At 35.8% G+C, this 72,089-nt stretch overlaps 1 protein-coding gene across 1 annotated transcript; it reads right to left on the minus strand.

The window, feature by feature from the left end:
* Nucleotides 1-34,198: 34,198 nt before the first annotated feature.
* Nucleotides 34,199-34,432, minus strand: LOC124105678 (ubiquitin-like). The gene has a single exon (XM_046462932.1). The coding sequence runs from the start codon at nucleotides 34,430-34,432 to the stop codon at nucleotides 34,199-34,201; it is 234 nt and encodes a 77-aa protein (XP_046318888.1).
* Nucleotides 34,433-72,089: the final 37,657 nt, after the last annotated feature.

Consider the following 72,089-nt stretch of genomic DNA (forward strand, 5'->3'; position numbering starts at 1 on the left):
GATGTTTGCCAGTCTTCTCTACTAGAAAGGCACTTTTATTCCCTTTTGTTATTTTTAAGTGTTTTGTAGGGCAGTGCTTTGCAACTATATAAATATTCTGTTTCTAATTGAAGTTTTAAATTTCTTCTTCATTTATTAATATCAATATGGACTTGATTTCTCATTTTATTAATTCATTTTTCTGGCCAAATTTTCAAGGTTTGACCAGTGGGAACCCCATCAAAAAGGTTTCTGTGTCCTTTTGGAAAGTCCTAATGATTTTCTGAACTTATTCTTACTTTCAAGCATAATAAAATATTCCAGAGTTTTCTTATATTTTCCTTGCCCTAGCACTTGTATCAACTCTTTCTCCAAGGAGTTCTGCTATGATTTGGGTGCTAGGTATGTTCGATGCAATTGAGGTATCACTGCTCCTAGGCCCTCTAGCAGATGATCTAGGAAATACATATATACATATATATATATTCACATCTACCTGTATGTATATGTGTATACCTATATAAATAGGTTTGTATGCACATATGTATACAAACCTGTTTACATACATAATTATTTTCATTTCTCTGTGTATATTCTGAAAACCGTAAGTTTCCACCAGTAACTCCAATCTGACATCTCCATAACATTCATTCTCATTTTCTGTTTCCATATTTGTAACTCTTTTACTCATACTAAGAAGCATGACTCCTATTATCCTTAATATATTTACTAACTAGATCATTTCATTGTATGTAATCAGTCTTTCATTGCCACCGATCCTCTACCTACCTGCCTTTTCACTGTGATTCCCAGTGCTACACCATCTTCACATTAATGTATTACCCATTCTTCTAAGGTGTTGACAGTGTGCCAGTCCTTCCATGCACTACATGTTGCTTTAGGGTTTCCTATTGGAAAGTTGTTTTTATTGTGAATACTGACAGTGCATCTTAAGTGTCAATTGATGCATATCTCACAATACCAGAAATAAATGAAAACTTCGTACTCTTAGATTTTAGTAATAGATAAGGGAATCAAGAATAAGCCTATGATTTTTTTGGAATTAAAATTAAACTTGCTTTTAAACTTTCCAGTTATTAGAGATTAAGGCATTGTCTTTGACAGCTGAAGTGATAATAGGCACCACATGGCTTTTACATGTAATTTGCATCAGAAATTCTTTCATGACAGTTTATTTCTTGGTTTTAATGCATGATGATCCTACTCACCTCTGGTTAACCTGTCAGTCTTGTGGTAGATTGTAATATAAAAGTGGGGATGGTGCTTTCCAAACCAAGACAATGGCTCAGGAGTATAGGGCATTTTTGTAACTCACCAAGGTCTGATTAGCATTGATGGAGATGCCCATCTCAAATTTGATGTCCGTTGATCAGAGATTGACTGCTAAGATTATTAGATACAACTCGTTGTCCAACATATGACAGATCTCTTCAACTCTCAGGGTCTCTGTTGCCTCATCTGTAAATTTAAAAGGATTTGTATTGGTTAGGATGCATATGGCTGCAATAAGCAGAAAACTGACTCATGTCATTTAAATAATAGAAGACAGCAACAGAAGCCTTGGTGTGTGTGTGTGTGTGTGTGTGTGTGTGTGTGTGTGTGTGTGTTTTCTCTTCCCTACCATCCTTAGCATGTTTGGTATTTCTTGGGATAGTAACCTTCATGGCCAGCCTAAATATCTTATCATGTCACAGCAGCATCCAGTGGAATCAGAGACATTTTTTTAACTATATAATTCTTCCTACTATTAAGGAAGCATTTTCCAGGAGACCCCAGCAGAATACTATCTTATAAATAAAATTGTGTCACATGCCCACATGGAAACCAGTCACTGGTCAGAGGAATCAATACATGATGATTGCCTTCTATTTATCATCATTCTTTGCAACTGGGGTTGAGTCACATCTCCTTTGAAGTTGTGACTGGAAACAGGAAACCAGATATCTGGATGGGAAAAAAAAGAGGGCTTGAAAGGCCGTGGCTGTTAGTCATGTCTCCTCACTCTGCTATATTACCCTAGGGTCCTTTCAAATTTTCTTTTTTTTTTTCTCCTTTGCTGGGGATTAAACTCAGGGCCCACAAGAACTCAACCTCCTTAGCCCAACTTACTTTCTTGTTTCACTTGGCATTTCTTAAAAGTTCTCAAGGTGGGGATCATGATTTTTTAACATATTTATCCTAGCTCCTAGCATTAAGTTATAAACCTAGGAAATATCTATTGAAATAATGAAAATGGACAGTTTCTTAGATTATTACATTGTCTTTTTATTTGTTGTTGTGATGATGATTGTTTGTTTTGTACCAGGGTTTGAACCCAGGGGTGCTTAACCACTGAGCCACATCCCCAGCCCTTTTTATGTTTAATTTTGAGACAGGGTCTCACTAAGTGGCTTAGAGCCTTGCTAAATTGCTGAGGCTGGCTTTGAACTTGCAATCCTCCTGCCTTAGTCTCCCAAGCAGCTGGGATTACAGGTGTACGCCATCATGCCCAGCTGATTGTTGATTTTTAAGAGGTACCCTAAGGTCTGATCTTATCTGTTACATGTACATACTCATTTCATACATTAACATTAGAATGGTTGATTTATTTTTCTTATATATTTCATTTGAATAAAGCATGTTGAACACTTTAACAATGAAAGCTACCTTCCTTCTTATACAGATCCCTTATATGTGCTTAGGCCTAAATGTTGCACATGATTGCATTTCATTGACCAGGCCTTGAATTTGTCTTCCACTGGATGTAGTGAGTAAGCCTATGACAGATAGATAGCAGGTATCCTAGAAGTTGTGGGAGTCAGCTTGGTTTGTATTTCTACCCACCTCATGAAATGGTACATAGATCAGTGTGGTTAAACACAATGATATTATAATACAGAAAGGGTTAGCAAATTCCTTCTCTGTTTTGTACTTAAAGTACCAAATGTACTCAGAAAGCATAATAACTGACTTATAATTCTGGAAGTTGGGGAAAGTCAATTCTTTAAGGCCTTTACTTTTACTTATATCAGAAGATTTTATTGAGAACTTTAGCTTCCAGGCATAACTATAATAAATGAGGTTTTTTGGTTTGTTTGTTAATTGATAAACTGATGGAGGCTTTAAAGAATCACATTTAAAGTAAAACTTTTAATTATATGCAATGCTAAAGTTATATGTGTATTTTTTGAAATGACACAAGTTGAATAATGTGGTATTATAAAATTGTTCTAAAGGAAATTTAAAATATTATTATTTTTTTACTCATATGATTCATAGGGCTTTGTACATAGGATTCTGCATTAGAACATCTAAGTCCCTGTCCAAAGACCATTTCCTATACTTTAAAAAACCTTTGAAGATCATTAAATGTCTCTCTATAAGTTTCCCTATTTTCCAAGAAGAAACTTGTGACACATGAATAATTTTCTTACTAAATTTGTTAGACAGCAACTATAGAAACCATTTGTAAGGAGTTTCTGTTATTCTTTTCTCATATAATATATTTTGACTGGCATACTTACAATTTGTAAAGCCCTGTATATCCCAAATGTCCCTGCCCATGTAATTGCAATAATGTAGTAGAGTCTCCTTCTAGAATAAGTGGAAACTAAAGAGACAAATAAGGCAAACCATAATGAATATCTGGGACTAGGAAAAAAAGCTAACATATAATGGAAATTTTACAGTATTAATATTGCTGACTTCTCTGTAGCATTTAAACTCTCGATGACCTGTTCTTTTTTTAAAATTTTTTTAGTTGTTGATAGACTTTTATTTTCTTTATTTATATGCGGTGCTGAGAATCGAACCCATTGTGTCACACATAGCTAGACAAGTATGCTACTGCTGAGCCACAACCCCAAGTCCAGACCTATTCTTTTTTAATAAATAGTTCCATTTTCTTTACATGTGACCTTTTACCTTTATTATTACTTCTCTTTAGCCACCTTTTCTGTGTTCTCTTCCTGTCCTGCCGTGAAGAGCACTGGTTTCCACATACTTTATTCTCTATATCTGTTACTTGGAAGACTCCTCCCAGGTGGTCTCAATTATCTTTTATGCTTTGGGTGCCCTCAGTGAACTCTCCTCCAGCTACCAGTTCTAGAAAGAGTTGCTTCCTTGAGCTGGTGACCCAAGGGTCTCTTTAACATCTCCACCTGCATGTTTCACAGGCAACTCAAAGTGAATGTCTGACAACTGATCTCTGGACTCCATCCCAGTCAAACATTCTCCTGGTGGTTCTTGTGATCAGCACCACCAAGTTTTCAGTCATTTGAGCAAAACATTCTGGTACATTCTCAACTTTTAATCTTTTCCTCAGTTCCACAGACACTAAACAAATGTCACTGATGGACTTACCTTAATATCACTCTAATCTATTCACTTCTGTTTCCTTTGCTATTTTTTTTTAAATTTGAGGCCACTATCATCTTTTTCCTGGATCAATACAAACTACCTTCTAATTGATCTTTTTGCTCCCATCTAGAGAGAGCTTTGTCGAAATTAGTCTAATCATGACATTCCTTGCATAAAACACTTCAAAGTCATAGCATAAAACCTAAACACAGACTGATGGATGGGGTATGTCGTCTTCTGACCCTGCAGCCCTATTTCATCTCATCCACTGCCACCTTCTACCTCATAGTCTTAACTCCAACCACACTGAATTACTTGGGGTTCCCTCAGTGTACTACATACTCTTTCTCCTTTGAGCTTTGTTTAGGTTACAACCTTGCCTGAAACTGGGGCATCTCACCACTGTCTCTATCAGATGCAGTTTTATGTGCCATTCAGATAACTAACTTGGACTCCCCCTTCTTCTTCCTAACCAAGATTTTATTTTTATTTTATTTTTAAATTTAATTTTATTATATGTGGCTTAGTACCGTGTGATGACTCTTAAGTAAACACTTATCCCATTATGTTAATGAAAGAGTTTGTGACTTTTTAGTTTGTCCCTGTATACAGCAAATAACAATTTAGTCTCATCTGACATTTATGTGTCTAGATGGGACACCAATCACCAATCCAAAGGAACACGTATATTACACTCAGTCTTTATCACAATGTTAAATGACACATTCATAGGATGGATACAAAATACATATCCCTACATTCATCTGATAGATGTAAAATTATTAATTATAACAATTTCTCAGTATGGCAGTACTAAAAACAGTGACATTTTATCTACCTTATGACTCTGGTGACTTCTCAGAAATATAGCTTAAAGTTCTATTCAAAAGTGATTTGTTTTCCAGTTGAAAATTGATTTCTATCCTCAAGAACGCTTATGTTTTATTCTATTGTAGCAATGTCTTATGTACTGCTATTTATATTCTCAAAGTAAAAACACAGCATTTCTCCTTTCTCTTAGCTTGGTAGTCTTTGGTTTGTTGTTCAACCCTTAGAGTGAAATCTGATGGTTTTCCTTTTGTAGTAAGGAATTCACTATGTACTCAATGTATTTTCTAAAAATTGATTTTGATTCTAAGCATTTAAACCAAGATGAATAGATTCTTTTTTTTAAGCACTATAGTTATATTTTTATTAATGTAATGATTTCTTCCAATATTTTATTTGTTTTCTTGGGTATTTGGATGGTTGAGTACCTTATTGATTTTTCAAAAAAAAAAAAATTCTTCTCTTTTGGTAGAAAGTGACTATTTCTCTATGTAGGAGGCATATGTTCCAATTTATTTATTTATTATTGCTGTGGATTAAATCCAGTGCCTCATTTATGCTAAACACACATTGTATCACTGAACTATATCCAGGGAGCTGTTGAAATATTTATCAATGCCAGAAAACAAATTATCCCAACATTAGTGGTACAAAATTTTAACCATTTTATTATGTTCACAGATTTTGAATTTTGGGAACTCAAAAGAGATGTGGTGAGGACTGCTTGTTTGGAGCTCCAGCTGGGAAAATTCAAAGATAGATAATTCAATAGCTGGGAGATACTGTCCCTCTAGGTTTAGTCACATGGCTGATGGTTGATATTGGCTATTTTGTGACTTTTTAAAATTGATTTTATTTTTTAACTACATGACAGCAGAATGCATTACAATTCTTATTACACATATAGAGCACAATTTTTCATATCTCTGTATATAAAGTATGTTCACACCAATTCATGTCTTTATACATATACTTTGGATAATGATGTCCATCACATTCCACCATCATTGCTAACCCCCTGCCCCCTTCCTTCTCCTCTCTCCCTCCTGCCCTATCTAGAGTTTGTTAATTCCTCACATGCTCCCCCTCCCTACCTCACTATGAGTCAGCCTCCTTGTATCAGAGAAAACATTCAGAATTTGTTTTTGTTTTTTTTTTTTAGATTGGCTAACTTCTCTTAGCATTTTCTTCTCCAACTCCATCCATTTACCTGCAAATGCCATGATTTTATTCTCTTTTAATGGGCCAAGGTCATGAACAGACACTTCTCAGAAGAGGATATACAATCAATCAACAGATATATGAAAAAATGTTCATCATCTCTAGCAATTAGAGAAATGCAAATCAAAACTATTCTAAGATATCATCTCACTCCAGTCAGAATGGCAGCTATTATGAAGACAAACAACAATAAGTGTTAGCAAGGATGTAGGGGAAAAGGCACACTCATACATTGCTGGTGGAACTGCAAATTGGTGCAGCCAATATGGAAAGCAGTATGGAGATTCCTTGGAAAACTGGGAATGGAACCACCATTTGACCCAGCTATTCCTCTCCTTGATCTATACCCAAAGGACTTAAAAACAGGATACTACAGGGACACAGCCACATCAGTGTTTATAGCAGCACAATTCACAATAGCTAAACTGTGGAACCCACCTAGATGCCCTTCAGTTGATGAATGGATTAAAAAAAATGTGGCACATATACACAATGGAATATTTTGTGACTTTTGCTGTAACTGTTGGCCAGAGCTCCAGCTGGACTGGATTGGAACTCTTCACAGTGTGGTGGAAAGTTAGAAGAATCTTTCAAAACCAAACAAAAATTTCAAACAAGCAACAAATAAACCAACAAAAAACCAAGGTGGAGGTGTGTGCATGCATGGTATGTCATGATCCAACCACGGAAACAGTGAAGCAACATTTCAATATCCTTACTTGGTGTAAGTGCTTGCAAATATCAGCTGGGGTTTGGGGTAGGTGTCACGCCCTAGGAGGTCATGTTGGCCTTTTGTACTGGCCTCCTTTGGAACACAGTATCTCAGTATACATTCATGATATAGCTTCTGGCAATGGCAACTTAGTATTGAGGTTCTCTTGAAATCTTCGTATTTGTCAAAGGACATTTTGAAAACATGTCTACAGCCTGTATTTAGAATAATAAAAGGAATAGATATTCATTAAGGGAATTTTGAATAAGAAGCAAAGGTAATCAAGTGTAACTGTATGCTGTGATTTACTTGACAACAGTTCTCTGAATTCTATGGATTTTTTCCCATTTGTTTAGTATCTTAGGTCATACCTTAATAAACATTTTCATAAATTTTTGAATACATCTTGATTTCCATGATGTATATTTCTAGAAGTACAACTACCCAAACAATAGGGTTTTAATCTTTGAACAGAAAATAGCCCCCTCAATGTATGTTTTCTTTCATAAATTGATTAATAATCTATTGGCTATATTATAGGCATCTTACCTTAAATAATCAAAAAAAGTAGCTTTAATAGTTGTTATTTTTATTGTTTTTATACATTTTTAAATAAGTCTCAGAGTTATTGTCAAAGAACAGGGTACAGAATAGAAATAGAAAAAGGACACTTAATTACTATATTTACTAATAATTCCTATAGATACTCATTACTACTACCTGGAAAAAATGAGTGGCCCAAAGGAATAATTAAATACTAATTTTGAGCATATCATCCCTTAACCCATTTTTTAACTAACTACAGCTAAAAAGCTGTTTTAAAAAATAACATTGTGGGTGGGTAGGGAAGAATTTAGGTACTTTGGATTAGACAGAGGGGAGTGGAGTGAAGGGAAAGGAGAGGATGTGGGGTTAGGAATGATAGTAGAATGAATTAGACATTATTATCTTATGTGCATAAATTATTACACGACCAGAGCAATTCGACATTACGTACAACCAGAAGAATGCAAAGTTATACTCCATTTATCAAAATGCATTCAACTGTCCTGAGTAATTAATTAGAACAAATAAAAAAGTAATATTTAAACCCCATCTTGGTTCAGTGTGGAAAAAATAATGCAATAGTAAGAGTACCATAACTGTAGAAGTTACAGTATCTTTTCTAAAAAGTTTTTATAGTATTTTGTTACCATCTGAAATATTCTTTCAAATCCCCACTCCCCCAGGTATATTCAACTATTTCTTACCTTATAGACATCATTATATTTTGATAAAAAAGAAACAATTCATTTGTAGTTCAACTTCAGTGAATTTTAGGATATGATAAGTCATATTGGAAAGGTGCAAGGGAAAACTGATCTAAAATTGCAAATTGTAAGCAATTTTAATATCAATGAAACTTCTATTGGCTTACTCCTATCTTATCTAAAAAGTGATGGGAATATTCTGAAACCTTATACAGAATAAAAGTGTCCAATGTTTTCTTAGGAATCTTCATATTGCTTTCCAGAGTGGTTGCACCAACTTTCAGTCCCACCAGCAATGTATGAGTGTACCTTTCTCCCCACAACCTCACCAATATTTATTGTTACTTGCATTTTTGATGCATGCCATTCTGAATGGACCATTTGATACAGTTATTCCACTCCTTAGTACATACCCAAAGGACTTAAAATTAGCATACAATAGTGACACTGACACATCAATGTTTTTAGCAGCCCAATTCACAATAGATAAACTATGGAACCAACCTAGGTGCCCTTCAACAGATGAATGGATTTTAAAAATGTGGTATATATACTCAGTGGAATATTACTCAGCCATAAAAAGAAATGAAATTATGGCATTTGCTAGTAAAAGGATGGAACTTGAGACTCTTGTGCTAAGTGAAATAAGCAAATCCTAAAATACCAAAGGCGGAGTGTTATCACTGATATGCCAATGCTAACTTACAATAAGGGGAGAGGGGGTAGGAAAAAATAGAACTACTTTGGACTAGACAAAGGGGAATGAAGTGATGGGATGGAGATTGGGAGTTAGGTAAGTTAGTAGAATGAATCTAACATTGCTTCCCTATGTTCATATATGAATACATGACCAATATAATCTCACATCATGTATAACTAGAAGAATGGGAGGTTGTATTCTATATATGTATAATATGTTAAAATACATTCTACTGTCATGTATATAAAAAAAGAACAAATAGATCACAGTTTATCAAAAAAAGTGTCACAATGTGGGGAAGGCATTTTATACTGTTATAACTATTTTAATATATGGCAAATAAAAATTATTATAAAGTTTAGGATATACTGTATGAATATAAGAATATGCTTTAATCTATTAAGTACTATTCCTAGAAACCAGTAATAAACCACAGTGCCCAAAGATTCTTTGGAAGTTTCGTGTGTTGCTCTCCTCTCTATGGAGAAGCAATCGTAAGATCCAGGTTCTCATTACATGACCTTGAGTGACTCATTTAACCTTTTTAGATTTTAGTTTCTTAACTGTAACACTAGGAACTGAACTAGAGTGATCTCAGCATTCTAATGGATTTTGTCATCGTGTTTTGAGTCACAGCTTAATGTGAAGGCTGAAAATTGCCAATCTGGAATTCATTAAGGAATTTTAATTTTATATGCACCAAGGAGGGTTATTAAACATTTGACCCACGTTATTTGGTAGCTTGTCTAGAGGTTCCTACCTGAGAAGTGGTTTGTAATCTTCTGATTATTCCACTCAATGATCTATTTATGTGGCACTGAATACTAGTGCCTAGTTTGCTGACAAAGAAAAAAGTCCTATTGCTCAAATTTAAAACATCTGTCAGGAGACTTTGAAAGATCTGCTTATTTGCAAATAACTCTTGAATTCTTTACTACTGTATTCATGATATTCTGCAAACTCACTTCTATAGTGGTGGAACTCCAGGTGGTATTTAGCGGAGAAATTAAGTATCTTATAACTTCTACCATCTGAACATAGGCCAGGTTCTCCAATTCCCTTGCAAGACCTGATGTGGTTATGTAGTAAAATTCTGTGCCTGTCTTTAGTCATGTATGATCTTCAACAGGAGAGAAAAGAACCAGGTGTAATTTTATTTAAAAATAACAATTAGGGTTGTGGATATGGCTCAGTGATAGAACACTGGCCTATATGAGGCCCTGAATTCAATGCTCAGTACAGTACCATCAAAAACAAACAGATAAAAAATTACTCTAACAGTAGATGTGGGCATAAGCCCTTTTTAGCAATATTTATACTTTTCTTTTTAAAGGATATTTTATCTCTCCATTCTTGTTGATGAAACAAACTATTAATATTTACACTTGGATTTGTGAAACAAAAATACAGGTTGGGTAAAAATTTACAATGTACATATGTAAATTGGCTATAAAATTTTAAAATTATTTCTATAATGTTATGCTTCTTATACATCTTGTAATTTTTAAATTGAAATCAATTTTTGAACTCTAAAAACTTTCATTGTAGGGAAAAATGGAAACAAAAGTTAATAAAGGAGTGATTTAATTAATTAAATTCAATGAAAAATATCAACAAGTATATCATCAACTTTCTGGAGCTAAACTTTAAATTCAGAAACAACCCTGTGGCTATAAAAATAGATAGTTTCAAATTATTGCTTTCTTACCTTTGAGTCCTTGTGCTATCAGCATTACTTAGACAAATATAAAATTATCTCTGTAATTGTATTGCTCTAAATAATTTGTTTTCAGCATTTTCCATAGCCTACATAGAGTGTATAAAGTACTGTACTAAAGAAGTGTTGCAAGGTACTGAGCCATGACTAATTTATTACCTGTAGAAATGCCTTAACACTTAATAAGGTGTTAATAGCCTTCAGGTGACACAACTGTAGTTGGCAAGATAATTTGGTGTACCTTATCAGAGCTGATGGAAGTATGGAAAGCATTTAGGTTACACTGCAGAAGAAAGGGCAATTTCTTGCAGCTCATCAGTACTTGATAATGGACACTTAGCAGTCTGACTGGTCAATGACATTTATACTATTGCCACTAATGAAAGACATTTCAATTAATAATAAGAGAAAATTGAAGTTTTTTTTTAAAGTGATTTGACTTGCTCTCTTTTAGAAAGGTAATAGTGTGACAAACAGAAATATGAATTGTTTATTTAAGTGCTTGTTATCCCCATCAGTAAGTCAATCAGGAGTTTCATGGTGCCTACACTAAATGATTTATTCAAACAGAAAGTGAAAAATTCCATGAATCACCCAGTGGTTTGTAAATTTCCAAAATATGAGGATGTGAACTAGGGTTAATGTTTGTAGCTGAGAGAACTGAGTGCTGCAAAATTGGAAGATTTTTGAGCCTTTTTAAAAATCTGCTGTAGTACATTAGCTTGGCTTGTCACTGGTATACATCAGGACTAGCGTGTTAAACATTAACATCCCGTGAAAATTTTAAGTGTTATTTTCTCGTTTGGGAATCAAAATCACATGTCGGCTAGGGTTGTGGCTCAGTGGTGGAGCACTTGCCTAGCATGTGTAAGGCACTGAGTTCAATTTTCAGCCCTGCATATAAATAAATAAATAAATAAAAGTCCCACGACAACTAAAAAAAAAAAATTTAATTCACTCACATGTTTTACACATTGAGCTCATTCAAGATAACAAATTGTGGTGCTGGGGTTGTGGCTCGGTGGTAGAGTGCTTGCCTAGCATGTGCATGGTGCTGGGTTTGATCCTCAGTACCACATAAAAATAAATAAATAAAATAAAGATTTTGTGTCCAACTACAACTAAGAAAAAATTTTTTTAAAAAAGCAAAATGTTAGCATTTACAATAGATCTATATGTTCTAAACCAAAATAATCAAATATGAAATTTAAAATGTTTGAGTCCTAGAAAAATATTGCAGACTTTTAGACTCATGCTGATTATGTTTTTGTTCTTCACAATTCAATTTCTAGAAATGAAATGAATTGTCAATATTTATATTTTTGTTGCTTTATTTTGGTTTTGTATAGATAGAATTTGGCATAAATGTAATAGTTATCTAATAAAAATAATAGCTGAACTGGATAGGGTGGTAGATGCCTATAATCCCAGCCAGGTGGGAGGCTGAGGCAGGAGGATCACAAGTCTGGGCCCAGCTTGGGTAAATTAGTAAGATTTTGTCTGGAAATAAAAAATAAAAAGGGTCAAGGATGGCGGTCAGTGGTAGAGCACCCCTTGGGTGCAAATTCTAGTATTGTGAAAATAAAAAAAAAAGTAAAAAGTACCTGATATTTATAGAGCTGGTCAACATACTGTTTTAGTTTTATATGCATGTTTTTATGTACTTTTCAAAACATATCTATGAGGGAAAGACTAGTTTTAATATCAGTTTTTAAAAATATTTATTATTATTATTATTATTTTAGTTGTAGATGGACCCAATGCCTTTACTTTATTTATTTATTTTTATGTGGTGCTGAGGATCAAACCCAGGGCCTCACACATGATAGATGAGTGCTCTACCGCTGAGCCACAACACCAGCCCTTAATATCAGTTTTCCAGATGAGAAGTATTGTAAGACTTGTCACATTCCTAGTTAAGAGACCTTAATAGGAACTGGAGTGAGGTCAGCTTAGATTTTTTTTGATATCTTCAGATTGAGTATCTTACAACTTAAGTGAGTGAAACTTGAGTGAAATTGTTTTTTCCAGAACCACCCACACCTATGAGCCATATTTTCCTTTTGTGGAATCAGGAATTAGTTTTACTTCTGTGATGGTTTATTTTCCCTTTTCTTTTCTAGGGGGGAAAAGGGCACTTATATTATAAAATGGAATTTAGCAAGATTGTAGAGGACTTACCAAATTCTCATTGTGCAAATACTGATGGAAGGATTTGGGGCACAACTGCACTCACCTTTTGAAAGATGTGAACGGTAGGCCTTCCTTAAATTTTACCTTTCACGGATGGTTCAGTTAACCAGGTGTACTGAAAGAGATTTTCTAGTGTCAGTATAGAATGCAACAGTGAAATGGAAACATGACTCATTTGGCTTTGACTTTATTTATTTGGTTGATCCTGAATTATGTGAGTCATCAACAATGTTGCTCATAAAATATTGTTGTGATAGGAGAATCTCTAGATAAAAGAATCATGCAAGAAACAGTAGGAAAACTCATTTAAGTTACTATTTTATGTATTCTTCAGGCATTTCTGCCTATGGATAATGTGGGAGTTTGGAGAAAAGCTGAAAACAATTTATTAAAATGTAGGAAACTGGTAGGGTCAAATACATTTCTGAGTGAGGGAATATGTGATTCAGTACAATCAAATAGTCTTTTCTGACCTTTTTCCCTTTCAAACCTACCATATTTTTATGTATATGACATATATCTTACCTAGGGATTAAAAATGACCTTGAGACCAAAAAAAAAAAAAAAGCAATAAAAATTCAACAGGCAGCTTGAGATCTGCAGTAAACAGGGTAGAGGGCAGGCTAAACAAGAACAAAGACTACTGGGGTAGGAGGTAAAGATGTGGTTTTTGTCCTTTGGAATTTTCCAAATAATTAGTATATATTAGGGCACACACACACAAAGACACACACACATACACACTTGTGCTCTAGTTGCTAAACAAGGAGGTAAAAGTCTTGTTTGTATACCATGAATAAACTGACTTAAGATTTCCTGAGTGGATAATACGGAAATTCTTATGTAGAAAGTAATATTTGAGATGGACTTTAAAATACAGGTAAGACATTTTAGGTAGAAGTAATGAAATCATAAAAGGTGTAAGGGAAGCACTATGTAGGATTCGAATGAGGGTTAATTAGGGCCTAGATTGTAATTATGAAAGTAGAAAATGGAGTCAATGCATGAAAGAGATACGTGACTGACCACTCATTACATGCCCCATGCCCATGATGCCCATGTCCCTTGGTTTATACTGGCTCTGGATTTGGATCCTCAGCTTGGGTCATCCAAAAATTAATAATTTTACTGGGTTATCCAGAATTAATCCAGCTCAGGGGAACTGAAAAGCAAACACACACATGCACACACCAGAGAAATAAGAAGGCCAATTTAGTTTTGGACAACTTGCAGGAAAATGTCACAGGGGAAATAAAAAAAAAAAAATGAAAGCTTGATTAGCTTCTACTATCAGAGATATTTAAATGTGAAAAGTTGACTCAGGCTGTTTGTGGGTTCAAACAAATAACTTTATTTATTGATCTGAAAACTGCTATTTCCTAGCCTTATTCCATACCTTCTTGGTACCAAGTTCACAGACATTTTTTACTGTTTCTTTTCTTTTTTAGCCCCTCAGGAGTTCCCACAATCTATTTCATGACTGACTGTGTCTTGGGAAGATCTTTTGAATAACCCTGGAGAGATTCTTGGGTTACTGTTGTGGAACTGATTTGCTAAAGTTTACTGCCTCCAATTTGCCCCCACTGTTGACTTTGCCCATGTGGCTGCTGAATTTGCTAAATAATCATTTGAAGCTTCCCTAGAAATGATCCATCCGTTGCCAGTGTACTGCCTTTGGTTTGCTTCTGCTCCTTTTGGCCCAGCTATCATCAACTCTGTGTTACTGAACTTTCATGGACATTCGGGGCTTCACTCCTTATCCTCAGTCCTGTGATACGAAAATACTATCCCTTTCTCTGTGATTATTCCTACATACGAGTTTATGAAGCCTGTTGGGTGAAAAGCTTTTCTCAGTTATATTTGCTTTGTTCAGCATGTACGCGCGCGCGCACGTGCACACGCACACACACTCAGACACACACAGGCACACCTTTTTCTTCACTTGGATACAGACTACCAGTCTCCTTTGCCTGTTCAGCCTTGTGGATGAGTCAAGATCTTCCACAAGACTCTTTTTTTGTTTTTGGTACCAGGGGTCTAACCCAGGGGCACTTAACTACTGTGTCACAGCCTCAACTCTTTATTTATTTATTTATTTATTTTTGAGAAAAGGTCTCACTAAGTTGCTTAGAGCCTCACTAAGTTGCTGAGGCTGGTCTCAAACTTACAATCCTCCTGTCTCAGCCTCCTGAGCCACTGGGATTACAGACATGCACCACCACGCCTGGCCAATTGCCTAACCTCTTTATTCCTACAGCTTAGCTTCTGTTGCCTGCCCCAGATTTATCACACACCTTTTATTTCAGTAGCAGCATGAGCCATTTAGAAATTAACCTTAAATACTCTAATATCTCTGTAGTAGAGTGACCCATTTAGAAATTAATGTGTTTATTTTGTTTGTTGTTATTTTTAAATTTTTCCCTATGCTGAAGGGAAAGGGCCTCCAATTTTTTTCTTGGGATAGGGTTGCGTTTTTGGAAAGAATAAAAATTATCTGATACAGGAAGGTAATCAGAGTTGTTTTTGTTCCTGAAGAAGCTGTACAGGCTCTTTTGAATTTCTGAAGTCTGAGATCTTGAGATGCTGGTAGATAATTCATAACCATTGCTATAGAAATAAGAATAAGGGGACAAAAAAGAAAAGCAGACTTTTGGGAGACTGAGAACACAAATATGAGAAGAGAGATGGTAGTTTCAGGTCCATCAGAGCAGAGGTCTGAACTTATATTAAGCAAGATGAAAAATGCTGTGTATGAAAATATGTTGTATATGACTGAAAACCAGTGAACCAAGAGTCTCAAGCCTTGGGAACCTGAATGTGGCATGCCTGTAGTTAAGCTTGACCCAGAGAAGGCAGAGATGCTGGGCAGTAGTCCTCCATGAAGGACCACGCTTGCCTAAGCAGGACTCAGAATTTTAGCTCTGTGAGGGTAGTAGAGAGCAAGCATTCAGTTCATGCCATGCCATGAGTGGCAGGAGACTGCAATGGCAGCTACAGACTGAGAGATATTCAAATACCTCACTTCTTGAGAGTGGATGCATCAGACTGTTTTTGCATAAGATAAATCCTAGAATCCTTAAATGATCCCAAGTAGAAATAAGAGGCTACTGTCTTTACTCTTGATCTGATGAACAAAGTCTCAACCTGGTACATACTACATGTACATAAAAACACATGACACTGCTTGCCTCTTGAGCATCAAACAGCTCTCAGGCCCCACAGAAATCAGTGGAATTAGCAGATAGATATGGTGAAGAAGTCGGTTATGTTGAAGGCAAATATTCATTGCTTCTAGTACATACCAGGCATGTCCAACTCTTAGTCCCTACTCACTCAGATCCCTGATTGAATTCTTATAATATCCTGTAGGAGATGACATGATCTGCATTCGTATGGATGCCAGTCTGTTTAGCTAGGGTAATGTGGAAATAATTAGCAGAGAGTTGACTAATTGGAGGAGAAAGTTTGATGGTATAAATTGCTAGTATATTAAAATCTTGATAGGTAAATGCATTCAGGGCATCTTCTTTCCTAGCACTATTGGGAAATTTTGGCAAAGTCTTTCTCTTTAATGTTCATGTTTCTATATTTTACCAACTTTATAGTTCATTATCACTGCAAATAATTCAGAAGTTTGAAAAATTAAGCATGCTTTTTAAGATTACCTTGGACATCATGACTAAACTTGGGGTATTGTGTGGTATAAGCAATGCATTTTCATTTTATCTATTAGGCAATTAAATATAGAAAGGATCCTATTGACTGATGCTACTTCAACTTTTTTTTAGGATTTTTCCTTACTCTTCCACCTAATTAGTTTCCTTTATCTGGTCAGAAGTTATTTTAAGGAGTCATATCCCAGTGGTTATATGTATGGTCCAGCAACTAATGGGAAATTAGAAGTCTGGAAAAGGAGCTGATTTCTCAGGGCAAGTTTGATTTTATGTATATTGAGATTGAGATTCTGATAGGCCAGGCAAGTAGAGTTGTCTGGTAGGATAAGTAGATAACTCTAGTTATTGCTGAGGTGTGTGCCATTAGGAGACACTCACGAAGGACCTTGAGTTGAAGATGGCCTGACACAAGGCAGCTGAGGACATAGTTGAGAAGAGCAGAAGGGGTGTCTTGGGGAGTGTGAAGGTGACACTCAGGCGGCACTGATTTCCTCTCCCAGTTGACTTCTGTTCTAACTCACTAGCCAAATTTCTGCAAGCACAGCATCACCAGGAAAATGAAACCCGACAACCTTCATACTAAACACTTACTCTTTCTGGTAAATCAATCAGGCCACATGTCATGGTTTCTGCCCAGGAGGAGCAATAATCTCAGTCAGAGAACAGTTCAGAGCTTGTTAGAGCAACACTGTCACCTCGTTTTCAGAACAATTTTGTTTCCATATGACAAAATCCATGACCAAAAATGATAAAGCCAGCTTGTCTCATCCAAACTAGCGGAGAAGGCCCTATTGAGGATTGAGAAGAAAGTACATCCCTTGTGGGGAGAGCCCCGTCAATGCAGGTTCATTTTTAAGAACTATGATATAATTTGATACTTCCCATAGCACTAAATTAAAATTAAATTAAAATGCACAGTTCAATTATTAAGTTGCACACAAGCACAAACTGCACACATACAGTTTATCATCCAGTCTTGGGAATGATTCTTACCAAAGGGATCTGTCAATAAAAGAGGACCTCCGAAGGATTCCCAGGTGAACAGTTCCCTTCCTAGATCATGAAAACTAAGGAGAGACTGCAAGTGTTGTAGTTTTCCTCAGAAAGCCTTTAAAATACCCCCTCTGTGTGTCACACTTCATGGTTGATAGAGGCCCTAACTATTTCATAACCTGAGGTAAACCTCATGGCCCACATCAGGATTACTATCACCAAACTAAGACTTCTCATATAGGTTTTGTTTGTGTTTTAAAGTATATCCTAAGCCCCAGGAGTGAGCTGGGAAAATACTCCTACTCTTGCATACCTTCCTAAGACAGAAGAAAAGACGGTTTTCCTGGATCCCTCTATATTAAATATTTCTTTGCTTACATTCTCTCAGGTCCAACTCTTATTCTACATGATCTTAAATATATCCATGTTCTTCCCTTGCCAAATATATTTTCTTTGATCTTCTCAGTCAGATTGTAAGTTTTTAAGAAATAACAGAATGAAGAATTTGTTTTCTTAATAGACTGTATAGATTCTAGCTAAGTACTAAGTCCGTAGATGTCCAATAAAAGATTAAAAGTAATCAAGTTCAGAGGACATAAATTCAATTTATTTACATTCAAATTATTATATTTTATGCCAATAATTAGCCTGAAAGACAGTCACTTTATTATTAGAATCACACATATATACTTATTTACTAACACATTAGGCATTCCCTCTGTGTGTTTATAAAACAGTGACAATAACAAAAACCCAAAATTGTTGTGGATTTCATTGGCTTGTGGAAATACAAATACAGAAAAGCAAATATTATGGACCACTGATTAAGTAACTAAAGCAAATGTTTAAAAAAGGAAATGATAAATAAATTATTTTCTGTAAATATACTACTTGATTTGCATATATGTCAACTAAGAATTTTTTCAATTAAGAACCTAATCATGCTATCTAATCCATTTTAAAGTCAGTATTTCCTGACACCTGCCAAGTAACTTGTTTACTGTAAATTGAAACAAAATAACAAATAACTAGACTTCAATATAATTCCAAAGTTTATTATCTGGTAGGAGAAGCAAAATATAAAAGTTGATGTTTTCAAACTTACTACCCTGAACTCTAATAAGATTCATCTCAAGATGATTCTTCAAAAACGACTCTAACACATGGAAAATTAGAGGTTTTTTTTTAAAAATCGATATCAAATCAAAATTCAGTATCAAAATCCATCAGTATTTAGGATAGGCATCTGCATTATTTATCATCAAATCTCTAATGAAGGCAAAAGACAGCACTTATAATTATTATCTAAAATGTGAATTTGCTTTTGGAATTTTGTCAGAGTACATTTTCTTGGAAATCTTCTTTTCCTCTGAAAATCCTGTTCCCTTTAATAACTTCAGATGAAGCCAGGAGCAGGTTAAGGAAGATTGAGAGTTGTTTGCTTTTAACTCACAGGTTACTCAAGTCAGGAGTGAAAGCATGAATTGATTCAACAAAGCCTTTATTACAGCTCCTTTGTACAAATATGAGTTTTCACATGCTATGAAATTTGATATTCTATTTTCAACCTGCCAGGTCCAGGTTTCTGCCTAACTGTGAAGAGAAGCTAGGTCACTTAATTTATGGATAATACTGATGTCGAGGCAGAATGATAGTCAGACTTTGCAGATGGAGGATATGCTGTTATAGATTTTTAAGAGATTTCTTCTAATTTATGATATTATAAGAATTAGTGCCCTGTGTGGTGGCACACATCTGTAATCCTAGCTACTTGGGAGACTGAGGCAAGAGAATTGCAAGTTCAAGGCTAGCCTGGGCAATTTAGTGAAACCCTGTCTCAAAATAAAATTTAAAAGGGCTGGGTGTATACTTCAGTGACAGAGCACTTGCCTACCACGGTGTGGGCTCCTGGGTTGAATCCCCAGTACTGAAAAGCAAAAAACAAAACAACAAACAAAACAAAAGGAAGGAAAAGAAAACAGAACTAGTCTCTCATTACAAAACAATGCAGAATCTATCCCTTTGTACCCATGGTTTCTATATCGAAAATTCAACAAACCAAGGTATGTATATATATATTTAAGTTGTGCTTGAGCCAGGTGTGTGGTGCACACTTGTAATCCCTTTGACTCTGAAGACTGAAGAAGGAAGATCCAAAGTCTGAGGCCAGCCTCAGCGACTTATCAAGATGTTGTCTAAAATAAAAAGGGCTAGGAATGTAGCTCAGAGGTACAGTGCCCTGGGTTCAGTCTCCTGTACCCCCTCCAAAAAAAGTAGGAACATTGTAGTGAACATGTTCCTTGTCATTATTTCATAAACAATGTAGCAGAACAAATACTTATTTAGCATTTACATTGTTTTAAGTGTTATAAGTAATGTAAGCATGACTTAAAGCATATGGGATAATGTGCACAGGTTATATTCAAATGTTATACCATCTTATATCTGAGACTTAAGCATTCATCAGATTTAGTATCTGTAGAAAGGAGGGTCCTGAAATCAGTACCCTCAGACAAAAGGGATGACTATACTCTTACAACTCCATACTACTCAACACGCTACATTTTGTATTTATAGAATTTACTTAATCAACCTACAAATCCTATTCAAAGTCTGGTTCGTTTACTTTTGTTAATTTTTCCTCAGATACCTTCTTTCCCTTCCATCTGCATCTGAAACACAGGCAAAACTAATTAATCCCTCTATTTGGCTCATATGGTGCTCTGTTAACTACCAATCTACTCTGTGTGCTACTGTTAGTTTTTTTTTATACATTTCAGACATCATGTGGTATTTATCGGCTTATTTTACTGAACAAAATAATATTATCCAGGTTCATCTTTATTTTTTTCAAATGAGAGGATTTCCTTCTTTTAAAATTCTGGAGAGCATTCCCCTGGTTATGTGTGCCACATTTTCTTTATCCATTTGCTATGGTTTGAATGTGTCCCTCATGCAAGCAGGTGTTGCTAACTTAATTCCCAATGCAACAATATTGGAAGATGGAAGTCTAAGACTTCTTTGTACTTGCCTGTGTTATGACTAATCACATTGTAGATGTGTTACTTATTTATGTAGTTGCCTCCTGAGTGGGATTGTGGATTCCACCAAAATGGTGATCAGTTACTATTCATTTTTGTAACTGAACACAATACTTGGATAATAGGTTCTATTTATAGGGGAAAAAAACACAACTTAATAGTACACATGTGAATGAAGTAATGTAAATTACATGAATGAGTAAATGAATATAGGAATAGATGCATCAGGAATCTCTTCTGATTGTTTTTTTTCTCCTACCATTACAACTTTAAATCAAATTTGGGATATAATATTTATAAAATAAATTATATCCAGTTAAATCGAGCAATTTAAGACATCTTTTCATATGCCTAAAACCAACACCACAATCAAGATGCAGAGAATGTCCATCAGATCCCAAATTTTCTTAACCCCTTTTGGATCCCACTCTCCCTCCAGTTGCCTTTAACAACTATTAACCTGCTTCCCATCATAGTATATTGGTTTGTATTTTTAAAATAATCTTAGATAAATGAAGTCATTCAATATATGCTCTTTTTTGTTTAGATTTTTAACTCATGATGATTTTGTGTCTCAACCATATTGTTGCTTATATCAATAGATCATTCTTGTTGAGTCATATTCCACTGGGTAAATATCCCATATTTTGTTAATGCCTCTGTTGAAAGATTTCAATTAATTTCACTTGTCACCAATTATGAGCAAAACTCCCAAGGACTTTCACACATAAATCTCTGAACTTATGATGTCTAAGAATGTTGAATATCTTTTTAGGTGCTGATTGGCTAGTCAAACATTGACAATTCATATTTTTTATAGCTTCGATTTTTGTTTTCCTTTATGCTTCATGCTTGTGTGTGTGTGTGTGTGTGTATGTGTGTGTGTGTGTGCACTCGGTGTTCTATCTAAAGGGAGGAAAATTTTTTCAATGCAGGCTCCTAAAGATTTTCTTCTATTTTTTATTTTTCATATTTAGATCTCTGATCCATTTAATTTTTGTTTGAAATGTGAGGTGTAAGGATCAAGCTTTTTTTGTTTTGTTTTGTTTTTAGCTTTTCTGTACAAGTGCTCTAGTTTATTGAAAACTCTTGAATTTTCCCATTAAATAGCTTTGATGCCTTTATTTAAAATTAAATGACCATGCAGCCATCTTCACTGCAGCATTATTCACAATCATCAAGATATACAATCTACCTAAATGTCTATCAGTGGATTAATGTTGTCTTAGTCCCTTTTATGCTGCCATAACAGAATATCACAGGTTGGATAATTTATTGGCTCCTGGTTCTGGAGGCTCCGAAGTCTAAGACTGAAGGCCTGGCATCTGTCAAGGGCCTTCTTGCACACTGTCTCCTGGTATGAGGGCAGAAAGAAAGCACGAGAGAGCAAGAGATCAAACTGGAAGTCTCAGCCCTTTCTCAAAAATAAATAAATAAATAATGGGCGTTAATTCATTAATGAGTGAGGTGACTTCACGCTTAAATGACTCCTATTAGGCTCTGTCCTCCAACATTGTCGTATTGGGAATTAAGTTAGCAATACCTGCTTGCATGAGGGACACATTTCAAACCATAGCAAATGGATAAAGAAAATGTGGCACACATAACCAGGAGAATGTTCTCCAGAATTTTAAAAGAAGGAAATCCTCTCATTTGAAAAAATAAAGATGAACCTGGATAATATTATTTTGTTAAGTAAAATAAGCTGATGAATACCACATGATGTCAAGTACAAATGAAATGTATAAAAAAATCTAACAGTAGCACAGAGTAGATTGGTAGTTAACAGAGTTTGGGGAGTGATGAGCAATGGGGAGACAATGGCAAAAGGAAGCAAAATTATGGTTAGATAGGAACACTGAGCTCAAGAGCTCTGTTGTATGTCATGGTGACTGTGGTTAATGACAATATATTATATTCTTGAAAATTACTAACAGAGTAGTTTTCCTTGATAGAATATAACTGCACACCTTTATGGGGTGCAGTGTGATGTTATAAAAAACTTATACCTTGTATATTGATCAACTCAGGATACCTAGGTTTTCCATAATCTCAAACATTTATCATTTCTTTGTGATGAGAACATTCAATATCTTCTCTTTTAGCTATTTTTAATTATCTGATGCGATATTGCTGAAAATGATTACCATTCTGTGTAATAGAACACCAGGACTTTCTCCTCCCACTTGGCTGAGACTTAGCCTGTTAACCAATGTCTCTCCATCTCCCCCTCTACCTTTCCTGGCCTCTGGTAACTTCTATTCCTTCTGGAACTTAGCTTTTTTGGATTCCACATATGACTAAAGTTATGCAATATTTGTCTTTTTGTGTTATTTCACTTAATATTATGAAATCAAGGTCTGTCCATTATCACCAGAAATGACAGAATTTCATGTCTTTTTTGTGGTTGAGTAGTATCTTATTACTTATATATAACCCATATTTTAAAATCCATTCATTTTTTGATGGACACCTAGGTTGATTTGATATCATGACTTTTGTAAGTAATGCTGCCTTAGACATGGAAATGAAGGTATCTCTTTGATATACTAATTCGTTTCCTTTGGATATTTACCCAGTAGCATGATTACCAGTTCACATGGCAGTTCTATGTCTAGTTTTTGGAGGAACCTCCATTTTGTCATCATGATTGTACTAATTCACATTCCCACCCACAGTGTATGAGTTCCTTTTTCTCCGCATCCTCACCAGCATTTCTCATTTTTTGTCTTTTTGATCATAGCCATCCTAACTAGGGGGGGGTAAGATGATATCTCATTGTGTTTTAATTGGCATTTCCCAGATAACTAGTGCTGTTTTGCATTCTTCTGAATATTTGTTGGTCCTTTGCTTATTTTCTTTTGAGAAATGTCTATTTAGATCATTTGTCCATTTAAAAATCAGATTATTATTATTATTATTATTATTATTATTATTATCACTGCTATTGCAGTTGTTTGAGTTCCATGTATATTTTGAATATTAATCCCTTGTTGGATAATTTGCAAGTGTTTTTTTTTTCCAATTCTGTAGATTGCCTCTTCACTCTGCTGATTACTTCCTTTGTAACAGTTCTTATCATTACAAAAATAAATGTTGAGTTCTTATCATTAGAAAAATATTAGCTTGATTTAGCCACTACACAATGTATATGTACATCAAAACATCATGTTATACATCATAAATATATACAGTTTTATCAGTTTGAATAGTGCATTAAAAACTAATGAAATCAAATGACAATGTATATATATGGTTCTGTTTCTGGATTTTTCTATCCCTTTCTCAGTAAGTCTACTTTTTGCTGCTACTACATTGTTGATACAGCTTTATCATAAAATCTTAAAATCAAGTAGGCAATTCTTTTACTTTAGTTCTTTTTAAAAATTGCTTTAGCAATTCTGAGTCATTTGCATTTCGATATAACTTTTAGAATCAGCTTGTCAGTTTTGACAAAAATGCTTTCGGAAATTTTTATCACAATTGCATTGAATCTCTAGATCAATTTGGAGCTAGGATACTCCTTTAAAATGCTTCTAAAAAGAGTAACAACAAATTACTAGTATTATAGTGATGGTGAGAGTAAGTCAGACTTAGCAATAAAAGTAAAACAAGATCTAACGTGGATTTCAACTGCTTCTATGTCTTCAGAATTTTGCTTGGAGATAACCTCAAATAAACCTTGAATAAAAATTTCCTGTAAGGAAACAACAAAAAACTTACCTATACCTAATATCCCAGTTTATAATGAAGTACATTTTCTAAACCTTCCCCTCCTCTACCCTTCCCCACCCTAAAGAAAGAAAAACACAAAGGATATTTATTTGGCACACCATGCTTATACTGGTTTTAAAAACTATTCTTCCAATGTGCAAGTAGCCCAGCATTTAGAAGTTCAGGTTACTAGGTACTGGGGAAGTACCTTCCACTCAGAACCTCATCCTTTCTGCAAACTTCAGCACCTACTGATGAGCAGAAGGAAGTGTTTTCTTGATTTAGATAGCAACACATCAGAAGAGTTAAAACTACTTTCAAAACTACTTCACTTGGAAAGATATTTTGCTGTAAAAGAAGTTTTCAGAAAGCCTCAGAGGGCAAATGCAGAGAACTGTAACTACTTGAAATTTTTCTTTGACCTTTAAAGAGCTAATATTTTCCTTCATCTGCTTTTGCAAATCTCAAGAGTTATTTTTGTTAATTTTCTGGTCTTCAGTATGTTCCCATGGACACTTTTTACTTAGAACTGAACTTTGTAACACTTAGCATGCATTGAAAGTAGAGCAGTGCTACTCAACAGTATTATGAATAGAATAAACCAGCACATGTCATGGACTCGAGATAATTGCGGAATGAAAAAGTACTTTTCCAATTAATCAAGCATGCAAGATATTACACTCTATGCCTAAAGCCTGGGTTTCTCTCTCTCTCTCTCTCTCTCTCTCTCTCTCTCTTATGGTTTACTCATTTCATTCTGTGCTATTGGGGACATTCTTTTTGGCTTAGCAAGTGTTCTTGGTTTTCATCCCCAAGATGAAGGATGTGTTACTTGTAACGGCTCCAACTCTCACTGGAGGACGAGAGCTGTGCAAACACTGTCTCTCAGGATTGACTTAGATTCCTTACTCACAATTCAGAATTTTTTTTCAATCATGTAGTCCCACTATTTTCTGTTTTAGATATAGTTCAAAGGTAATTCATTCATTCAAGAAAATATTTTCTAGGATATGGAAGGGACATAGATTTGGATGCTTAGAAAGCTTTGGTTTGGTTTTTATGCATTTGTTTGATTCTTATGCAGTTTTCATCCTTGGATTCAAAAGCTAAGAGAGAATCTAAGATCAACTCTCTTCTTCAATCACTACCAAATTATTTAAGTCAATCTAAACTTGGAACAAAACAATGGAATTTTTGTCACAATTTCTAGTATTTCAAATCCTTTTGTTTTTTTCTTTTTCATACCTGGGATTAACCAGCCTTTAATAAATAAGCCACTTTGCCAATTCTTTTTAATTTTTTATTTTGAGACAAGATGTCACTAAGTTGCTCAGGAACTCACTAAATAGCTGAGGCTGGCTTTGAACTTGCTATCATTCTGCATCAGCCTACTGAGTCACTGGGATTACAAACGTGAGCCACCACACCCAGCTATTCCTTCAAATTCTTTTTTTTTTTTTTAAAGGAGAGAGAGAAAATCTTTTCTTTTCTCTCTCTCTCTCTCTCTCTCTCTCTCTCTCTCTCTCTCTCTCTGTAGATGGACACAACACAACGCCTTTATTTATTTTTATGCGGTTCTGAGAATCGAACCTGGGTCCCACCCTTGCTAGGCAAGCGCTCTACCGCTGAGCCACAATCCCAGCCCCCTTCAAATTCTTATATCAATCACCCCACCCCCCCAATCCCAGCCTGCTCTCAGGGACATAAATTACATATATATGTGACACACAAACATAGAGTGGTAGGATGGAGGACAGAGAGGGGGAGAGGGAAGGGGAGGGGAGAGGAGGTAAGAAGGGAGAGGGGAAGGAAAAGTCAGAAAGGGGTGGGGAAAAAGGGAGAGAGGTGGTTGATTTACTTTATTACTCCTTTTCATTAGAAATCCAGCTACTTTTTTTCTTTCAAATTTGCTAATTCATGCTAATTTATATATTCATTAATATACCAAAATTACTTGGTATCCAGTGCATGTCTTTTTCTAATACTAGCATGTGGGGATACCAGGACATGAAAGGATCAACAACTATAGCTCTTGGCCTCTCTGGGCCCTGTCTTCCCACAGTGTGTATGCTCTTACAGCTCTTACAGCTAGGACTGTGGTTATCATCTCACATGCACCATAGGGAAGGAAGACACCTGTCCTGGCTGAGTGTCCCCCAGGTGCTCTGCTAGGCGGGTTTTACATGTGAGTCAGCATTTCCCCATAGTATGTGCACCCTGGGGCACACAGGTAGCTATAGGTAGGTGATCACATCAATGATTGTCTAGACTATGAGCAAAAATAATGTTACTGATAATTACACCAAGATGACAGAAATAAGCTTTCCAGACAACTGAAAAAATGTGACCGCCCTGATGTTCGGCAATGCGTATTGATCTTTGTGATATTTTCTGTTATATTAAGTGATAATTTTTATAAGTTACAAAGTTTTGAAATATGTTTAAGGAACACAGTAAGAATAAATAATATACTTGGTGTTAGCTGGCCTCAATACAAATTGTGAAAATAAGAAAAACTAAGATGTGAGAAATGTTTCATTAATTAAAACAAATCAGTGGGAGATAATGTCTTTTTTTAATTAATGAGGAGAGTGAAGCTGGAGAAGAAAATTTTCCCAGTATTATGAATAACAAGTAAGTGAACAGGTATTTAAACCCCTTACTCCATAACTCAAAAATCCATGTTTCCTGAATGATTCGGGAGGCTGAGGCAGGAGGATCATAAGTCCAAAGCCAGCCTCCTCAACTTAGCAAGGCCCTATCTCAAAATACAAAATAAAAAGGGGTAGGGTTGTAGTTCAGTGGTTAAGCACCCCTGGGTTCAATCCCTGGTATCAAAAGAAAGAAACAAAAAAACCTAAAAAAAAATTCCATATTTCTTTCCTAATGGGATATCTGATTATTAATTTTATCTTGTTCAGAGTCTAATGTTTTCCCTCTTCTTCTTAAATTGAGAAGAGGTGAAAATTTTTCTGGTCCAGTTTAAGGTAAACTGTGTAGTTTCATGCAGCTTAAAGTCTGGGATTGTATTGCCTAGGATCCTGTGGAATCTACCAGCTCTCCTAGGTCCTTCAACATTATTAAAGCCTCCTCCAGTCTTCTCAGGTCTCTAATTCCAGATAGAGAAAATGCTTCCTCTCTGGCCTTTGAACAGGCTCATTTGGGGCCTTACATTATTTTGCTCACTCTTTCTGTATCCATTGAGGAGTGGGTTTTACATGTGAGTCAGTGTCTCCCCATAGTATGTGCAATAGCCAAAATGTTTACCCCCACCCCTTCATGTGACTTAATCCCTAATGGTGTATTACTTGGAAAGGGAAGCTTTTGGTATTCATGGGGGCAGAGCTTCCCATAAATGGGATTAGAACTTTGATAAAAGAGACCCCAGAGAACTATTGTCCCTTCTGCCCATGTCAGAACAAAATGAACAGATAGCGATATAGCAGTGTAGGAACCAGGAAGTGGGTTTTCACCTGACTCTGAATCTGCCACTGCCTTGACCTTGAACTTTCCAGCAGCTGGAGCTATGAGAAATAAATATTTGCAATAAGTATTGGAATTTATAAGCCACCCTGACTATGGAATAACAAGAATATTTTTACAGCAGCCTTAACAGACTAGGACAAAGGGTATTTCTCTAATGTACACATTTGTCCAGAGCAAAGGAAGGATTCAATGTTTAGAGCTGATTTAATCACTAGAAAAACCCCACCTTTACCACACTCAAGTTAAACCTTTATTCTCCAATCTTGGTGATCAAATGTATTTCATTTCACTTGAAAACAATTTTTTGAATGCTTTCATAGCCCGGAACTCTTCTAAACCTTGGGAAGCTCAATAAACAAACCAATAAAAATATATATGGCAAGCTAGTGAGAAACAAAGTCAACCAGTGAAAAATATTAGATCACAAAGCCCATAAATATGAATGTATTTAATACATATGTACATATTTATATGTATATATTTAAATCCATATGTTGGATATTCATAAAATTTTCCTTTCTTAGGCAAAAAACATATAAATGTTGACTTTTTATTTCCCCACTCATTCCAGTGGATGAATTTGCACATACTTTGGGTCAGTGCATCCCAATTTGGAAAGTAATTTTAAGCAACTGTCTACAGAAAGCAAGTGGCCTCAATGGCTGATACCATCTTTCTTGAAAATCTGCTTGTTTTAATTCCATTCGACCATCACTATCCAAATTTTTCCTGTTTCAAAAATGAAACTGCCTATATTTCTGATTCCTACTGGAGTAACATGCTTTCTGAAACAAGTCACAACCGGTTAATAGTTCTGAGCTCTGAAAGCAAGGGACCTTTCCCAACTCAGGTTCATTGGTGAGGAACTCAGGTTATGAGATCAATAGGTAATTTTGAGGCAAAAGAGTTTTATGATTCAGTAACTACTTCTGGCTCTTTTCTGCCCATATAACATCCAATTTAGTACTTATCAAGCGTCTAATCCTTATATTTAATGGAAATAACTTTAATTTGCAGTAAATATAAAAAAATTTAAGCATAGGGAATATCATTCCTCTATGCCATTCATACTTCAAATTGAAATGAAAAATAGATGCATGAACAAATTTATTCACTGATAATCATTACTAGCTATTCTACAACAAATATTGTTGATCATCTTTTGGGTGTTAGCCACCCTATGAAGATCTTATGGACTTAACAAAGGACTCATCCAAGATCCCTGTCTTTTGAATAAAACTCTTTTATACTAGATAATTTGTTGAATTTAGCCTGTTTTCTCAACAATAGCAACATTTCTGATTTTCCACTGTTCCTTTGGCTAAACTTTTTGCTCCTGAGATTCTAAAGAGGCAATAACTACTTTTATTATTTTTTAGTTCATGGTCTATAAATACACCTGGTAATATGACTCACCAACCACTAGGCATCCCACACAATGAGACAGAATTGTTTTGGGCCACCAAAATCTGGTTTTGAGGGGGTGCTGTCTGTTTTCACAGCCTTGACTCCCTTCTCCTCACTGGAGTCTTTTCAAGACACCTCTGAGCAGCTTTGTGCAATGCAGTGAGATGTGGTTTTATGCAGAGCTTAGGGTAAGGTGTAGGGGTAGGGAGAAAAAAAAATCTTCCCTCTAGTAAATTGGCAGAAAAGCATTTCTAAAGGTTACACACCACCCACACATTCCTTTCAAATGATCAAAGACTTACAAGAGGTCATGGAAGGAGAGAAGAGAGGGAGCCTGGAGGAATTAGTTTTTAAGTTCTCTGTATTGCAATTCTTGCTGAATAAGGGACAAATTAGTACTTGTTAATCTTTTATTATATTTCTAGATTGAAGGATGCAAACATAAAATTGAATTAATAAACAGGTAGCTCTAAAATGTGCAGTATGCCAGTTTCCTATACCTCATCCCAAATCTGAAACAATTTTTGTTCATCAACTCTATTTTTTCTCTTTTCTTAATTTCTTTTTTCTTTTTTATTTATTTATTTATTTATTGAGTGGTTCTGGGAATTGAACCCAGGACTTTGTGCACACTATGCAAGCAGTCTACCACTGAGCTATTCTCCCAGACCCATCAAATCTTTTAAGTGTTTTTTTCATTATTATTATTATATTTTTTTAAGGTTTCATTTTCATGGTTGGTCGTCTTTACTTCCTAGTTTCAGTAGCATACACAAAACTTGTTATCTTGGTTTTTCTGGCCCATCCCAAAGGGGGAAGTACTCAACATTTAATAAGAGATCTGTTTGAACATGATTTCCTCATCCACTGGTATTTCTATACTTAAACCCAGTCTTTCCAATTGGCCTTAGGTTTGCATGGGTCTCTTGGGTCATTCTTTACAGCTTGGTTCTGGCTCTTGCTTTATTTTTATCAAATCGAGTGAAATGCTCTCTCGTCTATATTTTCTTAGTAATGTATACCTCTGTTAGAGCTTTAGTCAGAATGCACATTTTACCTGCTGGCCTCAGCCTGATATTGTAATCTCCTCAAGAGAAGGGGCTGTCTTGTATGACTTTTTATCCCTGTCTCCTAACAAACTGACAAGTAATGGATACTCAATAAATATTTGTTGAAAGAATTAAGACTTTTTAAAACTTTTTTAATTTGCAAAGCCCCAGGCATAAATCTGTGGGGTTTTCTCTTTCTTTCTTTATTTCTTTTTTTTTTTTTTTGACATGCCCTACCAGGTGCAAGTAGCTAGAGGGCAGAAATTTTTTGTTGTTTAATTCCTCTTTGCCATGTATTCCCCTACCTTCTTTCCTGGTTTTCCTGATGTCTTGGTCCACGCCCAAACAGAAGACTTCTATCACAATATGGAAAGAAAGATATAAGAAAACCTTTCAAAGGTACTTCAACTTTTCACTTAAAGGAAATTTTCCAGTAGGCTTTGGTTGACTCTAATAACTATTCTTTGAATGCTAAATGCATATGGTAACTTGCTCATTCCTAGTACTATATAAGTGATTCTCTAAGCAAGGCATTCCCTGTCATTGTTGTCCAGTAACCAGTTGTGTTCTGCTCTCCTTGTTGCTACTCTCTTTTGTCTTGTAATGTCTGAGCTACCCCCCACTCCAGCACTTTATTTGAATAAATGTCATGCCTTTTCTTAACCTTGGTCTCAAGGCATACTCTTGATTTGAAAAGGAATTTTACTTTTTAAAAAAATTTATTCTAATTAGTTATATATGATAGCAGAATGCATTTCAATTCATGTACACAAATGGAGCACAGCTTTTCATTTCTCTTATTGTACACAATGTAGAATTGCACCACGCGTGCAGTCATATATGTACCTAGGGTAATGATATTCATCTCAATCCACCATCGTTCCTGCCCCCATTACTCCTCCCCTTCCCTCTCTCCCCTTTGCCCAATCAAAGTGCATCCATTCTCCCTATGCTCCCTGACCCCATTATGGATTAGCCTCTACTTATCAGAGAACATTTGGCCTTTGATTTTTAGAGATTAGCTTACTTCGCTTAGCATGATATTCTCCAACTTCATCCATTTAACTGCAAATGCCATAATTTTATTCTCTTTTAATGCTGAGTAATATTCCATTGGGTGTATGTACCACAGTTTCTTGATCCATTCATCTGTTGAAGGGTATCTAGATTAGTTCCAGTTTAGCTATTGTGAATTGACTTCTGTGAACATTGATGTGGCTGTATGCCAATTTTAAGTCCTTTGAGTATAAACCGAAGAATGGGATAGCTGGGTCAAATGGTGGTTCCATTCTAAATTTTCTAAGAAATCTCCATACTGCTTTCCAAAGCATGTTGCACCAATTTGCAGTGCCACCAGTAATATATGAATGTAACTTTTTCTTCACATCCTCGCCAACATTTATTATTGCTTGTATTCTTGATAATTGCCATTCTGACTGGAGTGAGATGGAATCTTAGAGTAGTTGATTTGATTTCTCAATTATTAGAGAAGTTGAACATTTTTTTCATATATTTGTTGTTTAATTGTATGTCTTCTTCTGAGAATGTCTGTTCAGTTCCTTAGGTCATTTTTTGATTGGTTATATTTATTTATTTATTTTGGTGTTAAGTTTTTTTAGTTCTTTATATATCCTGGAGATTAGTGCTCTATCTGATGTGCATATAGTAAAGATGTTCTCCCACTCTGTAAGCGCTCTCTTCACATTATTGATTATTTCCTTTCCTGAGAAGAAGCTTTTTAGTTTGACTCCATCCTGTTTATTAATTCTTGATTTTATTTCTTGTGCTTTAGGAGTCTGGTTAAGGAAGTTAGTCCCTAATCTGACATGGTAAAGATTTGGGCCTGCTTTTTTTTTTCTATTATATGAAGGGTCTCTGGTCTAATTCTTAAACCCTTGATCCACTTTGAGTTGAGCTTTCTGCATGGTGAGAGACAGTGGTTTAATTTCATTTTGTTGAATATGGATTTCCAGTTTTCCCAGCACCATTTGTTGAAGAGGCTATCTTTTTGCCAATATTTGTTTTTGGCACCTTGTCTAGTGTGAGATAACTGTATTTATATGAGTTTGTCTCTGTGTCTTCTATTCTGTACCATTGGTCTACATGTCTATTTTGGTGCCAATACCATACCGTTTTTGTTACTATGGCTCTGTAGTATAGTATAAAGTCTGGTATAGTGATGCCTCCTGCTTCACTGTTATTGCTAAAGATTGCTTTGGCTATTCTGGGTCTCTTATTTTTCCAAATGAATTTCATGATTTTTTTTCTATTTCTATGATAACTGTTGTTGGGATTTTAATTGGAATTTCACTAAATCTGTATAATGCTTTTGGTATGTATGGCCATTTTGACAATATTAATTCTTCCTGTCCAAGAACATGGAAGACCTTTCCATCCCCTAAGGTCTTTTTCAATGTCTTCCTTTAGTGTTTGGTAGTTTTCATTGTGTAAGTTTTTTACCTCTTCTGTTAGATTGATTTTCAAGTTGTTTTTTTTTTTGGGGGGGGGTTTGGTTTTTTTTTTGGGGGGGATAGTTTTCCTAATTTCTCTTCTAAGTGTTTATCACTGATGTTTAGAAATGCATTTGATTTATGGGTGTTGATGTTATATCTTGCTACTTTGCTGAATTCATTTATTAATTCTAGAAGTTGTAAAGTATTACTTATGTCCACTTCTGGCCTGAGGTTTATAACACACTTTTGATTGAGGCCATGGCTTGCTTCCCAGAGCATGGCCTGGTTAGAATCCACCTATCTACCATAACTAATGTGGTACCCCTGAAAGATCATGACCACCTGAGCTTCATTTCTTCATCTGATGACTTTCAACACAGCCCATGTTGGACTGGACTAACTGAATTCCTGCTTTTTTTCCCCCTTCACTTTATCTCCTTAGAATTCAGAATTTAGTTTAAAATATTATAGAATATTATCTTTTCAAATATATTTAAAGTAGATAAAGAAACTACTGATTATTTTATTTATTATAGCATATTTTAAGGGTATGTGCTTATTTATTTGCTAGAACTATGTCTTTTTCTCTGTTTGCAAAGGAGAAAACTTACCTCTTCACTGGTACACAGGGAAGAGCTATGATTATGGCTGGGTCATACAGAGAATACCATGTTTCAGGCCTAACTATGTGACTCAGTTGCCCAGGATCCTTCCCTGAAATTTGGCCAACCAGAGCTAGAGGTAAAGACTCCCTATTTTCTCTGGTTGTAAGCTCCCAAGCTGTTAGAGTTGGCTGTCCACAGATGTCCCACACAGAGCCAGGATGAGAAACTAGAGCTTCCACTGGGAACAAGGCACGTACGTGGGAAAGAGAGAATCCAGAAGGCACTCCGTCATCCCTGAGCTATGTGCTCCCAAGTCTTTCTCTGGTTTCATAACAGAATTCTTTGAATTCACTTTTCTTATTCCTTTATGTTTGTTTTAATGTTCTTCTTCTTATTTTTGTATTTTTTTTAAAAAATTCTACCATTAGTATGTCTTAACTTGTAAAAAGGAAGAAAAAAATTATTGAACTTGTATTTTCCTAAATAAAACTTTTGGTATGGAGAGAAATGCTTATTTTGATAATTTAGAAAATAAAAAATAATGCATTTTATACTCAGTCTATACAAAATAATGAGCTGTATATTTATCTGGGGGCTTATTTTTAAGATTCATTTTATTTATTTATTTTTGTTTTAGATCCCAAGTTCTAAAACACCAAAGCTTTTTTTTTTTTTTCCTACCATGCAACAAAACTTTATTAACATTTTGGACAAGTTCAGCTATTACTGAAACTGGTAATTTCTAAACTTATATTGGAGCAAATGGCTATGTGCAGCATAATACTATCACTGCGCACCATAAATGCAGACAGAACAATTAACAGCCACCCTTCAGAGGAAGGACCAGGTGCAGGATGGACTCTTTCTGGATGTTGTAGTCAGAAAGAGTGGGGCCATCTTCCAGCAGCTTGCCTGCAAAGATGAGCCTCTGCTGGTCAGGAGGAATGCCTTCTTTATCCTGGATCTTAGCCTTCACATTCTCAATGGTGTCACTGAGCTCCATCTCCGGGGTGATAGTCTTGCCAGTCAGGGTCTTCATAAAGATCTGCATTTTGACTTTATTGAACGTGAAGAGGCCACCAAACACCAGTCACCCCGATCCAGCAGTAAAGCAGAACAGGGATACTCCACAAAGCCACTCGGGACTGAACCCAAAGCTTTTATATATAAAAGTTTATTTCCATCAGACAGGACCTATTCCTGCTTTGAAGAGGACTTGGTTCAAAACAAAACAAAATGTCAAAACAATAAACAAACATAAAACATTATCCCATTTATTTTCCTAAAAATTTCATGTGGGTATCACTTACTTTACATATTTCTTACACACGGAAACCCTTCCCCTACAAGGAGAGTTTCCAAAATGTCTTTCTGTCTCTGTAGACATTGCAAACACTAATCCTTATGGGTACTTATGAAATATCTTTAACACATGTGTAATTAGAATATAGTCTTTGAGCGAGATGAAGCATGTCAAACCTTTGGTGACATATCAAGTTCAATCTCCCTTTAAATGGTACATTCTCTGGACATCTATTCAAGGTGACTTGATTTTTGTAAGAGGTGACAGGCAATTAACAGTCCATTGGGTCCAAATACTGCATTGTATATCTTTGGTGTTTGAAACTGCTTTACTAACAGGCAAAAATTAAAAAAAAAATACTATTTCTAATCTCATTACTTAACAAGTGTGGAGGCATTGTCCATTAGTCAGCTATGCTTCTGTGGCACAAAATTCTGAATGACTGCCTATGAGATTTTGGGTCTTTGCAACAGCCAGTGCAGATAACCTTTGTATTGTACATGGGCACATTTCAAAGTATGATGCAATGAAAATTGCAATCTGGTGAGAAACATTCTACTCTCTTACTGAAGTATAGCTGCCTGCTAACCAGGATACCAATCAATGTTTCCTGGAAAATTTTGTGGGCACATGGGTTGAGATGACTCCTGAATAGCATCTATCTCTGCTTATTTCTCTAGATTCCTTAAAATGTCTATTTTAAGTTGTATATATAGTACATTTCTTAGTAATGGATAAAGATGACATTTTATGGACTTTTCTACATTCCTGCAGACCCTAGAAAATGAGTTCATGCCGAAAGGTCATTTGATCCCTATTGCAATGGTAGTGGTGGTGGTGGCGGGTGACCCAGGAACCCATAGTCATCAGATGACTCAGTCAAGTCCAGCCAAGGTGTCCTTTTCTATATTTCTATTGTTTCAATCCCTTGGTCTGCTAAATTCACTTTGTGGGTTTATGAAGCCTCAGATAATTGTGTTCTCATGTGGTCTAAATTGAAGAGAAGTCCATGAACAGATACCACAAGGGATAAACAGTACATCTTTAGGGAAGTAAGCCCAAGGTAATGCACATTGTGATTCTTTCCAGTGTTCTTATTTTCACTTATTTAGGGGATATTTGGTGGAAGACCTACATGAGGATTGATGAATGATGAAGAAAGAGGGGTCATAAAACTGTATTAGAACATCAAATGCAGCTATGTAGAAAAGTGAAGGCAGTAATGTGATTTATGTTGAAGACTGGAAAAGCATTACAAAGAAGGTTTAAGTAGTTTGTCAATCATCTGCAATAGTTTAACCTGGGATACTTGTTTAGAATGCAGATAGTGGTAGTGAGCCCAATGTTCCATCACATTGTTTACTGAATTAGGATCACTGATATCTGTCCCAGTGTTTGGTGTGGGTACCTAGAATCCTCTTCTGGATTCTGAGCAGCCCAGCTCAGAAATTTGTAGATGTTGAGATGAAGGGGTACGTATATGTATCAATATTATATATGAAATAAAATTTAGAGAGTAAATGGCAGGATTCTCCAAGGAGAGAGAAGGCATCGGGTTTGGTCCATGCGAAAACAAGAGAAAAGGAAGTTGAGTCATTATAGTAACAGTAGAGTAAATGAGAGAAAAGTTAGAAGCAAGAGAGAGAGATTTGAGACATCTGAAATTCCCTGCAGTGTCAAAAGAATTATTGGCATATGTGAGCTCTCTAAATTTGATTGCCCAATGTGAAGCAGAGGTGGGAATCTAAAAGTTCTCAAGTGTCAAACATTTAAAATACAGTCACCTTCTTCATTTCACATTGAATTATACATTTTTGTAAACTGCTGAGGCAACTCATTTGAATTTTTTTTTAATTTGAGCATCATTGGTTTGTGGGCTTCTCTAATAGGTGTTTAAGTCTCTAGCTGTTTTAATTTCTGTTAGAAGAGAGCTTTCCTTATCCTGATTCTGAGCTTGCTCCACAATTGATTGAATCATCCAAAAGTACCCCAGCAAAGTAACCTTTTTAAGTTTCCCCACCATCCCAGGACTGTGCTGAGCCTCTGCAGACATCTAGTAATTGAAGACAGAAAGGACAGTTCAGCTCTTCAGAAGCATCACAGATGAAGCACTGGTGACCACCGTCTAATTATTTCACTTTGTTTATTTTTATTTTTCATCCAAGTTGCACTTTGCTTTCCCAGTCTAGTGAAACGATTTAAGAGGAAGTTCTAAGACACTCCTGTGTTTGGCCTCACAATGACAGTCTATTTTATTTTCTGATTAACCACCTGGAATACAGTTTCGCTTCTGCCCGATTTGGGCTCTCTTCTCACATTCCCTGGTGGACTTTTCCTTGGTGGACTTTTGTTCCACTGAGTACTAGGTATTGCTTTTGGAGTGAAGAAAAGTGGCTCAGTTAGTTCTAAGGAATATGCAGAACATCTGTATCTAAAGAAAGTGTCATGTCCCCTGACATAAATCTGCATGACCAGAAAACAAAGCATCTAGTGAATATATGGATAATTATGTTGTTACTTAGCAAGATTTATTGATTGGAAACCCTGTAAATATGTGCATATGTGTGTTGATTTTTTAATTATCATCAGATATTTTACTTTAAAGGAGGAGGATAATTAAACCAGCTGTCAATTTCCTTAGGTTGGCAAAGTGAACAATGAAAACATTAAGCAGCATGCAAATATTTACCACCTCAGTGGGTACACTACATTTTTCATTTGGAAAGCACTGAATCCAATAGTAGCCCCTGTGGTGCTCTTCATTTGACTTCCTCATCATGAACCTTGACAAACCCCAGCTTAACTGAACATTTTCTACATGTTGTAGCTGTTCTAAGCTCATACTTGTATTATTTTATTGAATCTTTACCAAAATCCTAGGAAGTAGGTACAATTGTTGTCCCCATTTAAATATAAGGAGACAGTAGGGAGCCTAAGTTGTCAAAAAGCTAGCATGACAGTGTTGGATACAGAAACATTGCAGTATATTGCTTTTAAGCAAATAATTCTCCAAAAGAGCTTTAAAAATAAGCACATCAGAGATTGGTTGTTATTAGAAATTATCTGAGAAGCTGCAATCCAATAACGGATTCCACTTGATAGTTCACAATGTTCAGTGTCTGCTTCTGATAAAACTAGACAGAGTGTAAGTCTGGATATTACAATTTTGGATGTATATATTCTTTCCCCATAGTTTTTAATATCTGTAAAGTTGTATTTTAAACCGTTCTTTAAAGGAGATGGAAACATATGCATGGGCTCCCCCAATGTTAACATGACTGATGCTTTTCTGTTCTGCACCTTGGACTTTTGAATAAATTCTATGTTGAAAACAAAATTGTGATACTTTAAGAAAGAAATAGGAGGGAAGGGAGAAAAAAATTTAAAAACCATTATCATTGTGGCTTGGGAGGCTGAGGCAGGAAGATCACAAATTCAAAGTCAACCTCAGCAATTTAGCAAGGCTCTAGGCAATTTAGTGAGACTCGGTCTCAAAATAAACTATAAAAAAGGGCTGAGAATATGGCTCAGTGGTTAATCATCTCTTGGTTCAATTCCTGGTTAAAAGGAAAAAAAAAAACCAGCATTGGACAGGATGGTCATCAACAGCTGCTCTATGGGAGCCTCTTATGACTATGGATTAGGTTCAATTGGCCATGTTGCCAATGCACATGTTTTTCACCTCAGTACAATCCAACAAATATTTCTTATACTGTAGTTCAATACAATCCAAAAAATACCTAATCTTGTACAAGCACTGGAATTGACACAGAAAGGATGAATTTAACCTCAAGCATCAGAGAGCCTCCCAGGGAGACAGAGGATGGATAGAAGAAATGTTAAAAAAAAAAAAACAACCTAATGTGCCTTAAGTGAGGTATCCAGAAGGGTGTTTTGCAGCTTCTTGTTATATGACACATTGAAAATAAAGCTTTACCTTGCCTTTCCTCCAACAAGAAAAAAAATTCCAAACATTTAAAGACAAAGTATACACAAGGAAATGTTTTAAAGCTTCTGAGGATAGGAGAGGTGGTACAAAGGTTTTGTTTGTGAAGGAGGAGTAGGGTTTTATAGGTGCAAGTGAGGAGAAGGACATTTCAGTCGAAGGGAATGCTCAACCATTTGGAAGCAAATGCAGTGTTCCAGAGGGTTGAGTGGCAGAGCCTCAAATGGTAGTGAGAGTGTGAGGCAGGCGGAGACACCTGTGGTAGGAAGGTGTGTAACTGTTATATTGAGGAGCATCATTGGGATGGAAAAAAAAATCTTTAATTAGGTTTATTTTTTAGGAAGATAGATAGCCTGCCACTGTGGAGAGTGGATTCAGCAGAGATAGGTTGGAGGAAGAAAGCCCAATTAAGAGAATATTAAGATAGTTGAAATCAGGAAAAATAAAGCTTGTAACTGGGGATTGACAATATGCTTTTTGATTGGAAAAGTCAGGTTTTGATGAAAGAGCTCAGCAATATATTTCACAGTTAATAGATCACTATTAAGAGATGAGTTGAATGAGTAATTCAAGGATTGGGGTGAATTTGTCAACACAGTTGCTCTTTGTTCTCTAAATATATCTGGCTAATAGATGCCTTTAACAAAGTTGCATGCTTAATATTGTCTACTACCAAAGGGTATATCATTTATACATACATTTATAAGCGATTTTTCTTCTACCACAACCCACAGCTCAAACTCACTACTGGAAACTACCTCATAGAAGCTGGGATGTGGGCCAGCGGTAGAGAGCTTGCCTAGCATGTGCAAAGCCCTGAGTTCAATCCCCAGCAACAGAAAAGAAACTGTCCTATGGACATATCTGAAAGTGATTCCTTAAGGCTATTATTAGCTCATGAGATAAAAAAAGAATCTTTAAATATGAAGAAGTTTGCCCTTTTAAATATTGCTACTTCTGTAAGTGGATCTTGTTTACTAGCAGTTGGCTTGTCCAATTAGACAGATATTTAATATGTGTCCAAAGGAGGCAGACAGTGTCAGTTTCCTGCTGCTGGTGAGGAGGATTTTGGACTTTTCACATTGATTTAACCTTATTTTAACACTGACTTAGTAAATCTTATTGAAAGCATTTTTGGCACAAGAGGTAGTTGTAGTGGTAGTTGTTTTCAGGGAACATCTAATCTCATTTTTAAGCTAATTTTAAATAACCAAAATTATCATTTGGATCGGGCAGTGAAATGACTGTAATCAAGTCCTTCCCAGCACCTTTTAAAATGTTTGAATAGCCAAAAGGAGAGTAATGGATAATTGACATTCTGAAAGTGACAAAGCCAGAGAGAAATCAGGATAAGAGCTCATGTTCCTTTTAAATTTCCTGTTGTATTCTCATTGTGTTCAGGAAAGGAGTTCTGTAAAGTCTGAGACATTTATTTGTAATAGACTATTTGTGTCTCCTTTAAAATTTTTTTTAATCTGTTCTCTGTATTCCTATGACTTCTTTTTTCCTTGATATTATATGAAATATGAAGTTGTCTCCTTCTTAAGAGTAAACTTCTAGCTAGCTTAGCTCTTGAGATTTCTCTTTATCAGTTTTTACTAGTTTTTATGCTTCACTGTATTGTTCGCTTCTCTTTCTGGAAAAATCAGAACAACAGCAATAACAAAAATAACTGATTCTGTCTGGGTCTAACAATTTCCTTCACCCCACTAATACTAGTACCATATGTATATAGAACTGGTAAGTTTCTCTGTGGTGAATTAACTACTCTAAATCTCTGTGTCGCTTGTTCGCTTCTAGATGGTGCAATCAAATATGTGCTTTATCATCTGTAGATAAACATTCCCAAATGATTCCGTAGTCTTCCTCCAGGAACAGCACCCCATTCCCCATCCCCCCTCAGCTGCATTAATGTAATTCCTTTCTACTTCACTCTGTATCCTTCCTTATGTGGAACTTTTCAGAAGCACCCCTTTCATTCTGTGTCTCATTGCAACAATTGCCTAATATCTTGCTATTCATCACTGTCAGCTTGGTTTTCCCAAGGTATTCAGTGTTTAGGAAACAGAAGACAAAATGGTCTGGAGACAGCACTTATTGAACTAGGCACAAGCTTTATTGATGACTTTGGTTTGAAAATCTCTTCCAAGCAAAGCTGTCTCCTGATGCGCTCTTCAGAGAAAAGTGAGCTCACATCCACCTACACTGTCTGCATATACTGTCACCAGTGTACCCTGTGTGCACATCAATGCCCACTACACCCCCACACCAGAAGACTCTGGCCTCTCTTTTCTCTTTCCCCATGCCCCTCCATTCTTGACCCCTGGTTTTTAAGCCTTCTTGATGCCAAATACTCAATTTCTGGGCCTTTGTCCAGGAAGTTGAAATCCAAATCATCCTAATGTGTTAACAATATATTTACATAAAAGAGACAAGATGATAACTTAAATGGGGATTTTCCCCAGGTTCTTGATTCCTGTGCATAGTTAGAAACTAAATCAATATAATAAATATCAGCCTCTGGGAGCCCCATATTTAACATCAATGGGGATTATAGGCACTCAGTAAATATTTGCTTATTGAATAAGTGAATTAATGAGTGAGTGCATTTGTTGGAAGAGAGCCCCATCATTCTTCCTCCCACATTTCATTTTCTAAATTCCACTGGAAAATGAGTGGGAGAGGAGAATGAAACAGTGAGTAGAGGGAATCTAACTTTTCCCTATTCTTTTTTCTGCATGATCCTCGGGGAATCACAGAGTCATTTTTTTCTATGTGTCACAGAAAATATGGAATTTTATATTTGGAAATACAGTGGAATTCTAGCTATTTAAGGTCCTTTGCTTTCTGTTGCTCAGACATAAAAGAGCTTTAGTCATACTGCTTTCTGGCTTTTAAAAAGCTCAGTTTGGTATATGAAGGAGGGATAATGAGGTCTTGTTTTAAGCCTGGCATCAGTGCAAATTGAAAATTGTATTATGCTTTAGTTGATGACAAAGATGAGATAAATAATTGATTTAAAAAGGGTGGAATAGAAGTAAAATCTACATTCAAGTGTCTTTTTTTTTCCTCCCTTTTGATTGGCTTCTACTGAGGAAAGTACACCTGATACACTGACTGTGTCAGTTCTCACAGTGCTATGGGCTTTGTACTCTGAAAAGCATGTTCGCACACATTTCTCCTTTAATTCTTGTAATAACATCATGAGCCTTATCTCTTGCCACTTTCCCCTCAGCTTAGCCACATGAGCCTCGCTGTGCTTGGACCACATCAAACTCCTCCTTGCCTTCAGGCCTTTGCACATGTTATCTTCTTGTTCTGGAATGTTCTTTCCACCCCCCTCCCTTCCTACCCGCTTTGCTTAAATCTCATTCCCTAAGGAGATGTTCTTTGACCTCCTCAATTAAGTTGAATCTTCCTATTACTTTTTTTTTCTATTCATACTTTTTCTTTATGGCAATTTTTTTTTTTATCAAGTAGCTACACATTGTTGGTATATCTGGTTGTTTTTCTTCTCCAAACAAATAGCCTGCCTGAAAATAGGGATTGTGTTTGGCATGATGTGCACTAACTCTTGGCATATACTCAATGCTCAGCACATGCTAAATGAGTTATGGAGAAGCAAACATTTGAATCCCTGCTTTACCAATAGGGAACACGACTCTGAAACTGGTTATATGACTTACCCACTCACTGCCTCTGTGATAGGTGTTCTCAGTAGTGGATATGGACATGGAAGGCAGGACGTCTGTAGGTCATTTAATGCAGAATGCTTTCCCTCAACCTTCCTTCAACCTCAGTCTCTGATATCTCTGTGAAATAGTCAGTTATTTGTGTCAACGTCCAGGGTGGGATGAGCAGGTGGATGTGGTGAGAACCACTGGGGACACTCCAACCTGCCGCTGGTTTCTCATTTTCCTGTATATTTCTCATGGTGGATATGTTCTTTACACAGACAAATTCCAGTTGGCATGACATAGGTTTCAATCCACCAATCTGAGAAAATCCCACTGCTAAATACCGTTTGCACACTGTGAAGAAGACAGTCCAAGAATTTTAAAAAATGCTATTTGAGCTCCAAGAGTTTATTTGGGCAAAATTCCCAAGGATCACAAAGAAAGGATAGCTTGGTGATGCCAACAGAAGCCAACCTGTCTTTCTACTTCTGTTTTTGTTTGTATACATGAAATTACTTTGAAATACCAAAACATTTTTTTTTTAATTTCCAAATCTTGGTTGGTGGGTTTGTATTTTATTCATTAGTGGTTGCTAAGGGTGTGCATTTTTTTCTAAGTGTGGGCATTCTCCACGGCAGCTCTCAACAAATACCCTCCAGCTGAAAGTGGATGTGTCTGGCATTAAAATCACTAACATTCAGGCTGAATCAGAGCCCTGTGTTTATGGGTAGATCACCTCATCTCTTATGCTACCATTAACGACTTGCATTCCTGAGAGATGGAATAAGCCATCTGAGTCAACCAAGTCCCAGTTATTTCCAAGTATTGGTGTGGCCTTTCTGATGAGTTTTGATAACTTTTGATTATCAAATAATTATCAAATTAATAATATAAGTCTAATATTTCTTGAACATTTAGCCAAAAAGATCTGAACGTATCCTTCTTTTAAACATTAGTTTCTTTCATTCTCACAAATTTTATTTTAAAATCTCAGTCTAAGATTATTACCTAGATACTTCCAGGCTTAAAATTTTAAGGGATAGTGTATTTTAGTTGTTTATATGGGGTTTGTGGTTTTGTGGGATTTGGGGGTTTCTCTTTTAAATTCAGGACCATCAGTTTAAGATTTAATTATTAAAATATATATCAAGTAATTTAGATAGCCTCGAATTTTTAGATGATTGGAACTGTTCTGTTTAGAATCTCAAAAATTCCGGGCTTTGGGCTTAACATAAATAGAAGGATCTGCAAAGGAGAAAAGGAGGGATGGGAGAATTCCAGTCAGGCTCTACATGGTCTTAGTTGTAGGAATGAGTTGACTTGTTCAGGAATCTGGATGTTAACCTGAGCCATGGCAAAGCTGAGACTGTTTACACAGGAAAAGTGGTAAGTGGATCTAGGAGGGCTTCTGTTACTGTTCTTAACTTTTTAAAAATATAAAAGATAATGCACAGCATTTTCTTTACTTTTATAAATTGAATATTGCTCTGATAGCTTAGGCTCGATACATATTTTAGGAAATCGCAGAATAATCTGTTGTTCCTCACCTGAGAATAGCATACAATAGGGGCTCTAGTGCCCTGTGGAAATTGTGGAAGGTTCAGATCTATAAATGAGGAATGGGGATATTTTGTAAAATCTTCATAAGCTCATAAAATGAGGGATTTGTGGATTCCATACAAGAAGCCCTTTCATGAACTGCAAGAGTCTTCCCTGAGCAAGGAAGTTCTGTGACTAGAGTCTTATTTCTGACCACATACAAAAAGAGCAAAGTGAGTTGGCTGGTTATTTGCATCCTATATGGGATGCTCCTCTAATTCAAATCCAGAGGATTTTTAATCAGTTGGTGCCTATTTATCTTTGAAGGCTGGAAATAAGTATAATGCCGGGAACTGAGTTGGAAGTCAGTACACCAAATGGATAACAAAATGAAGACTTGATCTCATTGTGCTATAAACCTATTTTGAATATCCCTAATCAGCTGCCTTCTCTGTTTTGCTTCAGAAGCTCTTATTGACCTTCTTCTGAAGTCCTGTGCTTTGCTTTTTTGATGCTCATTTCATTTAATATTTTAATATATTTCATAGTTTATTATATATCTCTTCACCAAAGAGATAGAAGTTATCAGTAGGAATCCCTTAAAATCCTCCTCTTCCCTTTCCCCAGCGCCTCCTTGCAGGCACCTTCTTCCATCACTGTTCCTCTTTCCTGTGCTTTCAAATCCTCAGCACCCTGAAATTCAACATTGATAGGGGATGAGAAATAAAAGCAGAGTAAGTAAGCATATATTCTAATAATCAACTTAAAATTGTGATCAACAATAAAAGCCTCTCCCCCCACACACTATTACCATGATGTTGTAGAAGAAAACGGTATAACAGGAGAAGTTAACTTTAGATTGCGTGATCTAAGACACAAAGGAGGAGAATCAATCATGAAGAGAGAGAGAGGGATGGAAGAAACAGACTTGGACATATGACAGTGATTTGAGAAAACTGTGGCTGGAACATAGTGGGGAGGGGAGAGTGAGATAAGAAGAGTTAGGGGTTCTTCCGTAGGCCATTTGGTCAAGGAGATGTGGCCAGAAGAGGAGGCAGCAGCCAGATCATTCTGGGCATCATAAAGCAAGGTGAGGATGCATTTTATGTTGTAATGAAATTACTTTTTTTTTACACCACCGACAGGAGGTGGGGGAGAGAGAGCAAGACTGCAGGTAGAAAGTTTGCCTGGAGGCTATGAGAGAACTCTGGGTGAGAGAGAGTAATGGTCTAGGTTAAGTGGGGTTAGTTAAAATAATAGACACGTTTGGGGGCAAGTTTTGCATCTGTGAAGCAAATGTTGAAGCAAGTCATGCTGGGTTATCTAATAGACAACCCAAACATGGATTATAACCCCATTATACAAAGGTACCAGAGGTAACATGAAAGAGAAGAAAAAAGGTGAAGAATATTAGAAAAATACTCAAAAATATAGAAGAAAATGTAGCTTGGTCCATAGGCTCCAGTTTTCCCCATTCTTCAATTGGCAGGAAACTGTGGGAGCTGCTATTCCCTTAAGCGTTGCAGAAAAATGGAATGAGATTCAGGATTACCCCACTTGCTTCACAGGTACCCTGTGTCATAGCCCTCCTGGTTCTCCTCTAGGCTATTCCAGCAAGTCTACTCTCTCTTCAGAAATCTCCAGAGCAGATGGAGTGCCAGTGTCTGGGGAGATATACTCCTCACAAATTTGGAAATCTGACTTTTCTTCCAAGAACTCCCTTCTCGCACTCCTCACCACCATCAAGCAGCCCCAGGAGGATCTCCAGCAAGGTTTCAGTTGGAGAACTTTATGCGTTCTCCCATTGTTAAGGGTTCCTCTTCTACCAAGACTTCACTTCTCAGTTCCTTTCTCCATCACTCCTTATATTATTGACCTGATAAGGGGAAACAAGTCAGTAGTTGATTTTCATATGGCTGATTCTTTTCTCTCCTAGTAAGGTCTCTGGGGAGGTTCCTGGAACCCAATAGCTCACTGCCAATTGCTCCTTTAGACTGTGGAGTACATAGTATTTATTGCTTTCAAGTGTGAGTCATTGCTAATTCTTGGACAAGATGAAAAATTCCACACAGCTTCCTTTTAGATTTATTTCATTTGATTTTGTGATTGCCAAATTCAACATCAAGAACTGGACAATGGTTCAAAATACTCTTGTTACCTTTGTGTGTCTTGGATGTTTTATGGTTTATAGTTGTGCTAATCTGTTTTATGGGTGCTGGTATGAGCTGGCCCTGAACACTTGTTGGAGTGTCCATTAGAACTTTGTCCTTACTAATGATATCTGATAATTCTTGAGTTTCTCTCTAAAGATACCATACTTCTTATGTGTTTCTAAATACCATTAATATGGAACAAGATAATTCCAGCCAGTGACTTTCTTTTTCTGGGAGTGATGTTGTTGCCAATTTCCTTCCTTTCTTCCTATCCAATTTCTTTGCATTTGTGATGCACCAGGAAGAATAGGTGGAAGGGCAGAACTGGAGAAGCAGAGGAAAAGAAAATGAAGAAGAATGTGATAGGAAGTTCACAAGGAAAGGAGTTTCTGGGAGAGATTTTGGACTCTAAACTACATGACCAAAGGACACCTGTAGAGTTACAGTCACCAAATTCCAGAGCTGGGTGGTACTTCTATGATTATGGCAGTGTCTGCTGGTAACCCACCCAATATCCATTGTCCCATTCTGTCTTAATAACAGAATTTGGTATCATTCATGATGGTGATAGACCCCCACTCAAAGAGTGTACTGTATAGGTTTCCTTTGCAGATAGGTGCAGCCAAGGAATGAGAAGTACAAGTCATCAGAAAGGACTTTGGAGGTAATTAAAAAAGCAGTGCCTTCCTTCTGCCTTGATCATAGATGAGCTCACCAGGATGACAGGAATCATTCTACAATCATGAAGATTCAAGCCACACAAGAAGCACAGTCAAGAAGAAAAATAAGGTGTGAGGGACATCAGTAACATTGTGAAAAAGCAACACATGCACTAGACCTGTTTTGCCTGAGGAAAGGTTAACCTCTGTTTTGGTTGCATTTTAGATTGTGTTAACAACTGAACACAGTCTCTAACAGACTGTGTGATTATTTTGCAAGCCTCTTGCATTTTTCATCTAAAGAAGCACTGAGACTTTAGCCCCGACTCATTGCAATGTTATTCTTATTGTATTATATGTGTCTACGATGAAAGTATAACAGAATTCGTTATAACATAAAATCATGTAGGTATTTCTGTCTTTGAGACACGCTTATCAATTGAAGTCAGAACTTCAAATTCAATATATTTACTCCAAAATCCCATAGAATTTTCATTTATAATTGTGAAACGGGAAGCCTGGATCAAGTATATTCTTCCGGGGTAAAATCATGGACACTGAGTCGCAGACACTTTTTCACTTTCATTCATTACTGTCTATCAATTCCTCTGCTGTTGTTCAGGTTAGGCTTTTCCTTACTGTTGAATAAATTGATGATTGCCTTCTGTCTTTAAATCTGTCCCTGCTAATTGGCCCATATATATTTAATAGATTAATTTATAGTAAAATCTATTTTCTCATTTGCTTAGAAACTTTTAAAACTTCCCACTTCTGATTTAAATCCAAATTCTTGATCATGGAAGTTCTTGAATTTTCTATAAACACAGCTTTCATGTCCTCAGAACTTAGTGCAGACCACCTTTTACCTTTCTTGCCTCCCAGTCCCACCTGTATCTCCAGATCCAACTCCTTGACTAACCAAAGCCAAGGCTTCCTTTCTTGAACTTGGTTTGTAGGTAAGGTGCCTATCATAGACACTCAGCCACAAAGTCCCTCAAGGTCAGCAATTTGGCACCATCATTGGGTCCCAAGCTGCAGTTTCTTTTCAGCTTTTATTTCTCAGAGTTTATATAAACATTACATTCATTAAAAGTTACAGTTTAGATGACTTGGCAGTTTTATTGTTCTCTTTGTCTAACTTGCTTTAGACCTAAGGAGAGGATCAGATTTCCTTGCACAAGGAGAAAATAAAAACAAAAGAAACAAAAATGACAAAACCCAATCCACAAAGTGATGGGCCCAGCCGAAATCTTGAGAGAATTAAACTAAATTGCTCTGTGAATAATAGAAATTATATCAATAATTTAAAAAAGTATCTGGAGGCTTACATAAATTATAAAATCCTCGCTGATTTATTGAACTGATGTTGTTTTGATTTTTTAATCAATTTATCTTAATTAAACCCAATATTGAATAAATCCTGCAGAGGCATAACAAAAAAAATGGTCATACCAACAAACATCTTTTGTCGAAGTTATGTTATTGTGAGGAATTTTAGGAATGCAGAGGACAGAAGCATGGGGAAGTTCAGAGAGTGGGAAGCCCACACCTCGGTAGTTTCCTTGCATCACTGGGCTTGGGTAGTGGGTAGGACACTTGTCCTGTTTGTCACAGTCCTGCTAGGTTAAGCATAGCCTGCCTTCAATTTAATAAATTTCTTACACCCCAATTGTACCATTCCAAATCTTAAATACTTTGTGACTGGCACAGCTGACTTTAACATACCACATCACCTGACCCTAGCATCTCAGATTCTAATACAATTTCTAGTATAATCAAAATTGAATGATAGTACAGCAACTATGTAACTAACAACTGGTAAGACAATGACAATGAATTAATCTTTATCATAAGGCTTATCAAGGCCTGAGCACTACCACTTGCTCTAGGATTTATTGCAGCTCAAAAGTTATTTTCTTCTGTTTGTGATTTGTGTATATGTGCATGAATGTGTGTGTGTGTGTTATATGTAACATATTAAACATTATCCATGTAAACATGCAGAGAGATTTTTATTTTAAAGAATAAGTATGTATTTGCAAATATACACATTTGTTTGAACATATGTGTGCGTATATGTGTGCATACATATATGTATATATGAGTTAAACCATATTGTATATGAAAAATAATTGTTTATGTATAGGAACCACATTTTCTATTTTTTTTTTTTTGTACCAGGGATTGAACCCAGAGGCACTTAACCACTGAGCCACATCCCTAGCCCTATTTATATATTTTTTATTTTGAGATAGGTTCTCACTAAGTTGCTTAGGACTTTGCTAATTTTCTGGGACTGATTTTGAACTTGTAATTCTTCTGCCTCTGCTTCCTGAGCCTCTGGGATTATAGGCATGTGGCATCATGCACAGCTTAGGTACCTCCTTATCTTAACAAGTTATCACTTTGTCTCCACCAATGTTTGTTCTTCTGGCTGAGTGTCAAAATAGCTACTGTAAATGGGGCAGCTTTTTGAGTCATAAGGTTGTATGTATTTTTAAGTGACATTGAGGATTAATTCCGCTTATGATCATTACCTGTTATTGTTTTGCACAGGCTTCTATATGATAGAAAAGCACAATAAGTTAGATTTGATTTAAGACCTTGATATCAACTGAAAATCAATACATCCTTAGAGAAAGTAATAAATTTTTGAAATGAATTTAGAAAGCATAGAATTTTGTTCCCTTTACTAAATCTAGAGATCTTAAAGGGATTCACTTGGTCTCTTGGCTAATAAGAGGGCAAATTTGTTTATTTGCAACACTCATCTGCCCCAATAGTATTTCCTTATGATATTATACTACCCATTATTGGAACATGAAGTGTATGTCTCTTCCAGTGATTGCTACCTTTAAACAGTGCAAAGCCTGTCCATTTAAAGATATTGCACATGACAAAAATCCATAATGATAGACATTTTGAGTATTAAGGGTCTCATGTAAGAATTACTTGAAGAACTACATAGGACAATTACAGAACACACAAAGTAGTAATGCCAGATTTTGATTTAAACTTTGTGTTGGAATTGAGTGGCATGAAAAATACAAATTTTAGGGTGAAAAATATGAACAGAAAGAAACCACAATGAAGCAAATGCTCAACTAAGTGTAAATAGAGTGGACCAAGTTCATATTTGCTGTTTGCATGGCCTATTAGCAGGTATTCATACATGGAAGAGAGACTAAGAATTAGCATAGATTATCTTTTATCCCAGGGGCTGGGGGAATGGTAGCTTTTTATTTGCATTTGAAAGAATTAAAGAGAAATTGTTGCCTGTGTGATTGTTGGGATGGAACTCTGGGCCATTTGGTTTTAGATTTTTGTTTTGCTATACGTATTTGTTCAAAATGAAAAGCAATATGGGCTCTTGCCATAACAGGCCACATATTTTAAGCATCAGACCTATAGAATTAGGCTCCTCCTCCTTATACTTTTCTGAAGTTTGCAATATCCTAAAGACACTTATTTTTAAACAGCCTGTCTTTAAGTTTTTATCTTTTTCAAAGCTGTTTTTTACATATGAGTTCTTTGACTCAGCGTGTGTGTTGGATTTGTCATCACCACCTACTGACAACCAGCTTCGTGTAGAATACAGCATGGGAGCAGGATATCTTCATTCTTGGTAAAGCCTGGGGACTGTGCTAGAGAGAAAGAGGATGATATGATGAAAGCAATTCAAACTTCACAGCTGAAATGAAGCTCAGGGAACATTAAACTTCAGCCTGCAATTTACCGTTGAGAAAATTAAATAATCACATAGAAAGTAAGTGGCTCTTCGACCCTACTCTGTTCTTAGTTACTCTCCTTATATCAAAGAAGACATTTGGCATTTGTTTTTTAGGGATTGGCTAGCTTCACTTAGCATAATCTGCTCTAATGCCATCCATTTCCCTGTAAATTCTATGATTTTGTCATTTTTTAATGCAGAGTAATACTCCATTGTGTATAAATGCCACATTTTTTTTTTTATCCATTCATCCATTGAAGGGCATCTAGGTTGGTTCCACAGTCTAGCTATTGTGAATTGTGCTGCTATGAACATCGATGTAGCAGTGTCCCTGTAGCATGCTCTTTTTAGGTCTTTAGGGAATAGACCGAGAAGGGGAATAGCTGGGTCAAATGGTGGCTCCATTCCCAGCTTTCCAAGAAATCTCCATACTGCTTTCCAACTTGGCTGCACCAATTTGCAGTCCCACCAGCAATGTACAAGTGTACCCTTTTCCCCACATCCTCGCCAGCACTTGTTGTTGTTTGACTTCATAATGGCTGCCAATCTAACTGGAGTGAGATGGTATCTTAGGGTGGTTTTGATTTGCATTTCTCTGACTGCTAGAGATGGTGAGCATTTTTTCATGTACTTGTTGATTGATTGTATGTCCTCCTCTGAGAAGTGTCTGTTCAGGTCCTTGGCCCATTTGTTGATTGGGTTGTTTGTTCTCTTATTGTCTAATTTTTTGAGTTCTTTGTATACTCTGGATATTAGGGCTCTATCTGAAGTGTGAGGGGTAAAGATTTGTTCCCAGGATGTAGGCTCTCTATTTACCTCTCTTATTGTATCTTTTGCTGAGAAAAAACTCTTTAGTTTGAGTAAGTCCCATTTGTTGATTCTAGTTATTAACTTTTGTGCTATGGGTGTCCTATTGAGGAATTTGGAGCCCGACCCCACAGTATGTAGATCGTAGCCAACTTTTTCTTCTATCAGACGGCGTGTCTCTGAGTTGATATCAAGCTCCTTGATCCATTTTGAATTATAGTAGAGGATAGGAAAGGCAGCAGAATACAACAGACACTAGTATGGCAATATGCAAATCAATGGATGTGTAACTGATGTGATTCTGCAATCTGTATATGGGGTAAAAATGGGAGCTCATAACCCACTTGAATCAAATTGTGAAATATGATATATCAAGAACTATGTAATGTTTTGAACAGCCAATAATAAAAAATTTAAAAAAAAAAAGAAAGTAAGTGGCAAAGTTAATATTTAGAATTACAAAATACACTGAAATTGTAGTTGCTTAAAAAAAAAAGTCTAAGTGCATATTTTTGTCCAAAAAAGGACATCATTGTATGTGGATAGACTTGGATCAAATCCAAATACCCACCAAGCTCCAGTCCACATTTGATACTCACTGGCTCTGTGACGTGTGCCAGTCACTCTGTCTCTGAACCTCATGTTCTTGATCACTAATACTGACCTCCTGTCATGATGATATGAATCATCTGAAAAAATCATTGATTGTGTTCATTTATTCTTTCATTTATTTCTTCAGCATATACGTGTTAAATATTGTTTTAGTCATATTTTTCACTTCTGAGACACAAAAGTCCTGATAAGGACAAATTTAGAGGAGGAAAAGTTCATTTGGGGGTTCATGGTTTCAGAGGTCTTATCATAAATGTCCAGTTCCAATCCTTAGGACTCCAGGTAAGACAGACCATCATGACAGAAAGTGTGGTTGAGAAAAGTGACTCAGGACATGATGATTAGGAAGAAGAGAGAGAGAACTCTCCTCATCACAGACAAAATACAAACCCCAAGGCTACACCCCCATCAACCCACCTTGTCTAGCCACACCTTATCTGCCTAGAGTTATCACCAAGTTAATCCCCTATCCAGAGATTAATGCACTGATTAGGTTGAACCTCTTACAACCCAATCATTTCATCTCTAAATGTTTTTGCATTGTCTCTCATATGAGCTTTTGGGAGACACCCAATAAAATCGGATAAAAGTTATAAATTCTTTCCTTAGAAGGGGAGTCCATGTGTGGGTGTGTAATTTTGCGTGTAATTTTAGTAGGTTTACAGACACTGTAAGGTCATCTGGTGACCCCCTACAATAAATCCTGGTCTAAAAAGAGAGGAGTCTGGGAAGGTGGAACCTATAGAATATGTCCCATGTAGAAGGGAACTGAAAATACCTCCAAGGGTATAAACCTGGATGATTAGGAGAACTGCACAGAGATTTGGAGGATGAATTTGTTCAGGACAAATGCTATTCCATACTGTTTACCTTGGACTGGGGTTTTTTTGTTTTTTGTTTTTTTCTTCATGATTTGGCTCTTCTCTTCTTCCACTCTTTCGAACCCTTTAGTAAGAAACAACATGATTGATTTTATCGAATGGAGAGGATTAATGCACTTGAATACACAGAGACACATTATTTGTGACATAGGATTCAGGAATCTGCATATCTTTCTTATCACACTCATACAAGTCTTACATATTTTAATACCTGGAAATTAATGTCCCTCATTTGTATTCTAAACATGATGAATGTATTCAGTATTCATGTGGCTCTGATATGAAATTATATGGAAATTCTAGTACAATTTCAGTAATTAATGTCTGTCAATTATAAAGGGTTACAATTATAGCACTCACAGGGACTTATGTAGTATATGAATAATATACAAATAATCAGAGAAATTAATTTCCAATACCTGACTCTTTGATTAATGAAGGAAAATAATTACTAGGTAATCATAATGTGAAGAATGCTAATAAATGGTCAAGCCAGAGGAATATATTATTTTCAGATAAAAAATATGACCACAGTTTAGGAAGCTAAGTAAGAATGAAATCATTTAAAATATCAATAAAATATAAAATATGTCTCATAAAATTTTGACCTAATAGACATTTGGGTCAACTTATAATTATAAATCATAATTTGTAACAAATTTGGGGTAGGAAGAGGCTTTCCTCTAGAGATCATTGAATCCAACATTCTCTCTTTGTAAATGAAGAGCTGAAAGAGAAAATTGTTTTATTTTCTCAGTGCATAATGACTCACCAGAAGAACTGGTGCTCTGAATTTAGAAAGAAATCTTTATTTCATTATTAAGTCAAAAACAGTGGTCTTTATAAGTGGTGTCTTTTTGAAAAACTAAGATGCCCAAAGATGTCGAGTGGTTCTCTAATGTCCTTAGTGAGGCAAAGTGTACATTTTCACATGAATTAACTTTTCTCAAAGTAATGGATAATAAATTGAGAGCATTAGATTTTATAATCTTCAAATGTATATAGCATCTTGATGGTGAAGTATATAGCTGTACCATACCTTGCCAAGTGGATAATTAATTAAACATTTAAAAGAAATTTTATAACCCTTGAGTTGTCCATCTACAGGATTTCTTTATAGTAAGAGTCATTCCAGAATCCCAATCTAAACCATGTTTCACTATTCCAGACTTTATATAATGGTGAATATAAAAAATGATAGACCTCCTTATTGATTATTGACACAAGAGACTTTGTATACATTATTGCAAATAAACAATTATGTAACTACAAATATGCAAAACACCATAAAGGATATGTCTATCATGGCAATAGTCTGGTCATTGGTTCTTGCCAGAATCTAAAGTTACCTAATGCTCTTGGCATTACCTCTGAGATGTCTTTGTCTCTGGTGTCTGTTTTCTGTTTGTCCCTCGGCTGGTTCATCTGAATCTTCCAAATTTGACTTATAAAATATACTGTTTCACAGCTAGAAGGGCCTCAGGGATAGTTTTATCTCAAGAGTGTTCTGTGATCAACTCTATCAGAATTACTTGTAGTTTTCATTAAAAAGAGAATGTCCAGACCTTACCCCAAACCCTCAATTTAAATTAAGGTTGTGGGTAGATGAATAGCACAATTACCACAGTTTCCCAGGTTGTTTCCTAAACCTGCTGACTTTGAATTCTATATCAGTGGCCCTCAAAATGTGATCCTAGACCAATGGCATCGATATCACCAGGAAAATTCTTAGAACATTCTTGGACATCAGCCCAGGCCTGTTGAATCAAAAACTGGTGGTGAAGCCCAGAAACATCTATTTTAATAAGCCCTGAAGATCATTCTCAAGTAAACTAAATTTTGAAAATCATTGATTCTAGACAATCCCTCCAATTGACCTGGAAAGAAACCAAAGCCAAGTTGAGTAATTAGCTTGTTCCCTTTAAACATAGGTTAATGTTATGAGCAACAAACCAGATCAAAGTAGCCCTTTGGGGAAACTAATCCCCCAATTATTTAAAACTTCAAATAGGTCATACACATACTGTAGCTTTCTATTCCCTCATATTTGTAAGAAGAGTGGAGATATAACAGTGATGGTAAGGACAGAATGACTTTAAGACATTTGCATTTTCGTAAAGATCTTTGAAGACTGTGTTAAAGATTGTGAGCAAAAATGAAAGAAATACATGTAATGAGCGTGAAATGCTTCACATTCATCAGAAAAGGATTATTTCTAGCATTTATGGCATTGCAGAATAATTTACACTGTTATTAGAAATTAGATGATAAAATGTGCAGCATTATTCAAGTTTTAAATAAGAAGTATATTTTGTAAGGTATTTTATGGTTGCCAGTTCAGGCAAAACTATAAACTCATTTGGTTTTTAAGACTGTGTCTTTGCCAACAGAGCTATGATTAAAGCAAGGCCTGCTCACCTGCATAGTGAGAGATGAAATTCTAGTCAGGTGCATCGCTGCTAAAGTTGGGAGTTTTTCAATCCCCCCACCCCTTTTTTCAAAAATACAGTTGGCATCCAACTCACTATAAACTTTGCCAAAGAAGGAAGAGAACCATGGAGCTCATCATGCAAGTGTTCTGCTTTATGCATTTGTTTCTTGTAATACTGTCAAATTTCTGAGTGTCAATGAAAAAAGTTTCCAGCAGAGATATGGTCCAGCCTCGAGGTCCATATCCTGTCATTGATTTCTATGCAACACTCTTCATCGACTTCAATGGGAGTTCCGCACTTGGATCAATGTCAGGATATGGGCCTTTACATTTAGATGTGAAAGTGTTTTAATAGTGGTTGGCAAACTAGTGATGAATTAGGGTGAAAGACACAGAGAACTGGCTGAAACTTTCAGACCTAGAAGTTACCCTTAACCATTAGCAGAGTTTTAAAAAATATTCAGTGGGCAATTTGCATAGGTTGATTTTGGCCAGTAAGTGTCCCAGTACACTAATTAAATTGCTTGATTCTATTCTGGGTTTCACTTTTATGTGTAGAAAGTTAGGGCTGTAAGAGACCAAACCATTTGAATTTAATTGTCCTCTGGATAAATCTGTTACAAAAGCATTTGTTCTCTTCTCTTGACCAGAAGCTCATGCTAGGCTCGACCTTCAAGACCTCATGATTCAAGACATTATATCCCCAATAATTTAGTTGTAAACACTGAAGTTCAACTACTTCATCCCTCTCTTTAGATTTAATCTGTTCAGGCAAATATAAAACTGAAATACAGAATTCTAAAAATGATTTTCCCCGTCTCTTATATTAATCCATTCTAAGTATCTAGAAATTATAACTATTAAAGACATTTCCAATAAGCACAGTATGCATGCATACATTCTAATACATACTAGAGAGAGTGTGTGTGTGTATACATATTGTGTATGTGTATATATACACACACACATATACTTATTTATACACGTGCTTTCATCCTAGTTATCCATAACTTAGTTAGCACTCTCTCCAAGCCCAGGACACCAAAATCCAGTGATGCTTACCATTTAAAAATCCAAGCTTCAGAATAAATTAAACCTGCAGACTTCTTTTAAGTTCCCAAAGTATCAGGTATACCATATATGATTTTTGTTTACGCTAGTAGCGGCTCAGATATGAACTAAACATTTAACTTTAAACCTAAATATCTTTGCTTAAAACATAAAAATGAGTCTGGAAGGGGTTTCACAAAGTTACACAGGTTTTGTTTTTAAATTTACTAATAAAGAAAAATACTCTTTCCAATCTACACAGAATGGCATAGAATTTGCATATGGCCTACCCATATCCTAGTAGCCATATGATGTAAAAGTTATGTAAATAGTTGTTTAGGAATTATTGTCAAGAAATAAAAGTCTGTACATGTTTCATACAGATGAAAGTTGTTCTCAATATTTTTGGTCTATGGTTGGTTGAATCTGATGTGCACATATGGAAAGCCAACTACATTATGATACACACACACACACACACACATACACACACATATGAAATGTGTATTAGAGTTAGGTTTTCTTTTTTCATTTCTAAACATATGTAAAGGATATGTGGTCACAATCTCCATCCTAATGAAAAGATTGATTGAAGTTTTCAAGCTTCCTCTGTCTTTGGGGCCAAACAATATATATATCAATTGAAGCTTTCTTCACTTGTCTCATTTGCTAATCTTTTTTCCTCTTTCAAAAAGTTATGCTACTATTTATGTTTATTATGGAATTTAACTGACGTTAAGTCTTATTTTTCCTCTATGAGAATTCCAAGAGCACTTGTAATCATAATGGCAAACCACTTAATATCAAACTGGGAGCCAAATGTGGCTACAATTCCCAGATTCTCTGCTGGATTTAATTATTGGATTAAGTCACCATTCTCCAAGCTTTAGTGTGAAGAGTGTTGGTTGTAAATGTTTTCATTTCCTTCAATCTAAGTGAAGACCCAGTTATAAACATTGCTTTCCCCCTCCAGTCTTCATAATAATTGCCTATTGCATGATCATCACTTTGAGAGAAGGGCAAAAGTTCAAGATTTTTATTTTGTGGCGTCAAAATATCCCTCCGCATAATGCTTCCATTCAAGAGCTGTGTGCAGTTTAGTTATTGCTTAAGTTATATGAGTCTGCTTTTGAAATCTCATCTACATTCTAATGTGCAGCAATGTGTTTATTTCTAGTACAGATAGTTATGTTTAAAATAAATTTACTGAGTAAAGACTTTTGTAGGAAGGAGTGATATATGATTTTAATTCTGTGCTTTGGAGCAAAAGGACTGGCACTTATGCTTCCATCTTTCTTTTAAATCTCACACTAAACATTTCATATTCTTACTGCCAGGGTTGTAGAGATTAGTTACTGGAAGAGTACATATGTGGGAAGGGAGGAGGAAGAAAGCTGTGCCAGGAAAAAGCAGGAAAGAGAATATTTTTGTTAATGGAATAGCTGATGAACTCATAATGACAACATTACCTAAATGTGTGTACAGAATAGAGAAGAAAATGCTAATGTCAACTGAGACATATAAAATGTGCACATTGCCAAGTGAATGTTTTCTCAGTGTATATAACTGAATATTTTACTAGTTACTGTCAATCTGTTTTTAAATTGATTTGATTTTAAAGCAAACTCCCTGCATAACTCTTTGCACAGAGATTGAGAGATAAATTCTGACATGGACCTCTTCTGTAGTTTGATACAGCTAGCTTCCTACCCAGCTCTATTCATACTCTTCAAATAAAATCCAACTGGGGCATTAATACATAAAGCAGAAATATAAATCAAGTAATTGTCATGATACCAAATCTAGGCAATTCCAAACAGTATTGTAAGAAACAATGGGGCAATAGTTTATAGGAAAGAAAATAGATTATTTAGCTTTTATTGTTTCAAAATAGTATCTTCATTTACTTTTTCAATATTTATGTTACTTGACTTGTAACATTTACTCATGTATTAAATAGCTATTAAATTGTCACTTCAACTAGATTTTGATAAAAATATTTAAAATATATAATGTGTTTGGAAGTCGCACATGAAGGAAATACAAGATTCAAGTAAGATACTGCTATTTATTTTTTTTTAAATCCAAGCTTCAGAATAAATTAAATCTGCAGACTTCTTTTAAGTTCCCAAAGTATCAAGTACACCATATATGATTTTTGTTTATGCTAGTACCAGCACAGATATGAACTAAACATTTAACTTTAAACCTAAATATCTTTGCTTAAAACATAAAAGGGAGTCTGGAAGGGGTTTCACAAAGTCACACAGGTTTTGTTTTTAATGAATAGAGAAAAATACTCTTTCCAATCTTCTTTTTAATGTTCTTTCTCCTCATCAGTGGTAGAAATTTCTTAAGCACCTTGATTATTGTAGACACATAATAAATACTCTTTAGAATGAATGTTGATTCAGTAGCTATCCAATTTAGTTGCTACTTAAAACTTGAGTTAGTGATTATTACTCGTGCAATTTTAGTTTGTACTTTCTTGGCTACATACACGGAATGGTTAAGCTTTCTTTATTCTAGCTTTTTTTTTGGGGGGGGGGGGCGGGTATAGTTGATCAGTGTGTAGAGCTTTATTCAGGGTCAATGCAAACGCAAACTAGTGTCATTTCAAGTGATAATCCAGTGAGATTAACTCCACAAAGAAACAGAACAAAGCAGATTAGCAAGTGTGTATGTGGTGTGTATGTGTGTGTGGTGTGTGCATTGTGTGGGAAAGAGAGAAAATGAACTCAATTGTCCATTCTGAAGTTGGACAGCAGCTCATAATACAACTTTGTGGATTCATCTCCTTTGCTCTTAACCTCAAAGGTACTGTGCTCATACAAACCATGCTACCAGGTCCCATTAGTTGGGCCTATAACAATGGGTGGCATTTGCTAAGCAGAGCCCCACCCAGTCATTTTTCTGGCACACAGCTGTGTCTGGGAACACAGCTGTGCCTCCCTGAGCCCTCCAACACACTTTACTGTGCAGCTGTGAGAGCTGCTTGGGAAATTGTCAGGAGGCAGCTGCAGAAACCCATGGTTGTAGCAATCTCTTCAAAACTGACCTGTGTCAGTTCAGGGGTAAGTAAGAGAGACTCTTGTAACCTCCATATTCCGAATACATACTGATATGATATGTGCTCTGGAATTTGAAGAGTAAAAAAACAACAACAACACCTTAGACTTGGATTTCTTGTAATATTTTAGCTGCTTTCATTATGGCTCTCGCTTCAATCTCAAATCCTAACTCTATTAAATAGCCTCCAGATTATGTTAGTCAATTTTCATATGAATAGTCACATCAATAACATGCACGTGATTCTAATTGCATTTGAGGATTGGAAAATGTCCCTTTATTAAGTATTTTAAACAAAATACCAGCTCATGTATCCTCGAAAATTAAATCATATACTTAACATACTATATTAAGTCAGAATTCACCCCTTAAATTCTATTCCAAATGTTGACTTATCTTTATAAGCTAGACATTTTCTATTTGTATAGTATTATTTTAATATTAGCTAAATCCTTTCTTAGATTAGCTAAAAAACCACTTATGAATAGTAAGTCTGTCTGCACCATGACAAATTTGGTAAAGAATATAAAAAATAAGGCTCATTCTCTGACTTCAGAGACACCCAAGACATAAGCACAAAGCAAAATGTTACGTTTGATTGAGGCATCATATTAAAGACTAGAATAAAAAACCAAAAAAGAATTATTACCACCATGTGTTCAAAACTTGAAAGAGGAGGTAGGATATACTAAGATTTTGAATATTAATTAGATTTTAGGAGAAGAAAACCCTTGCAGAATTGTGATAGAAAGAGGAAATAACTTTGTGACCAATAATACGAAAGTAGAGAAGAAATTTGGCATATTCAGTTGATGGGTGTTGGCTCTGGGAGGTAGATGATACACAGTGAGGGATTTGAGATTCAGACTCAACCTGTTCCTTACCTGGATAGGTAAGGAAGAACAGGATATAAAGCGTTTCAAATATTTCTTGAGAATCATCACATTTGATGCTGTGAAAAAAATTGGAAAATGTTAAGGATTTTTAACAAAATGAAAAAACAATCTCCGTAAGTTAGGAAAGGTGCATTAGTTACCCCCAGAAGCTACCATTGGACCAGATTCAAAGTAAATTATTGGTTAATATTGAATACGATGTTTATTGCTGAATCAAGTATCAGAAACAGTCCTAAATATAAAGCAAATAATGAACTTAATTGATTTATCAGTCAGGATCTCCCCTCAAACCAAATGCATTCATTAGAAGCCTTTTTGAAAAACGGTTTCAGTGGAGGTCTTACTTATAGAGGTATAACCATATTTAAGAAAACCAACAAAGCTAGTTGATGTACCTGAGGACTAAAAAGATGTTAGCTCTGGACACCAAGTGTCTAGAGGAAGAAGCAGGAGTTGTTGATCCTAGTTTACAGTTAGAACCATGAAAGAGAAACTATTAAACTGACGCTGCAGCCTAAGAACACACTATAAGTAAGGGAAAGTGGGAAATAAATGAACAGGTTGTATATTTCTACCCCTGTTTCCCATGCACTAGGACCACCTACTGATAGCCCTCCTTGGCCAGATCCAACCAGGAGCCAGAGAGCAAGGCAGAGCAGGTGATGCATTTTGTACAGGTCAGTCTCAGGGTTAAGATGGATAGAGAATGGTTCTAAGAGAAAATGGAGAACAAATGACACAATTTCAAGTTTTCTTAAATTTCTTTTACTTTGTTTCCTAAATGGAGAAGCAAAGATTTTATTTAAACTTTTTTTTAATATTTACTGTTTAGTTGTAGATGGACATGATGCCTTTATTTTAGTTATTTATTTTTATGTGGTACTGAGGATCGAACCCAGTGCCTCACACATGCCAGGCAAGCAGTCTACCACGGAGCCACAACCCCAACCCTTATTTAAACTTGAGTAACATAAACTGTGTTGATGTTCATAATTTATATGTGGCTAATTAAAAAGCTACTATGCTCTTTAATATACTTTCACGAGCCATCCATGGGTTGCATGTGGGTCATCACGCATGGAAGCCTAGTGGATAGAAACATCTGGTGTCTGGGAATGACTAGTGGACATTTTCTCTGGTCCGTTGCCCAGGGACAGTGTGAATTTCTATCCTGCTCTGTTGTGGCCCACACAGCACCCTGAGATGGGTGTGACCTCCCAAGATGTCAATCAACCTGCTGACTGCAAGACATCATGAAGCAAGACTCTGCCCTTGAAACTTTATCCCTGCCTTTGATCTACCCCCTTATATAAACCACCAGAGCCATCTTTTCTTTGTCTAGTTCCAGCACTCATGTGGACTAGATCTATCAGGGACTTTGCTTTTGTAAATATATTTCTAACTATTTGTGTTTTGTTATTCGCTAATTATTTGAGCCTTTAAGTTTTAGGATGGCTTACACCCTCCAGGGCAGGAAGAAGAACCTCTCAATGAAACACTGGCTGTAGCCCCCATTAATATACTAGAATTTTCTGTTTTTAAAACAGTGCTTGACATAATTGTGTTTAGAGTAACATGGAACTAAACATGTACAGACAGTTCAAAAGAGGAGAAATCCAGACATCCAATAAGAACATGACAAAATATTTGACTTGATTAGTAATCAAAGAAATACATTAACGAAACAGTAAATTCATGAAAGAAAAATAAAGTTAATGCAATTCCATGTTTTTCTCCTCAAACTGGAGGGATAAAAAAGGTGGATTTTCAGAGTTGGTGAGGATATAGACTGATAACATTGTCTTTTCTTCATGCAGAGAGTGGAAAACTAATATAATCTTCTGAAAATCTATTTTGTAATATATATCAAGAAACTTAATTGAATTCCTTTTCTATGTTCTAAAAATGTCTATTTAGTGAGTTTATCCTAGGAGAAAGGTATGTAAGTATGTATGTTTGCTTTACTATTATTTAAAATACCAAGTACTAGGAACAACTTAATAACTGATGCACAAATGGTTAAGAATGATGCATATGGATGATTGAGACTAATTGTAGGAAATACATCAAGACAAAAGTTAATTGTGGGGCTGGGGTTGTGGCTCAGTGGTAGAGCACTTGCCTAGCACATGTGAAGCAGTGGGTTCAATCCTCAGCACCACACTAAAATAAGTAAACAAAATACAGCTAACGTGTCCATCTACAACTTAAAAACAATTTTTTTAAAAGTTATTTGTGTAGGTATAAAAACTGTGGAATAAATTGCACTGTGTAGCAAGGGAAAGTGGAAAATAGATGAAAGATTATAAAAATGAATATATATTTTAGTAAATATTAGCTAATACTGGTAATCTCTGGAATGTCAGTTACTGATAATATTTTTTTCTACTTCCTGTTTGGGTTTTGTAGCTTGGCAATATGTATGAGCTCATACTCCTTGTTCATGCCACATTATTATTAACAGTTTCTGAAGATTTTTTTTCTTTTTGTTTATTCTCTTAATCCTGGATTCTCAATCTGCCCTGGTCTTTAATGGCACAGGGTTCATGATCTTTCATGTCATTGTGATCTTGTGAAATGTGAGCTGATGTTTGTGTGCATATATATTTAATTTGGGTATATGATATTGTTCCATAGATTTCATTGTTTTCTTACTTTTTAAAAAATTTCAGCATTTTGTTTTTAAGAACCATTCATGTTGCTCTATTTGTTATTTCAATTCAGTGTTTTGCTTAAAAACAATGTGAATCACTTTTATAATTAGGAAAATAGAATAAAACGCCTTTCTAGAATGCTCGATTGGCATTATATATTTCTGCAATTAATCTTTATCTTAAGAGAAAGAGATTTTTAAATAAGTACAATTTTCAGTTACTAGAATAATATAGACCTGTTGTTTTCTTCAACAAATCAAGAGGCAGAATTTGAAACTGTAGCTCTTCTGTATTTATTTTAATTTTACAGACTGAGTCAGTAAAGTCACTAATGCTGTACAAAAATGTTAAATGCAGTCTAGATTGGTAGATTTAAAACATTCTGCTCTCAGGAACATTTTTCACTGTGCAAAGAATCATTGAAAACCCCAATGACATTTTGTTTATGTCAACTGTGTCCACTGATGTTTATAATATTAGAGTTAAAAATGAGAACCTTTTCAGATCTGAGTATGCTTCAAGAACTGTGGGCCCATTTCATTCTCTTATATTGACACAACTCCCATTAGTTCCCAGTCCAGAGCCCTGAAATACCATATGCAATGGCCCAGTCTCACTTGTCTAGTTTGCTCTCTGGATTATAATATTGTCACCATCTTACTTATATACTGTTAGCAATCAAGTTTATTTGAATTTTTTAAATTATTGGACAAAAAGAACTTGATATAAAAGTGATGAATGCGATTTATTATTCACAACTCAGGAATCTGGCTATGATAATGTTCCTTCTCACTTATTTTGTTAGCTTCATTATATCAAATATCTTACAAAGACCTAAACACGAAATCCTTTTGCCTCATACTTTTAACACTTTGCCCTTATTACAAATAGCAGCCTATGAAATCCAATTTCCAAGTTTTTGTAGTTACTGAAAGTTACATATGATTTCTTTTTAAATTATAAAAAAAAGATCTTGTAGTTATAGATGGACAGCATGCCTTTATTTTATTTTATTTGTTTATTTTTATGTGGTGCTAAGGATTCAACCCAGTGTCTCAAAAGTTGTAGGTAAGACTCTGCCACTGAGCTACAGCCCCAGCCCCTACATATGGCTTCTTAAGTGGATTGATCCATGCCTTCTATTAGGTAAACATCCCTTAGGATAAAGACTTTAGAAAAGAGGTGAGGCAAGGTGAGCCATCAGCTTGCATAGACACTGTGTGTAGGTCTGAGGAGACTGGGAGGCCATAGCTCTTCTAAGCTACTGCCATGTGTTGAACAGGCACTGATGTTACCGCTGTTGACCGGTGACAAGTCCTTGCTTCCCCAATGTTGAAGAATAACACCAGAGAGCACGCCGAGGCAAGGTCAGAACAGAAATTAGAAGTTTATTAAAGGACAACAGAAAAGACTTCTCCCGGAGGAAGAAGGGGACCCAAGAGGTGGAATCCGTGGAAGTGTGGTTGTCTCCCCTTTTTATAGTTTTGGTGATGGAATGTAAGGGGGAAGGGTTGGGACACAGGTGGGCCAAAGAAGTAATCTGGGCAGGAAGGACTTCATTATCACTTCTTTGGGATGGGCTATCTCCAAATCTGTTGGGGGCTGTTTCCTGGGTTCTTTGGGGTGGACTTTGGCCTAGGGCCTTTCCAGGACTTCATTAACTTTCCATGAGTGGTCCTGCGTTTCCCGGAATCATTCTCAGCATGGCCTCCATTTAAGATATGATATTAGACCCGATTTACCTAACTACACTGACTACCTAACTTTAAATCTGGCTTCACTGATAGGCACTTATTAAGTGCCTACAGAATTCACAGACCCATGAAGCTCCGGGTTATATTGTCCACTGGGGAGAGAAGCCATAGAGTGAACAGACAGACAGTGCCCTTCTTCTGGACAAGGTCAGACATCTGGTTGTGTGAATGCAGCTAGGATGAAAGGAAGAAACCAGAAGACCTCAACATGGACATTTAAGAGGGGATTAGCAGCCAAGTACTTGAAAGCCCTCACTGTACAAGAGCTTCTTAGCAGGTACATGGTCACTGCTGCACTAGAGTGCCACACACAGTTTGTTTTGAAGTTCTCCACTGCCCTGACTCTTTTTCCATTGCCCTCTTCCGATCACAGAACAAAAGATCTCTGAAGAAACTTGCTGTTTTTCCTCATGATCATCACAATAGCCACCATTCGTTAGACCCTTGCCACGTGCCAAGTTCTGAGCAAGGTGTTTATGGGAACTATTTCAGTTATGTGAATTCCTGGAACAACTAAATGAAGTAGATGTTACTGTTTACTCTATTTCATATATGGAAAAATGGAAACACAGAGAGTATAAATGATTTTCCCTAAGGTCACACAGCTAGTAAGTGAGATTGCTAGAAATTTTGTGTTACTTTAGCAGAAGGCTTTGGGTTTTCAAAGCAGACCAGGTACGGAAGGAAATAATTTACCCACAAGATTAACTCTCTCAAAGTGACTTCTGGTCCTTCCTAATCACAAAGCCTCTAAGGGCTTCTAATTTACTCTCATCAGAAGTATCGTGGATATTACCCTGGGACACAGGTGAAGGAGGGTTTTCTAAATACATTTTGTAAAGTATGTTTTAAAAGTAGAAATGCAAAAACACTTGCTGCACTGGGATTTAGATAAGAGTCCAGAACAATAAAGTCAAAGTGATAATTCTAGTCTCTTAGAAGAGTAGTTTTTGAATGGGCTTGAGATTTTATTTGCTCAGGATTGTCCAGGTTTCCATTGTATTTTTGCATGTAACGTGCATGTTTTGTGTAACAGCAGGCACTGGCTAAGAAAAAGCTGGCTCTTTGAAGTATGAACTCTATGGCAGAAAATAACAGGAGGACCATGAATAAGGAGGATTAAATAGTGAAACATTCTTAGCTGGTGTAAAAGAAAGCAGAGTGGCATGCTTCCGCCACCTTGTGGAACAATATATATTTGCATGTCTTTAGAAACCTGAAGTCATGTTTTTTTTTTTTTTTTTACATATTTTATTTTGTTAGATTTTTATTAAAGAAAGAGCAATATGTTTTATAAAAAGAGATGCCCATTATTCTGTTTTCCTAATTATTTTCATAATTATTACATATAATTGAGGCACATTTATGATGCCACAAAGTAATATTATATCATTATATACTTTATTCTATTTTAATGATTTGTATATCTGTTATTAAAGTAGTAATAATAAAATAATATTTTTCCACCCTTCTCCTCATTTATACCTATAAAAGGAATATTAATTTAAATATAATTAAAAATAATGCAAAAATTATTATATGAATTATGTTACATATTTTTAAAATTTTTGTGTTTAGTGAACAATGCATATCTTGATAAGATCCAGGGTTCCAGTTTTTTAATACATATGTTAAAAAAATTAGTGAGTGTATGTGTTAGGGTATTATGTACCACACTCATGATTAAGGCATTTAGAAAGAAGGAAAATTATCAACTGATTCATGAAACTTTCAAGTGTAAAGGTAGCCTGAGCTACTTGAGCTAATTTTCTCTTAATTTTGCTTCATTTTTTGTTATTATTGTCAGACTGAAAATCTATAGAGTTTGCATATATAGAAATACATATGAAAGAAATTTCACTATTCCACTTATTTATGGATTTGAAACATTTTCATTTAGATCTAAAGAAATAAGAACAGGTCACTCTGTATGCCAAGACAAATGAAGAAAAGAACTCTTTTCTTCTATCTTTTGTGTATATAACCTGAAATATAACTATAAACTATGAACACTCCTGAGATGGAGAGCAACTGTATTCTAATCAGGTATCTTCTTGTAGACACTTAGACAATGAAAATAAAAAAAAAAAAACAGGTGATAAAGTATTTTTTATTCATAATTAAAGCATACTTCTTTAGATAACAACAGTGTTTCTCTCCTATGATCAGATAGTGGGAGAAAATTCTTTAATAAGAGTACTGTCCCCTGTGATCTGTTTAATAAATAAGGCATAATCTATTCTGGATTTTTTTTTCTCTTGAAAGAAGATTGTTAGAGTCATTGTCAATTTTTAATTTCAAGCTGGTTTTATCCTAAGATTTCCTCTCTCCACTAGGTCTGGGAAAGCCTTCACTCAGGGAAAAAAAAGCAACAACTGTTATGCATCTAAATGTAAATCTAAGTACTATAAAAATAAAGGAATAATGCAGTTGAATGTAAAAGTGGCAGGACTATGGGAACTCTTTGTTTTCTCATCAGTTGAATAGTATACATCTTCACCAAGTCCTTATCTTCGGGTACTTTGATCCCATCTGTGCCACCAATTTCCCTCATGACATCTCTCTCTTGCAATTCTCATTTTCATTTAAAGCTCTATCAAATCTAGAGAATTATATTAGAAATATTTTAAAAATATTATGGAATCATTCTTCTCCCTCTTTTCTACACATTCAGTCATTTATTTATTCAACACATTTTGAACAATAACTGTATGTCCAGGACTCAAATAGGCTCTGGGGATAATGTTGTGAGAAAATCAAATTGTGTCCTAGCCTCATGGAATTTACTCTCAGTTCTCATCATTGAGGTCTTTTTTATTTTTAAAGATATCGGTGCAGCTGGTTACGTGCATTCCTATAATCCTAGTGGCTCATAGCAATGCATCTCCTACTCTGCATCTTCATAGTCAGCATTCCCTGCTTTGATAGTGAAGAACTGTAAAGTTAGTTTCTGTGCCTCCTTGATCCCTTCAATCTTCTTGATCCTCCCTGAAGCCTCTCTGTTGGATCTCCTAGCTTGAGAGGATCAGGTGTGTATGTCTTAGGAGGATGTTTTTGCCCTGATATACCTTTTAATTTGTGTTTCTTTTTCCCCCTCTGCACCTGCTTCATGCTCCAGGCACACAGAGCTTTCTGCCATATCCCGATCATGTCAATTTTGTGCACTTCTGTTTGGAAAACCATCTATACTTCTTGAGTTTGGTGAACTCCTTCTAAGTAACCAATTCGAGTGTCTCTTTCCTAGAAACCTCCCTGAATCTCCCGTATTTCCCTGGTGCTACTACATATGTATTGATGTTTGGAATTACAGCCTTTCTTTTATTACTCTCACTCATAACACATTGTGATTTCCAGTTTTAGTTTCAAATGAAACGAGGGTAAAAGTACTTCTGAAATATTCCATTTGCAGAACCAATCACCTCCACTATATCTCTATCTATCTATCTATCTATATTTATATATATTTTTGGTTTGTTTAAGGCGTTTTTCCATTGAATTTCCTGCTTCTAAAAGGCATCTTTACTGAGTCTTTCCAAAAAAAATCTTTTTTTTCCCCCAAGTACACTGTTTATTTGGTGTATTAACAGAGTTGCATTACAATTGACAAAATAAATTTTAGAACAGCTGGGCACAAAGGCACATGCCTGCAATCCCAGGGGTTTGGGAAGTTCAAAGCCAGCCTCAGCAACTTATCAAGACTCTAAGCAACTCAGGAAGACCCTGTTTATAAATAAAAAAATAAAAAGCGCTGGGGATGTGGCTCAGTGGTTAAGTGCCCCTGGGTTCAATCCCTGGTTAAAAAAGAAAAACAAAACAAAACAAAAATTTAGAAAATATTCATTGCCCCACAAAATATCTTCATACCCATTATCAGTCATTCCACAATATTTGTCCCTAAGGTCATAGACATAGCAACTGCCAAACTACTTTTACTCTGTATTTATCTTTTCTACATGTCTTTAAAATGGAATAATAAATTTTGTCACATTTTGTGTCTGGATATTTCACTTAGCATAGTGTTTCCAAGGTTTATTCTTATTTTAACATGTATCTGCCCTGCATTCATTTGTGTGGCTAATAGCGTTCTATTGTAGAGATGTACCTTTTTTTATATGTTTATTAGTTGATGAATATTTGAATTGTTTCTACTTGGGTTATAATGAATAATGCTGCCATGAAAATTTGTGTGTAAGTGTTTGTGATTAATGTAGTTTTAGTAGAAATAGCATTTTCTTATATTCTCATGTTTTGGTTAAGAGTAGAGATTCTGTAGTTATACGTTTTTTACGTTTAACTCTGCAACTTACGGTCTATATGACTTTGGGAAAATTTCCTACTTTAGTTTGGCCTCAGTTTTCTCACACTAAAAGGTAGATAGTAATAGGTTTTCTTTGTAGGATTAGTATTAAATGGATTTATTTTTATGAAGTATATAGAACAGTGCCAGGAACATGGTAACTACTCTATAAAAGTTTTGCTATTACCATAATTATTTATGTTATATTTATTAAAATATATAATTCCTGTAGGTGTTACAGTTCTTATACTAGGATTAGGAACAAACATAACTGATTTCTGATAAATGTAAAATTTAGGATTCTACAAGCTGAGATCATTCAATATGCAAGGTATATAGTCACTATAGACAAAATAAAAGTTTAATTAAAGATAACACATTTGGTCACTCAAAGGAAGGTCAGTTAGAAGGGCCTCTACCATATTGAGACTGCTCACAATGGCAAGGTTAAAAATTGTTACTTAGGTAAAGTTACAGATGGTTCCTTTCATTGCATCTTGTTATACTATATCCTATTATTTAATTCAAATCTGCATTTAAAAGAAGAAAGAAATGTGCACTCAGGGGGAGATTGTATCTATAGGTGTCATCAAATATAATCACTAATACCAACTATATCTATTTCATAAGATTTCTTCGAGGTTCAGAGATGATATGTTATAAAATCTGTCTGAAAAACTATTGTTTGAATAGTTTGAATAGAACATTTGGGTACTTACTTGACATATAAGTTTGATTTTGGTCAGAAAAATGGATGCTACCCTATTTATTTATACTGGAAAGGAGACTTAATGTAGGAAATTGGTAAGGGTAGAATTTGAGCAGAGTTGAACTCATCATCTCAGCTGTCTACAGCAACCAAAATGGGAGCTTCTCAGGAAACTTACCCTAAACCCTCAGGCAAACCTCATATGAGCTCCCTGTCTAGCCCACACACCTGCTGCAACTGCCATCAGAGAACAATGGCTTCTCTTCCTTGTCTGCATTCCAAATGTCACACAAGTTTCTCTCACAGAAGGATTTACACTGGGCCCATACTTTAGAAGGATCTGGAAATGCAGTTTCCAGGCTTTCTACCTGTGTGAGCTCAGAAGGCAAAGATGATGCTAAAGATCAAGTGATTTCCAGCAGTGATTGGTAGCTCAACTTTGAAGATATCTCACGGGTGGTGGTATGTGATTATTAAAAATAACAATGACAGCAACAAAACTTCTCTGTTTTCTTCATATTGTGTAAATGATTCAGAATGCTAACATGATGGGTGAGTAACAAAGACTTAACTTCTAAGAACTGCATGCATGTTTGAAAATTCGTTTTGAGTGGCTTCTTTCCAAGATAATGGCTGGAAAGGTCAGTATTTTTGCCCTAAGTGAAATGGAGCCTTGCCCAATTTAATTGGCCATACAAAATTAAAAGAGATGTCAAATATTTTGAAGCATCTTCACATAAAATATTTTAAAATAAGGCAAGAGAAAAAAGTAGAAGTCTCATTTATCAAAGAAGAAGATGATCAGTTTTATAGCTAACAATTTTATGTGTGTTTTAAAACTCATTTAAATTTATGTATTTTTTTTTAATAAATAGGTTGAAGTAAAGTGATGGATAACATAGGAAGTACAATGTATAAAAAAAAGCTGTCTCTGTTCATTTGTCTATACATTTTGGGTAAAAAATAAAAAGTAAAAATAAAATTTTCCTCCTTCTGCCTGCTATCTAGGGACTAGGAAAAAGACCAAAAGACAATTTGGTACTTCTCTGTAAGGCTGAAGTAGAGATTCCAACCTTGAGAATATAAACCCATTCCGGGACTAATACTTTCCTTGGCAACATCAAGAATCTGAATGCCTTTTTGGCTTTTGCCCTACAATACCCATGTTCATTTCAAGTGGAACTAGAAGATGCTGAATGACTAACTTTGGGTGAGGCTGAAAGAAAGATCAGTTGGCCTGGAGTGGAGTAATAAAACAACAGAATTATAGAGAGGAACATATAATACATTGCTCTAATGGGTACACGTTTAGGAGTAAAAGAAGGTGCTAGGCATAAATAACATTATATAATTTCTTTTTTTTATTATTATTGGTTGTTCAAAACATTACAAAGCTCTTGACATATCATATTTTATACATTTGATTCAAGCGGATTATGAACTCCCATTTTTACCCTGTATACAGATTGCAGAATCACACCGATACTCATCCACTTTTTTACATACTGCCATACTAGTGTATGTTGTATTCTGCTGCCTTTCCTATCCTCTACTATCTCCCCTCCCCTCCCCTCCCATCTTCTCTCTCTACCCCATCTACTGTAATTCATTTCTCTCTCTTGTTTTTTTCCCCATTTCCCCTCACTTCCTCTTATATGTAATTTTGTATAACAATGAGGGTTTCCTTCCATTACCATGCATTTTCCCTTCTCTCTCCCTTTCCCTCCCACCTCTCATCCCTGTTTAATGGTGATCTTCTTCTCATGCTCTTCCTCCCTGCTCTGTTCTTAGTTGCCCTCCTTATATCAAAGAAGACATTTGGCATTTGTTTTTTAGGGATTGGCTGGCTTCACTTAGCATAATCTGCCCTAGTGTCATCCATTTCACTGCAAATGCCATGATTTTGTCATTTTTTTAGTGCTGAGTAATACTCCATTGTGTATAAATGCCACATTTTTTTAATCCATTCATCTATTGAAGAGCATCTAGGTTGGTTCCACAGTCTAGCTATTGTGAATTGTGCTGCTATGAACATCGATGTAGCAGTATCCCTATAGTACGCTCTTTTAAGTTCTTTAGGGAATAGTCTGAGAAGGGGAATAGCTGGGTCAAATTGTGGTTCCATTTTCAGCTTTCCCAGGAATCTCCATACTGCTTTCCAAAGTGGCCGCACCAATTTGCAGTCCCACCAGCAATGTACAAGAGTACCCTTTTCCCCACATCCTCGCCAGCACTTGTTGTTGTTTGACTTCATAATGGCTGCCAATCTTACTGGAGTGAGATGGTATCTTAGGGTGGTTTTGATTTGCATTTCTCTGACTGCTAGAGATGGTGAGCATTTTTTCATGTACTTGTTGATTGATTGATTGTATGTCCTCCTCCTCTGAGAAGTGTCTGTTCAGGTCCTTGGCCCATTTGTTGATTGGATTATTTGTTTTCTTATTGTTTAATTTTTTGAGTTCTTTGTATACTCTGGATATTAGGGCTCTATCTGAAGTGTGAGGAGTAAAAATTTGTTCCCAGGTATATAATTTCTTAAAG

This window comes from Marmota monax, unplaced genomic scaffold (assembly GCF_021218885.2).
Source record: "Marmota monax isolate L192 unplaced genomic scaffold, Marmota_monax_Labrador192_F-V1.1 WCK01_AAM20220418_F8-fsc00136, whole genome shotgun sequence".
Lineage (NCBI taxonomy): Eukaryota > Metazoa > Chordata > Mammalia > Rodentia > Sciuridae > Marmota > Marmota monax.

Excerpts from the sequence above, each read along its gene's own strand:
- LOC124105678 (XM_046462932.1), bottom strand. The coding sequence starts at position 34,432 with ATGCAGATCTTTATGAAGACCCTGACTGGCAAGACTATCACCCCGGAG.